Genomic DNA, 69,225 nt, shown 5'->3' with positions numbered 1-69,225 from the left:
TTGGAGCCAAAATCTGCATTACTGTGACTTCATACTCAGTGTCAGACAGTCTGAATATAACTTACAACCATCACAACAAGAAGTGCAAAGTGAGACACAGACCAGACTGAAAGGACACAAAGTAAATGAAACCCTTTCATGCTGCTGCTCTCTTTATGTTTCTATCCAGATTCTTAAAGGAGAAAGCGAACAACTCAACCCAAAAGACGAGCTCTTCTTGCAAACTTCATGCAAATAAACAACAACACACACGTCAGACTGACCAAACATCTCCCAAGTGTCTTCTTCCATGAGCTGCAACAATGCAAACCTGCAGGAAGGAGCAGGAGACCCTCAGATATACCGTCTATCATCCTCATCATCATCATCATCATCCTCATCATCATCATGAAACAGCGTCACTTCAGTTCAGTTTTTAAAAAAGCAGATTCGTAGCAGAGGAAGAATGAAGCGTCATGCTTTTGTACTTTGGCTTCAGAGAGAGTTGAACATTTGATTTTATTACAAGCAAGCAAAGGTTAAAAGTTTGGGGGTTTTTTAAGATGAAGATTGTATTTTTAAAAGAATAATCTGAAATGTGTTTTGTATTTATGGACATTTCTGTTTATCTAGCTAATTTCAATATCTGTTCTGAGCACTTGTGTAGTGTACAAGCTATTTTATTGTTTTGTATTGTTTATATGATGATCAATAAGTCACATGACTGATTTATGGACTGAATATAACAAAACTGGTCTCCTCCATGAAGGAAAAAGCCAAAAACCTTTCTCAAAGACACTGTGGTGAGTTGTGTGTCATGTTTAAATGTAATGGACGTTCACAACACTCACACTGCTCTGACCTTAAACCAAACTTTTAAAAAAAGGACTATTCTGCACTTTCCCCCCCCCTTCCATTGTTTACCTCCCTCCTTCACAGCAATAATGACATCAAGTTAATGATCAACATGTTGATGAACTCACATTTTTGCTCTTACAGTAATTCACAACTCTGCTGACTAAGAGAATAAGAGACACGTTCAGTGTTTCTATGAGCTGCCAAAAGACATTCAGCCTGTTATAAAATAACTGTAAAACAGGGAGGACTCACTTCAAGTTAAAACTTTTTTTTTTAAGACTTCAATGTCACATGCACCAGTTCCTAGCTTAGAAAACAAATGCATTAAAGTTTTTCACATTAGATTTGAGGACATGTTATCATACAGATGTTTGAGGAATCGCTTTTAAATGTATTAAAACATGTTTTCCAGTATTGATGTGCAAGATAATCTGAAGTTTAAAAGGGGAAAACAAGGTGTCAGTGTGGTTAGCTGAACTGAAAAATGCTGCAGGACCTCTGATGCATAAACACTTTGACCACCAACAAAGTATTAGGATAAATATATCTTCGCTTACTGTCCTCAAAGCCACAACAACTGAGATCTACTCATGCTCCTTACCTGTAACTCTCATTCTAACTTCCTCCCGCTGCTCGCAGGTAGCAAACACGACTGAGTCCACAAGCCCCCCCGACAACGAGCCTATACCGGTCCGTCCTCTGAGCGAGAGAGGGATTGGTTTCACAGCTAAGATTAGACGACTTCCTCAGATGACAGCCAAACGATCTGCGTACTATAAGAGGAAACAGGACTTTAGGCTGTTTGGGGTGGAAGCGACCCCTCCGCTGGGCCTCCAGGTGAAGATCACAGCGAGCGACAACAACGTGCGGTCAACTCTTCAGGCCTGACGCTGACCTTCATAAAAGCAGCGACTGAGCCAGACAATAGAGCGTAATGGAAAAGCCTTTTCATAAACGGTTACTTATTAACCAACAAAAAGCAGCGTCTCCGTCCAGACGCCAGCAGCTGAAGGTGAAGACAGAAGGTAAAGAAAACAAACAGAGTCACCTCGTTGTTATTCGGCTGAACCGAAGAAACCACAGTAAAAAGGACGACTGATGAGTTTTAACGTAACAGACGTGATTAACGGGTTTATCGGGAGGTATTTGGAGCAGAAAGAAGGTGAAAACTGTGAAAATGTGTTTGTACTTGTGTTGATGTCAGTCCATTTGGATACTGATTACAAAGTCTTAATCATGCTCTTAATCAATAACCATAAATATAATGAATTAAAGCTGAAATAAAAGTTGAAAATTGGCTGATTTAGTGTAATCAACCGATAAAATCCCAAATATTCCTTTGTTGTTACATGTGAGGATTTGCTACTTTTTGATGTTTTATATCATTTCTATTTTAGTATTTTTGACTGAAAAATCCAACAAAATATACATTTTTAAGCAGTATTTTAGTTAAAAAAAACATTATTCAAAAGGTTATCCAGTTTATCTCTATCTATATCTATATATGCTCATGTTTACTACTGTTAGTGTGGCTGAAGATACTTTTTAAGAATATTTATACTTTAATATTTGGGAAATTAAATGAAGAAATGATCTTTAGTGACTATTTGTAGACACACGTGTTATTCAAAAAGGCATCACAGTAGTTTATCATATTGTTACAAAATGTATCTGTATTTTTTTGTGAATGGGATCATAGAAGATGTATCTAGATAAGTGATAGAACTTTGACTTTCTGACCTTACAATGAGTCAATTAAAGTCAATAAAACACTAAATTGCCTTGTTAGAAAACACTCAGTCCTCTTACGTTAACACATTTAGGAAAGATAACAGTTGAAAATGAATATTGAGGTTAAAGTTAAACCAGGATTCGAGCACTATAATCAACAGCATGTACGTACTGAAGCTGAAAACAAACAGTGAAATACGTCTTCAACTAAATCACACTCGACCTAAGCTGGCCGACGGACTGCTAGAAGCAAAAGCCTTGAACCTTGTAGTTGTCAGAGTTAATTACGGCATCGCATTACTCAATAAATCTACAGCTTATTTTCTGTTATTCAAATTTAATGTCTGGTATCATAAAGGTGTTACTCTAATAAGAAAAGAGCTGGTTCTCTGACCTTTCAAGAGTAATCCAGAGTATAACAAACTCATTTTTTCCATTTAGATAAAACAAAGACAAAGATGAAGAGCTTCTGACTCACCATTAATCACTGAAACTGATCTGTAAGTTGTCTGATTTGATCCAAGCAGGACTCACAGGATCCTAACAAGAGCGACGACTTAAATAATTAAAAAAAGAACAAGAAAAAAAACAAAGCAGGGCAGCGTCATTAGCCCGCACAAACCAGAACAGCTTGTTTTGTTCCTCCTGAAGTTGTTACATAAATATGAAACAGGTATATATAGCCTTCAGCCTTGCAGCCTGCAGCGGTATGACAGGTGTTAGGTGCATGTCTACTGATTTACAGGCAGGTCAGGTTCCTCTTCACAGGGAGGTTACGCTCAAAAGACAGCCGGCTAAATTATTTATTACGATAACGTCACGCAGGACAAATAAATACAGATGTTAGCAACCAAATATAGTCATGATTAAACAAGGGAGTTAACAAGGGGATTTCGAATATCTGCATAATTTACACCCAATTCAATAATTATTAAAAAAACACTAAATCCATAGTTCTTCAAAAGTTAGCTAAAAGTCGTAGAGCACTTCGTAGCAACAATTGGATTCATGATTAATGCAAAAATCACAAGCGAAGGTGTAAACGTCATCAATGGAAAACTGAATCATTTAAAGCTGCTGTGTGAAGAAATAAAAAGTTGTATCCCAGTTAAATGTTACAAATCTGCCTTTAGTGCCAAACTGTTTCTTAGTGTGTTATAGCCACCTGTAGTTCAGTGACTCTGCATGAAACCTGCATGTGTCACTTGAAACAAAACAGGGACTCCCGCTCTTCAAATCATTGCTCTATAGCGCTACTAGTGGCGGAAAAACTCCACTTGGCGCCTTTAAGAGCATGATTTTACATACAGAAACTATGAAATTATTCACAAAAACATGTGAATAATATGCTTCATTTCATAATTTGTGTGTCTAATTCGTGCACAGATGTTAAAAAACTTTTAGTATAGAAGAATTTTAACAGACCAACAGACAATTTCCGTTTGTGGCCTTCATCAGGGCTGTTAATAAAGTTCTGACTTTTTTTGACTTTATTTCAGACCTTTTTCCTTCTTTATGCACCTTCGAAAGTAGGTGAAACTGTGCCAGAAACCTTCACCCTGTCTCTACAGTCTATTAAAAGTGTTCTTGTTTTACTACTATAAGTAATTGTATGGTATGAAGTGCCTCTATAATAAGTCAGATAACAGCATTGTGTAATGTGCTTTCATTTGCTCAAAACAGAAACTTAAAAATGAAGCTGTAGTAACTCTAAAATACTACATAGTGTTAAAAGTGTTAAAATACAATAAAACACTGGATTAGTATGCTTCTCCTGAGTCAGTTTGGTTGTTTTAGATAGATCACTGTCAAATGTAAGCTTTAAAACAACATTATGAGAACAGATTCTGTGCAAAGTTCACAGCTGCACCTGAAAACAGACGATATTTATTACCTAAACGTAGATTTAGACTCACAATAAAGAGATTAAAGAATGTAAGTGTCTGATCAAAGGTTTAACGTTGCTGCTTGTTTTGGAAATACAGCATGGGAAAAACCAAAAGAAAAGTAACATTATGGAAGTTGAATGTTTCTTAAAATTCATATCAGCAAAAAAAAGAGAAAAAAAGAAAATAGATATTGTGGTATTGTGTCAAACATCATCATTGTGTCATCATCCACACTTTCATGAAGGCTTACTGTCATGCCATGTGTCTAGACTCGCTTGTTTGCCAAATAAACTGACCCACTGAAGTAAAAGCACTAAAAGCCTTGGCAGGATGTGGTGCGACAGTTAACATTTTCCACTGTGAAACACTGTGTACTGTTTAGAGCTCAGGTTTTTTGTAACTTGTGTGTCACACCAGTAAACAGCACGAAAACTTAAGAGAGAGAGAGAGGCTGTAAAGAAAAGGTTGCAAACAACACGCTGTGCTGAATATTCAACAGGGTGGTTTTTTCCCCTAATAAAAAGCTGAGGCTGAAGCTTTAATGGAGGGAAAGAGCCTCGAGAGGAACCGGGGATATTTTTAATTCAGAGCATTAGAGAAAGAGAAAGAGCTCTGTAGCGTGAAAACATGAAGTTTGTGTGCAGGAGCATGAAGAGCTTTTTTTTATCTCTCCGTGCTATAATAGACATGATTGTGCACAGGTGTTGTTTCCTCTTAACTCTAACATACTGTTCATTGTCAAATTTAACCCATTTTTAACATTTGAGATTTGTAAAGACACCATATACACATTTCTTTTAGCCGGACTTTTCCTACTGTGACCCTTTTTTAAAACCATTTCTCTTCTCTAGGTTACACTGGTAACTTTTGTGCACATCCTGCAAACATTATGCTATGTGTAACCATGACAACATGGATAAATCAGCCGTTTTATTGACAAGATTATCTATACAAGTTCAATTTGTGATGGAGAAATTGTTTCATTTTAAATTTTTCAAATGTGTGCTGTTGGTTAATCTAATACTAACAATGATTAGAGCTGATTGATTATGCTGTAAATTGATAATTTGATTGAAGTTGAAATTATGATACACTATGTTTTTGCTATTTTTGACATTTCTTAACCCATATAATACATTTTTTACATTTTTGTGCAACTGATATACATGTTTATATATGCAAATGTACAAGTTTGACCTGTGTTTATTTAAAGAAAATCAAAAATCAGCATTAAAACATGTTGTATTGATCATATTCTATAAAATGATCTCCTGAACCATAATATAGAGATGATGAATTGGTGTAGAGACTAATTATGAACAGTATGTAAGGGTTAAGTAAAGAGGAAGCAACAAAAACTGCTACATCTTTAAATATTGCGTGTTTCGGAGCTGGCGTGTGTGTGTGTGTGTTTGTGTGGAACAATCAGCGGCTACTTGTCGTCTCAGCTCTGCATCTGGCCCTCATTAGGAAATGCCTTTGAAGCTTTGGAGGAGAAGCTGCTGCGCCGACTGTGGAGAAGACGCGGGCCGGGGGTGAGGAGGCCAGACGCCTCGACGCTGACGTTCCAACTACCGTTTGGCAGCGTTAGCCGCTGCGCTGACCCCCCCCCACCCCTCGGCCTCTGCTGTCCGAACCGCTCCTTTTCCCTTTGATGTGCTACGTGAGCCTGCTGAGTTTCGCCTCTGCAAAGCCGGACTCAAAGACTTCCAATTATCCCCGCGAGGAGGGAGTAACTTACAGGAATGAAAAAGTCAGCCGAAAGGATTTTCGTCTTGTACATTATGGCTCTACTGTCGGGAGGGTAGTGTTATTATTCAAGCCAGAAGGTCAGAAGGAGAGCAACAAAAGGCTTCCAGCTTCATCCAGAGGGTTAAAAGTCAAATATGTTGCACACTAGGGGAGGAAGAGGAAGCTTAATATTAAACTCTAGGAACTCCAGGAAACGTACGGATGATGAAGAGTCTGCAGCATCACCAGCGGCTGTGTGAGGCTTCACTGAGGCACATCAAGCTCTAAACTAAATATTAACCCTTACATACTGTTCAGGGTCAAATTTGAGCTTTAAAAACACCATATACACATTTTTTTTAAGCTGGACTTTTCCTAATGTGACTCAGAATATACAAAAAATGGGAATAAAATGCATATTTTTCTATGTTTGTCCATGCAAATGTACAAATATGACCTTAAAAAAATCTAAAATCACCAAACAAACATGTTGTATTCTTCATATTCTATAAAATGTTCTACTGGAACATAAAATAGTGATTAGGGAGGATTAATCAAACATTTATTAATGACTAATTAATAACACACATTCACACACCCATACACTACAAACATTACTGATGAACTGATACAAATACTTAAATTACTGGAGTGGACAAAATATTATGACCATCATTCAATATAATGCACCCTAACACACCACCATCACCCACTACGACCTCAATAATAAAAAATAAAAACTGAAAATGTATAAAACTTCATAAATGTATAATTTAAAGCAGAGCTGCTGTATTGGACTGACTTACATTGCACAGCTGTAGCTAATAAAGAGGCCTGTGAGTGTATATTAAATTGCTGTTTCCCCACAAATCCATCACGTCCTGAAGAAATTAAAGCTTGAAAACAGTAAACGATCCACTGTCATTGTCTGGAGGAGTTAATCTACTCTTATTTTTGTCTTTGAATAAACAATAATGCATTTATCCCAAAAAGAGCACCTGTATCTGCGCCAAAAGTTCATATTTAGCACTCAAAATGTTGAAAACACACACACAAATGCCTCTAGACTGGCTTGTCCGTCTGTATAAGCACTAAAATGTACTAAAAACTGCTGATCAATAAATCAACTGCTCTACAAATGTTGACCTGAATTGCTCCAACATCACATCTACAAAACAAACCCCTCCAAAAACAAACAGCACAGTGGCCCATGTGGGATCAGTCGGCCATGTTGCTGCTGTATAATCACACACACATCGAGTTATTTCTGGTGCTATCACTGTCGACTCCCCGCCATTCTTCCTCCGGTGCAGCTGCAGGCCTCGTGCACCAGGATAAACATAGCGTTAGAGGGACAGCAAGCGTTTGCTCAATTAAGACTGTAATTATAGAAACCAGAGAAAATTATACCACGCACTCACTCCCGTTATTATGTTCCCCTAGCTATCATCCATTCCTCGATCTGACCGTTTCTCTCTCGTCTGTGAGGATCGTCCTACTCATGTTATTCAAGTAGGGGTTGAATCGAGGGCAGCTCGACTTCTTGGTTGTTACTTAAAGACCTTTTGTTGGATATTTCGCTCTTATTTTATCTCTATTAAGATAACCTGTAGAGCGTGCATGTGTTAATAGATGTTTAAAAAAATGGATGCTCGTCTTTTCACCATAGGAACAAACTTCAGCATCAGAGTATCTTGAGTATAAAATGACTCCAAGAACGAAGGATTTTAAAATTACAGAGTCAGACTGAAGCATCTGTGGCACACATGCATCTCAATGTAAGCAAATCCATTTACAGTGTAGTAGTTTTGCACTCTTAGAAACAGGTGGGACTTCAAGTGTTTGGCAGAACATTTGTTTACGTTATGTGTAGTACTGCAGGTGGGATTTAAAAGCTGAATGTCTGAGTGTGAGTGAAGGTAAAAGCAGGTTAAATTTAAGGATTTAAGGATCATTTAAGGCATGGAGCAGATTTAAGACCGTATTTAGGATAAATAGGACAACACTAGCGGCTCTGAAGCACTGTTGTTACCAAAAAGACTCAAATATACAGTTCCAGTCAAAAGTTTGGACACATCATACTACTCACCTGAATGAGGAAGCGTGTCCAAAGTTTTGACTGGCGCAATAACATCATCTTGTCTATATATCGGCTTATTGTATGATACATGGACAGGACCTTGATCATTTGTGTGACCTCAGTATTGCCACACTTCACATTAGCAGCTAAGAGCCTATTCATGTCACATTGGCTAAGTGAGTAGTTGCCTTCATTCCTCACTGTAACGTCCTGAGTGGAAACTGCAGAAGTGAGCGGCGCCACTTATGGAATTAAAGGTAAATAACTATGTCCTGAGCCATAATGGCAGTCTGTGTTTTTACAGAAGTGTAGTGCCCACTCTCCAATCCCACCCCCCATTATATTATCATTACAGTGGTATAAAATGATCTTCAAATGACAATAATATCGTTTATCACGATTATTCCTGAGACAATATATTGTTCAATAAAATAGTTATAGTAATACACAGGTAAAAATCTCTCATATCAGAGCTTTACAGAGAAATTCAGAGCCTCTTTCTTCCTCTTTTAACTCAAGTGACTGACCAGAAACATCCAGCATACACAAACTCAACACAACTAAACACACAGTAATATTAAAAAGCCAGTATTGGAAAAAGGAAGCAGTCCTTTTGAACTTGCGGGAAAAGAGAGATGACTTCATTTTTTCACCAAGAAGCAGCTTTTTGAATGTAACAAGGGCTCCAACTAATTATTATTTTCATTATCCATTAATCTGTCAGTTATTTTCTTCCTTTATTTTAATCCTTTTGTCTGTAAAATGTTAAAAAATAGTTAAGAATGAGGTTTCAGCTGTTTTATAGACAACTGACTGATTAATAAAGAAAGTAACCTATAGATTAATCGATAAACATCTGAGTTTCCGTCCTAAATCAATTTAGTTTTCCAAGTAATTGTAATAAGAAAAACAACTTCTTAGGGCCAAAGGTGGTGTCTTCAAATGACTTGTTTTGTCTGACCAATCAGTTTCTATTCATTAATATGATTATCACAGAGACAAAAGCATCACATCTTCACAGTTGAGAAGCTGAAACCTGAGAATATTTGTCCTTTTTTTCTGATTAATAACTTCAATCTATTATCAGAATAGTTTCAGAGTAGCTTTCTGTCCATGGTTAATCGTTTCAGCTCTACAGAGACGACGACATGCTGCGCCTCTATTTTAGGAATGTGTTTTATCTGGTTCCAACATTTATCTTGACAGCTGCTCTCCAGAGGTTCAGTCAGTGTCCTCCATCGCCCCTTCCCGTCATAAGACGCTGATTAGAGGCCGTCACGTGCAAATCTACCAGTTTGACAGCTTCTTTCCTCTACAAGAAACAACCGAGACCAACACGAAGCCTTCAAAAAGGTCATGATAAAATGTTTATATATTAAAAAAAGGCAGAGCCGTGTCTTTGCGTGAGTTCTTTGAAGATCAGGTTATGACATGTGATTTATTGTGCTTGCTGAAAGCCTGTGGAGGCTGGTGGGATAAAATATCTGGCAGACGGTCTCGAGCACTGTTGCTCCACCTGAGATTTATTGCTCGGAGATGTGCTGTTTTGCCTGCAGAAAAGGAGCCAGTCATGAATGATGCTTCTCTCTGGGCACCTTTTCTTAAATGCCACATAAAATGAGAAGAAGAACAAACCAGCTGAGACTAAATTTCACCCTCACTGTTTATATAATCTATCATTTACTGTGGTGTTTAATATTAAAAAGATTAGCAGCAGGCCTTTCATTTAGGTAACAATTAATCCTCAGACGTCCAACTATTGTTTTCATGTTTCTCACTCGCTGTTCTTCAAATACCTAAATATAAATAGAGACTGATAAAGTACTAAGTATTGTGTATCATTAATCAGCTCTGAGCAGTGACTTAGGATTTCATCTGCTCTGTTCAGGACACACAACTCTCTCTCTTTCTCTCTACCTTTTCCACTACATGCAGCAGCTGCTTTGGCTGACAACACTGCCCCCTAGAGGAAAGAGACGCCTCAGCTCCAGTAAACATGTGGCTGTAACAAAAACTTTACACTGGAACATAGATGAGTAAGTCTCTAAATAAACATAAATAACTGCAAAATGTTCTGGTTTAAACCCAAAAACCTCCAGTGTCTTTAACATGTGTCTGAACATTATCTAGACCTTTTTGAACTTCAAACTTCCCTCAAGGAGCTCAAAATCTTTCAAAAGGGTCTTAACAAAAGTCCCTCTGTAATTTAAGCAGCTTCTCTTACCACCACAAGTGAACGTTCAGCTGGTTCCCAAACAGCAGCAGAGTCACAAACTTCCTCTTGGAGATTAAAAACCTCATTTCATCTCTTTACCTCCTCTCTTGGCGTTGCCTCTCTCCCATCATCCTCCGCTCCCCTGAATCACCGGATTGCATTGAAGCGTCCACTCTGTTGCCTCTTGTCTTTATCCTCCCCTCTCTCCCTCTCTCTCTCATTCAGAGTCTGTCATCCTCCCTCCACACCGCCCTCTTTGCCCCCCCACCTCCCCCACACACATGCCCTCCTCTGTCCGGCCTACACTTGACCAAGGACAGGCTGGAGCCACTTATTTGTTTAGCTCTCGAGTGGAGTCACTAAGGCGGAGGGGGAGCTGGTTGGCTGATGAACGCCACCCACCGCCTCACATGGGGGGGGGGGGGGACCGAGGGGGCACCACACTGCAAATCTAGTCGCACAATAACTCTGTACTTTGTCATGTAAAGCATAAAATGCAAGATGACGAGGAGCAAAGATGGTTGTGGTGTCAACATGACTGATAAAAAATAACCAACATGCAAAATTTTAACAACCAAAACTCAGCAGTTCATAATACTGAGAGAAGATGTTTCAACTCAGGCCAAAATGATAACAATTATCTATCTACCGCAGCCACAAATGTGACATAAACCGCAGAATTATGCCATTTACAGTGTTGCCAGATTGTTCATACCATGTACTGTGATAGCAGCGTCCTTCACTGCAGAAAAAAGGAAAACATGAATATTTTCTGGTTTCTTTGGTCTTTTTATGACAATAAACTAAATATTTTTGAGTTATGGACTTTTTCTGGACTTTTATGGTCTTTTTCAAATGACTTATTTTTAATAAAACTACAGAAAGCTTGAGCTAAGTTGTTACTTGTGTGTCATATAAAACTCATGACCCACTTCAAACTGGATTCAGAAGTGATGTAAAGATGCATTTAGTGGTGACTGAGGAAAAAGAGCACTTAAGTTACTCAACTATGAAACCCCATTTCACAAAAATTGTCATTATTTTGAGATATTAAGTCATGATTATGACAAAGTTCCTCATAATGACTTACATGTTTTCTTTTTCCTCATTACATTGGCAGAAATAATCTTCTATACTCAGCAGTAGTAAATGTGTAGTAATCTATTTGGTACTTTGAAAGACTGATGACAATAAATCAAGTCAAGGCTGTCTGTCGACTTGCTTTTAAATTTATCTTCAAGATAAAAAATAAAAACAAACTGTGTGTCAGAAACCTAAACCCTCCAGATGAAGTCGGTGGCTCCAGTGAGAGAGCGTCACTCCCAAAGCTTTCACCTCTGTTGTCAGCTCGCTCAAAGAGGTATTGTGGGAGAAATTCCCCATCTTAAGTGCTCCCATGTTTGCTTTTGTGCCAAGCGAGCCCACTCTGCTGACCTTTTGGAGACGGACCAATGAGATCCTGCGCCGCGTCCCTGTGCTGCCCTTCTCCTCTGAAAGCAGTCAGACAATGAAGAACAAGCTAATTAAACTGATGACGGACTGATGGAGGGAGAGGGGGGGCTTCTTCACTAAACTCCACCAACAGACGTAGAATTAAGGCTGGACTGAATGCTTTGAAGCTACGTTCGAGGCCATGGTATTCCAACGACAAAATGAGCATTCAAATATTTGTGTGTATGTATTTTTTCTTCCTATTTTTACCCCCTTCTCTCATCTACCTGTGAAACCTTGCATGCCTAATGCAACATCATAGGACATATTTCACAACAGTTTAGGAAACATGTCCAGAAAGTCATCAAGTGTCAGCAATAGCATCAACATTTGTGAAGATGACCCCTAAAAAAAGGTGAGCACCAGATACAGATACACCAGATAGAAGCTAGTTTTTGGGCCAAAATTACTGTGTCAACATGTCGTTTATTGGATACCCCCCCTTGTCTACATGCCTGTCTGGGATAATGATTGGACTGAAGTCATATGACCATCATGGTAGATACACCATTGGTTTATACATGACTGGATGCACATGATTGGTTGGCATCCTGCTGCTTGGGCCGATAACTATGCGTGGAATGTTTTTCGGAGCTGGAATAAAATCCCTCGTCTGTCTTGATTAGACTATTTTATTTGTTCAGTCTGGCCCCAATCACTCGAGCTGTTGGACCAATTAGGATGTAATGAGTCATGGGCCACGCTACGCTGGATTACTGCCAAGGAGAAGGCGAGCCGGTGGAGGTGGGAGGGTCTACACCAATGTATGGAGATGCAGTTTAGTCTGACCCGTAATGATGAAATGAGTGGACATGACGGGAGAGGAAGCCATTTAAATAGTGGGACACGTCCTTTCTGTGGCGAGTTTGTCACGCAAGCACACAACCCGACATCCTGCCACTAATTATGTGTCAGCATCCATCAGGTATGATCATACTGGTCTTACAGCAGACGCATGCAAAGGTGTATTACTGCACACTCCTGTCTTTTTGTGTGTGTGTGCGCGTTTCTGTCCTGATGAACTTCATGGACTGGCTATACTCAAAAACCAATGCAGAAACAGACAGTGGACACGCACTTTATCCTGCTTATACTACATTTGGGTGTCTGCCCTTAGGCACTGCCACTTCATTTGTTGCGTTTGGTCATACCATCACTCCAAAAGCCAAAGATACTATCACATAAGACAAAGAAAATAAGCAGCAAATCTTTATGTCAAAATGTATGAATGATTAATTATCCAAATAATAGACTTTTTTTCTATTTTCCTGACAACAAAATTGTTGGTTCTGTGGGAAATATGACAGAAATTACAGAGGCTGTACGACAGAAGACAAGATAGTTTTTAGAGTCACAGTAATTTTGGAAACAAACCAACACACACACTCTAATTTTATTTCTACCAATTTGTTTCTTAGTTAACCTGTTTCCACATCCTTTTCTCAAACTGACCTTTGACAAAGAGATACTGAAATAGAGAGACTCTCTTTAGGTTAGAGCAGCAGCCTTCCTGGAGGTGGCACTAATTCAGTGTGTTCAGAAGCACTTTTCTCCCTTTCATCCTAATCTTGCCTCTTTAAACCCTTTATTTTCACATCAAAATAAAGAAATGATACCAATCTCCTCTATTAAAAAAAGGAAAATGACCATGACTAACACGTTATAACTTAATTTCTACAAATTATACAGCAGCTCTTGGCTCATTCTGAATTGAGAACAGGGCTTATTTTAATGGAGGACTCTATGAAAATCAATCAGCGGTCCCTCAAGAGCCCGAGAGCGTCAGGCCCAGCTGTGCCATGGTTCCACTCCTGGAGACAAAAGACGGACAAGCATCACTGGAGGAGAGGGAACGACACCTGCCAGCCTCAGATGCTTTCAACCAAAACTTGGTCTTCTATTGGAAGGTTTAAAAAAAAAAAATCTCAGCTCAGTTTGTGAGAGCAGTCAACCTCAGATTGATTAAAATCTCACTATAAAGATGTTGTCACTTAAAAGAGGCGAAGCACAGACGGCAGCGACTGATTGTAAGACCAACAGGTGACAGAAGAAGCTGGATGTAAGAAGAGCGGATTTAAACCCAAGCACATTAAAACAATCCTGAATCACAAGTAGAGCGGACACTGATACTAAAAAGCCAACCAGTACTTCTCTTCTCAATACAGCTGATTTCCTTCCACTGAAATTACATATTATCATTCACCACCAATATTACTCTTTTACATAATGGTACTATGTTTTTACTATATGGTCTTTACTACTATTGTCTTTTTATTGTTTGTGTACTTACTCATTATTTATAGTTTTATAGAATGCCTTTAGTGTCATTGTAGAAAAATATACAACGAGATAAGGATTGCTACATCTGAAACAAGTGCTGAGCGGTCAATAAAAACAATAAAAACGAACCAATAAGATGACATAAACATTAGTATTGCACTTAAAACTGTAATTTCTGTTAGGACTAAAGATTAAGAAGGAGGCCTGCTAGGATGGAGAGTATTTTTCTCCCTCTTCAGTAACTCTTTACTTGATGAAATCCACCAAAGTGAGTATATGGAAAGTGTGGAAATATACTATATTTTACTTAGATAACAACAAAGGAGAAGGAGTTCCCGGGTCAAGCTATGGGGATCAGTGATTGACCATTAGGTACGCACATTCACATCTCATTTACACCTCACTCTGACTGATAATTGGTTGACTGAATGTGCTGCTGATCTGTCCCACTCACTGCACAGCAGGTCAGTCAGAGAGCCACAGTCACTCTCCAAGGAGAATAGTTAAGATCTGCCTTAAAAGTTGCTAAAAAAAAAAAAAAGTAATACAATTGCTAAAAGATGTCTAAAAGTTACCAAAATCTAGCTGGAAATTCACCAAGTAGGCAACACTGCAAAGCTTTTAGCACAGCTTTATTCATGAAGATGCTCTAAGCCACTTTCTGGTGTGCTTGGACCTTTGTCCTTTTACAAAATCACTTTACATTTTGCTTAATCTGGGGTGTTGGGTATCATATCTTCAGGAGGAGGAACAACAACAACAAAAAAAAGACTAATTTAAATGTAATGTAAAACATATTCATGTCCATCTGTTGAGCACCTCGTCCCCAGCTGGCCCTGACGCTGGTTGGCTTTTGTGATCCTCTCAGCTGGCCTCATTGTTTATCACGGCGGGGACAGGACCGCACTGCTTAATGTGGTGACATCAGTGGGTAGGCCTGATTAACTGGCCTCAATGTCATTTGTCATCAGGGATATCAAGCATGCTAATCTGGAAGGGGAGGTGAGGGGGGGGATAGACTCGCTGTTATCCCTGCTCACTGGCCGGGACGCCTTGTGTTTATAAAGCTACCCCAAACCGCAGCGATTAAGAGTCCATCGGGTCACAAACTGTGGCTTTCAGAGGACGTAAAGATCCCATCATCCATAAGATGGCAGCAACAGACATTTTTAGCAACTAACCCGGTAGAAAAAGAGATGAAATAAAGTGACTGAAGTTCTTTTAATCCTCTATTTACTCCTCATTAATTCACTGTTTTCCCTCTCTCTAAACCTTTTTAATGAGATGAGCCACTTTCCAAGAGGCAGAGCCCCCCAAAAGGAAGGGGGACTGAAGGATGGACTCAAGCATGTGAAAGAAAAGAAAGAAGACAAGAGAGAGGAGAGGAAGGGAGAGAGTGCGGACTAATCCCATTAAAGGGTGGCAGCTAAATGATTTGTTCCACTGAGAGAAGGAGAGATAAAAAAGTGTGTCAGGGAGGAAGTGGGGGTCTTCTTTTTGGGGAGGGGTATGAACACAAACCACCAAACTGCATCTCTTTTTCTGCCCCTGTCGTCCACACGCCACTTTATCCCCAAATTTACAAGTCTAATTTATTCCTGTGGGGGAAGTGACATGAAAACGGTAGGAGGGAATAAAAGAGAAAGTTAGCGACAGTATGACCTTATTATTATGCTTATTTTAACATTTCTATTATAAATCCTAAATCTTTTATTTAAATGTTATCATTCTTTGTCCTCATTTCTGAATCAGCCTACCTGAAGACCTGAGAGCAGCAGAGAGTGTAGATATTTTAAAAAGCAAACTTAAGACCTACATTTTTAATCTGGCCTTCCATTTAATTTTATTTCATTAATTGATATGTCTTTTATTTTATGTTTTAGCCTGTTTTACTAATTACACTACACCTTTATTGTATTTTTATTGTTTTTATCCTCTTTATAATCCATCTTTTATATCTGGTTTTACTTCATCAAGTCTCCTCTTAGTTGTTTTATTATTTTATTTTAATATAATCTTTGTTTTCCTTTTAATACCCCTCCTCGCACTTCTAGTTTCACCCACTTTATTCTAAACTTACTTTATTTTATTAATCGTTAATCACCTTTTATTCTATTTGGGTATTTTAAAAACATTTTTATCCAACCTCTGGTGTTTCCTCATATATGCATATGCATATTCATGAGAGTAATGATAGCGTTGCCTCAGTTCCTGTTTTCATTGAGTGGTTTTTTGTATTTTTTTATATGCAAAGCACTTTTTGTTACATTACCCTTTATGAAAAGTACTATACAAATGAAGTTGATTGATTCTTATTTTCTTTCATGTGCATTGAAATTAACTAATTAGCTTTTCAATCAGCTGTGAAGCACTTTGAACTACATTGACTTAATGAAAAAGGTGCTATTTAAATAAAGTTTTGATTGATTGATACAAACAAAGTCTCATTGTCAGCCTAATGTATGAAACAGATGCTCAAGATTAAAAACAAATATTATATTAACCAACAAAATTGGAAAGTAAACAGCTGAGAAAACAAAAAGCAGCCACCCACTCACATGTAACACGTGGGTGGAAAAAAACACCTCGTATCAAACACAAACCGCACACTCAATCTGTGGAAAGGTGTGTCCTTCAACGCTGACAGTCTGACTGACACTTGGATAGTTTCCATTCTCTGAGACTGTAAACAACAAAGAGGCTCCCGCTGGACGTTACAGTAAACTTCCAACAGCTTCAGGAAGTCGTTAAAGAAGCAAATGGGTGTTTGACTCATAGAGAAAGAGAGAGAGCGAGAGAGAGAGAGAGAGAGAGAGAGAGAGAGAGAGAGAGAGAGAGAGAGAGAGAGAGAGAGCTACTCGACGTGAAGAAAGATAACAGCAGGGCATAAAGAAAGAAAGTTAAAATAAAACTAAAATGCTTCTTTTAGCCTATACTGAAGTAGTTTCACCATGAGAAACAATTATAACAATGGAGATATATCTGTGAAGCTTTTTTTAAAAGTTTATAGTGAAGGTGGAGCACTTCACCTGAGTCAGTCCGTCTCTGTTAACATTATAAAACAATTAAAACTCACATGAAATAAAATATGGACCTACACAAAAAGTTGCCTTTGGTGCTATTTCACACAACAAACAGCATTTATTCCTTTAGTGCATCCGTCATTAAAATGTCATCTACCAATTAAACTGATCATAATGTGACGAGTCAGGATTTATGTGGCTTAAAACTTGACGTCTTCTTAAATTCTCACTTCTTTCAAATCAAAATATAAAACTTTCTTGTTTGCCGCTGCCTTTTATTGAATGTAAATTTGGAGCTCTTTATTAATATCTCGCACTACATTGTAAATGTTATTCTCCTGTTTCACCTGTCTTATTCCATTTTATTTAACTGTTAAAATTCTATTTAGTGTTTTTTTTATTATCAACTATTGTGTTTCTCTTACACGTTGTCTTAATGTCTTTTTGTGTTTTATGTAAAACTAATTTAACTTCTGATCTCACGTCAGCAAAACAGTTTCCTGGAAAGAGCCCAGCTATCTATCCATCAATAAAATAAAACCAGCGGTTAAATTATTTTAAAGATACTTATCTGCCTCTTAATTTCTTAGAAACAGATATTCATCTATAACAGAGTACCGGACTCCATGTTTTAATTCTCTGTTGAGATGCTACGAAACTGCAGTTCAAGAGTTCATGTTGGCTTCTTGTTGTTATTACAGCTATTCCTTCTTTAATGTGTCTCACAATGTTCAATTTGATAAGAAAATTGTAATTAACTGAAAACCCACAAAGTGTCTTAATCAGCACTGCTCTAAAAGATATATAAAAAAAGAAATGCCCAAACCTTCACTGGTTCAACCCTTTCAAATGTGAGCATGTGCTGCTTTTCTATGTTTTATATAATTAAAAAAAAAGGAAATGAACTATAATGAATGAAATAATAATAATAATGAAAATATATCTGCAGCCTGTGTTTTGTTTGTTTTCTATTGCCACACGATGGGAGCTGTGCAGTAATTTAACTCTTTATACCATAATATATTTACTTCCATATCAGCCTATCAACACAGATTTTTGTGCAAAACTTGCATTCACTTGCATGGAGTAAAAAGATTGTCACTTTTCTTCTTCATGGGTTTCATGGGTTAAATATGTGTAAAAACCCACAGACAGACATAAAGGTGGCCAATAGCATTGATTTATGACCAAAAAAACACTAAATATAGAGATATGAAGTTATATCACCGTGGGTTTTAGAGTAAGTAAGAGACATTTATTAATATAACGATGTAGCCTCTTGATGAGTTTCTACATCAACATGTAATCATGCAGATAAAAACTTTTGCTCCAGTATCTGTGTTTATAAAAAGTGAAATTTCCCAGCCCTCGCTGAGCAGAGGAAGCTGTAATAACTGTGGGACTAACTAATGACTTCCGTGTCATCTTTTTCATTATCTTGGCTTCGGCTCTCGGTCACGAGGTCATAGGCTAGCCAAACACTAGCATGCCTTCATAGATATAATGCAACACATTGTATTGTGTTGGCAGAGGAGGGGTGAGGGAGGTGAGGGGGAGGTTAGGAGGGGAGGGGGGGAGGGGGGGTGTCTTCCCAGTGGGAGTCATCCTGGTCTACAATAGCAGTAACATTCCAGTGGAAACACTGTGGCTGTCCTCTGTGTGCCGGGAGGATCCCCACTTCCACCAAAACAAAGGGATTAGCGCTCAGGGTATTCTGGGAATTTTCACCTTTGGGAATGTTTGAGAGGAGGGGGGAAAAAAGAAAAAAGAAAAACAACTATTCTTTCACTGCTGCTGTCAAAATGTATCCAGCGTAGCTTTTATCACTCATGAAAACTCATGTTTGAAAAATGTTTTTTTAAGGTTGTATTGACAGTTTTTTTTAAACAGGGGACAAATGTTTTCAATGTGCCACTTTCACACATTTACACAACTAATGTAGAGCTGCAACAATTCATCAATTAAGTGCAAACTATTTAATTAATCTCCAACTATTTGTATCATCGATTTAACTGTTTTGAGTCATTGATTAAGATAAATCTCCAAATTCTCTCATTCCAGCCTCTTGAAATGTGAGTATTTTCCAGTTTTCTTTGAGTCACTTTGGGTGTGGACTATATGACGAGACAGAACAAGACATGTGAGGACATTACCTTTGGGTTGTTGGAAAAGGTGATCGACATTTTTCATCATTTTCTGACATTTTATGGACCAAAATAAAAAAAATCATGAGTTGTAGCCCTCAACTAATGCTAATAACTGTTGTACTGTAAGAAAACACACAAAAATGTTTGTATTTGAATCTTATTGTCACCATTTTGTTGTACTTGTTTCATAGTGGCACCTATTTATATTTATTTTTTAATTAGAACTGCTGCTTCACAGAGCCAGTTTCTCTTCAATATGACCTTTGTGTATATTATATTTGCTCCAGTTGATAGAGGGGGAAACTAATTTCTGCTAATGGACCTTAATCCTTCTAATACAATAACCAATCACATATACCCAGGCGGTTTTAGAAAGCTGCTCATTAAAACATAACTCTCACATTATTGAGTAGTTGATGATTTTAAGCACCGAACATACTTCCACATGAACTGAGTGAATGAAGTGATGACAGATTTGGTTTGGCCATGTATCAAAATCACTGCTGCTGCTCAACATGCAACAATTTCTATGACACATCTGACTAAAAATGATTTTTAACAGGTGTATTGGTCATCTATATCATGATTGTGAATGAAGACACCATCTCTTCCATTTTCTACTGTCCTCCAATTTAAGTTGCTATAACCAACCCTGAATTACTGAGCGACATACTGCTCAAATTTCAATTAATATTGTAACTACTGTATAAAAAGTACTTTGAATATTTTAACTATATGGCCTCATGTCAGCCTGATAGTGTACCATCTCTAACAACAACAATCAGGCTGCCAGACTGGTTACCATGACCTTATTTGTTCCAACCATCAGACTCAACTAGTAACCCACATTTATCCTCACATTAAATATCTCTCTTCTTTTGTTTTTAGCAGCTCATAAGTTCTTTATCTTGTTATAAGAACTTAGCCCAGATCAGCCTGATGACTCCCCATTTACAATACAGCCTAGCATCAGCGAGCCTCTCTAAAACAGAGTCAGCTCATGCCCAGAAGGCGCTGTCCATGAACAAATATTGACTTGAATGGTGACCTGTGCTCTGCTATTATTTCAGCGACGCTGCAGGAAAAATCAGCATTTGCCTGTGGAGAGGTTTGGTGGCAGATGTCACTGAATATGCAAACGAGCCACATGAGAGAGAGAAAGAGAAAGAGAGAGGGAGGAAGGAAAGGGTGGTTGTATCAACTATAAACAACTGATAAACCAGTACAGTCAAACATTTATAACATCTGTGGTCAAATCCTGGCAAGGAAACGTTACACTGCCATGCCTGTTTTTGTTCAAACTGTCCAGAGATGACCTCACTGGAAAACTGATCTGCATCACTCTGCAGCTCCGAAATGGTAAATATTAAACTCATAATGCAGAGTTTGTATTCTCAGACCAGTCAGCTAGACACACCAACATATAAACAGCATTTCAGTGGAAACTAACCACTCTTGTTGGTGTTTGTAAACTACAATATACAGTAAAGTCCTCTTTCTATTGTTTCAAATATGAAAATAGCTTTGCCTTAACATATGAAGTATAGTATAAACTCCAGTTTGTAAAAAGCTAATTGAACAGACAGCAGCATTTCACTAACAAAAAAAAAAAAAAAATGGCTGTGGACTCATTTGAACATTAACTATTATATGAATAACTGTTGTGAACCGCTTCTTGCAGTAAAGCTGCAAGATTTTACTTCAAAATACACTTTTTAAAAGTCTTGTCAGCCTATTTTTCCCCACCAGCCCCTATCAGTTAACCAGCGAGCTCCTGTTAGCCACGTAACCAACGCAAGTTAAGTAAGAGATAGCCGAGTGGAGCTAAACAGCTGCATGTTGAGCCTACCTATTTCCCTTTAGACTGTATTTAAAAACATCTAGATGGCTAATAACCAGTTTGGTACAGTTGTTGCACAAGCTAACATAATATATTAATTTATTTTATATGATAAATGTTATTTGGAGATCCATACATATATCACCTGTTAAGTATCTCAAATCTTGGGCTGAAACTGATGATTATTTGGTCTATAAAATGACAGAAAATGGGGAAAATTGTCAATCACTGTTTCCCAAAGGCTAAGAAGCAACATAAAATGTCCATATCCCACAACCAAAACGGTTTACTATCATAGAGGACTAAAGAAAGCAGAACATATTCACATTTATGAAGCTGGAACCAGACAATTTGGGAATTTTTTATTTAAAAATGACTCAAAACAATTCATCAAATAGTCAGTGTTTCATTTAGTTGATTGACTAATCTATTAATTGACTAAGCACTCAAATGATAACGCTGTGTTAAGTCCTGAGGAGTTATAAAAGAGAAAGCATTTTTCTCATTTGACTAAACAAAGCAGGCCGGCTTTCTACAGCGTGTAAAACTGGTTTAGTGATGCAGCATCTCAGTGGCACGTGGCCTTCTTTTGAGGACAGTTTTTCATGCATGCAGGAGTGAGGAGGATGTCAGTGTGTGTGAGCCTCTTATAAAGTGCTGGTTAAATAACCCATCTTCAACAGATTTCAGTGTTGCATGTACATTATTAAAAAGCTGCAGTAGGCAGTTATTAAGAAAAGACACAAAAACACCAGAATTTGAAATTACAGCCCTCCTCTCCTTTCCTCTCTGTCCTCTGCCTTCCCACCAGAGGAGCACGGGCATATTTATGGGCTTCGTACGTGCACTCACAGACACAACTTCCTCTCGAGGCACAACAACCTTTATTTAGTAAATAGAAAAAACAGAACCAACTCTCACCTTTTCGAAGTTTACCACAAAAGTAATGAGTGTCCCATCTTCCTGCTTGAATTTGAGTGATATAAAATTTCACTTCTAGGAGCAAACTTCACACTTTCCCACTGAAAGTCTCTCACTGCAGCATCAAGATTATGAGCTGTTCAGTTTCCCTCACACTTCAGACACTACAGGCCCATAGTCCGATGATCGTATGTTGCTTTTTATTCTGTTTTCTGCTGATATTCCCTTTTTTTAGTGTGCAGAATTTGCTTTTTGATATTGTGATTGCCGTCAGGCTTTACAGAGCATTTCAAGAAATATAACCTAAAATACTTGAATAATAATCATGCTAAAATAAAATGACCTACCATAGCTTTAAAGCAGACAGCCATAAGACTTTCAGGAAATTAAAGATGAAAGTTAGAGATTATTAAGCAATATTGTGAATTATATTGTACACAGCAGTGCCAATAAATATATGACACACTGACACTTTTGTGTCAACAAGGCAGTATCCTGAATGATAACCATGTTGTAGACGTAGTTATATAACAACTCTAAAGGGCGACAGTTATCTTTATTCAGCTTTATCTGATATGGACCGCATTCTGCTTCCTTTAACTTGTCTCCGTTCTGCGGTTTCTGCTTTTCCTCCACTGCATCTGAAGTCGCTCATCATCTCTTGCTCAGTGCATCATCTTTATACACTTTAACACTCTGCACCTTATGAAGTGTTTGAAATTATAACTCCTATAGTAAAGTGTACAGCACTCTGAAAGGAAGGAAGAATGTGTCTGAAACATGTTGGGTACAGTGTTGCCACTCAGCCTAGCTGGCAATTTCTCCTAGTGGCCACTTGTGGTACTGCAGCAAAGACGACCATTACCAACAGTGACCACCCAAGCTAACATGCTACATGCTATTGATTGAAAAAATCTCAGGTTACCACATTTATTCTGTAGGCTACTAAAGATATTAAAATGATCATATGTGTAAAATATTCCTTGAGATGTTTTTTTCTTATCTTTGATGAGTGTGATTATTATTTTTTTTTTGTATCTGGTTACCAAATCATCTTCTCATGGTCACGTCCCTTAACAGTCCCAACAATCAGCACATGCATCGTTTCAATCTAACATCAGTTAAGCTCTTCAATTCATGCTCAAAATCACGTGTAAAAAACCCACAAACAATCTGCACCAGAGTTAGCGTGGAAGCAGATCAGGACCCACCTTCTCAAGCAATCTTCGGTATTTATTTGGCCCGAGTTTAAACGACTATCGTCATGCCAGCCTTAACAAATCAAACACAACAGATAAATGTACCAAGAGTCAAGTTAACCACAAAAAGGGTAGGTCTGAAAACACCCCCCAAGTCATTTTTATTCTCTGTAATAAGGGTGTTGTAAAGACTAGCACAGTAATTATAGGTTACACCAAAAAAAAAAAAAGAAACCTTTGCATCACTCATTAAAATTCCTGATAAATGTCAATATAATAAATGACCAGCTTTATCTCCACATCTCTCTAGCACCTGGCAGAAGAAGCCACCTTACGCTCTGCACTCTTCAGTGGTCGAGCCCGGATAGGTCAGGGAACCTGTGGACGGCGTTGCCTTGGTGATCTGCCCCTCACTTTGTGGAAACTGAAACCTGAGAGGTTGCAGAGCCATTGTCAAGCCGACTTCTCCACAGTGCAGTGATGAGAACTAAAGTCAAACACTGTCCACATCACGTACTATACCAACAGCAGATTTTATACTTAAAAACAAAGAAAAACACATAAAACGATCAACTAAAAAACCTTTATCGCAATAAAAACAGCAAACTATTACACAGTTGCTCAATCATCTACGTGTTAATTTGAGGGTTCACGCAAGATCACACAAGTATTTTCTCTCCTTAATTAACATGGGATGTTGAAATACAGCTTCCTGCAAATGTAGCCCATGTGGTGTGCTGACAGCAGGCCTTCATGTGCACAGAAGCTTTAACCAGGGCAGATAAGATCAATGGTGTCACCAGGGAGTCAATCTCCACTGTAAACAAAGCCCCACTGACCACGAGAGGAAATAATTTACTGCTACAGTTTTAACGGTTTGCCGAGAAATGCCCGACCTTCATCAGGAAGATGTTTGTACACTGACTCAAAGGCATGTGACCGCAAGTTTTATTAAAGACCTTCAACCAGACAAACGGCTTTGCTTCTCATTTGATATCCTTCTTGTCTTCACCCAACTGTTGTAAATTACTACTAATTTGTGAGATGACCAGTGGGAGTCAGATATTTACTTTAAAATAGATGAAAGACCCTCAAAACTAGATTGGCCTCCATATTTTTTTGCTTCAAATTTAAAAGAAATTTGATGCAAAGTGTTCACTTTAACTTCTCCAAAGCCTCATTTGGACGATCAACAGCACCAACACTCCTCATAATGACGCATTTTAGTCTTCCTCTGAAAAACTTGGAAATGCTGCAACTGTGTTGAAATACAGACTTATCTTCCTCATTTGATAGCTTGCAATAAATTAATAAATTACAGTAAATGTAACAGAGATGTGTTTTTGACTGTTTAGTCAGATTCACAGCAGCCTGAAATTGATTGGCTAGTGTCATGTTTTGGGATTATGAAGACAAGACTAACGACTAGTAATTTCTACTCATGCAGGCACTAAATGTACAGGCATGTTAGCAGTTAGCTTGCTACCAGCTTCAGTGGTCATGTGCTCTTTTAACATAGGAAGTGAGTTGACATAACCATTGGTCTTTGTCTAGTTTTTTAAGTCAGTTCGGTACGTTAAGGCCTTTTGGTTTACTAGTGTGATAAATGATTGTGTCTTAGGTCATGTTCACATCTCTAATTTGATTATTTAGAAGAGTAAACATAAAATCAAATGGACTCAATCACTCATTTAGTTTTGGTGACTGTCATCCTACGTCATCAACGTTACGTGGACCCACGTTGGGAATCAAATTCAGGTGATTGACAGTAAGTCATGTCGCACTTTACTGAACCTGATGTATTTATTTATCCTCTTTTAGGTTTTTAATTCATACTAAAATCACATATCTTCTGTCATAAAATCCTGTGGTTGGTCTGCTTTGCTTTAACACCACAAACAAACTGCACCAGAGTCCACTTGAAATTAGAAATCGTGTAAAAAGTTGGGTCTCAGTTGGGGTTTGATGGTCAGAGTTGATTTAAACCACATCGAAACAGGTCAGTTGTAAAAGCACCATCAAAACAAGTAACATCAGCCAGTGTCCTCTTTAAAAAAAAAAAAAAGGCTATAACATTAAATTTTACACAGCCGTTCATGGCAACAAACCAAGCTGAGCCCCAGCAGGCCTTGAGGAGGTCACAGTGACTGGATCTTCACTAGGAATGTGCCAAGCAGCAGCTGTAGACACAACAGACTCCCCCCCCCTCCGTCCCTGAAACCTTGACCAGACTCTCAACCCAGTGGACACCATCTTACAGATATCAGCAGATTCTCCTCCACATACTAAACCTCCAGATATCAAATAAATACGAACGGCAGCAGAGGTTGATGTCTATTTAACAAGCAAGAAAATAAGACTAAAGTCACAGTGAGCATTTCTAGACAGGAAAACTTAACATGCATGCATGACTTTACTCCAATAATCTAGTGGGAGAAAAACACGATTGCACACGTTTAAGTGCATGATGCGTAGAGTAATATGAACGATAACTGCATTTTTCCTGTTTTCTCTGGAAATTTGCCGTAATCTTTTGCATAGAGATAAAAGTTCAAAGCAGAATTCCTCTGTGGCACTGAGCATGCAAACTATTTTGGCATCTGCAAATTATATAGATTCAAACAAGCTGAAAGCATCTACAGAAAACAATGCAACAGTTGTAGTATAGTGACTGCAGCCTACCTTACCTTATCTTACTCACTCTGAAACATATCTTGCACTCACCTCACTCAGGTCTTTCTTAAAAAGTCTCAAAGTTATTGCGTGGATGCATTTCCCCTCAGCTGCGACCCACAGACGGCTCCCAGTTCAACCAGAGACAAAACATCCCGGAGAGAAATGAGGGATTAACACGGAGACGTCACCCGGCGCTGTCTCACACGGCAGAGCATGGGCCAATCACGACATGGCCACACAACCACCACCACCAAACACACACACACACACACACACACACACAATGTAACCTGACAATACCAGCCAGTGAGGGAGGCTGTAATATGAGCAGCCTGGTGACTGGAGGGCTGAGGCTCTGGGGCTCTCTCAGCCGTAAACGGTGGCATCCCTGACTGGAGACTAATTCAACAGCTCTCTCTCTCTCCATGGTTTAGAAATTAATGCGAGAAATGTGGTGAAATTGGGGGCGTTTCCACTCGCCCTCGGGTAAAAAGCTGCCAGAGCAAGACGCAAAAGTACTCCTTAGCTGTCATTAGAGTGATACTCCACCCATAATCTATTTTCTGAGTATGAAACATACCACCTGTGGGTCTGAAAGGAGGTCGTAAACACTTTTCAGTTTATAGTTTTTCTGCTTTATGGGTGAAAAGATGCTGTGGTCAGCATGTATAAAGGATTCAAATAATGACTATCTTTCAGGAAAGTAGGTTTTAAAGAGTAATACAACTAGGGGTGTGGTTAAAAATTGTGGTCACTATTGATTCATTTGCAGATTTTATAGATCTTAATAATCTATTCAAGAAATGCCAATGAAACATCCCATCAACAACCTTAAAAAGGTTGTAACTATTATGGAAGACCAAGAAAATCAGCAAATATCTACATTCAAGAAGCAAAAACAAATGAATCTTTGCAATGATTGATTAAAGAAAATGACAACAAATTGAAACAACTAAAACAACCTCTTAAAAATAAATGGTGGAACATTTTTAAGAAGGTTTGCTTTCTTAAGATTGATATCACTCATATAAATATTCTTATCTACATGTCTCTGCATACTTTTACGGAGCAAGAGTCAGGACCAGTTTGTGGAGTTCAGAATAAAGATAACTCACTAAGACTAATTAAAATATATCTTATATTCTATCTTGTTTGCTTTAGGCTCAGTACATGAACAGAAATGTAAAAATGATAGAGGTTAACAGGTTTAGTATCATTTAACATGTGTAATTTAATCTAGTGTTTTTATATCCTGTCTTGATGCATTTTATGTAAAGCACTCTGAATTGCCTCGCCTTCCTTACAAATTGCCGCCCCAACAGCTGCAAGTGAGCCAAATACTCAAGCATCATAGATTAAGTTTAAATTGGTGAGCCGGATGCACTTTAGTGACTTATCATTACACACTGTCATTACTGGAGATTGAGGGTAACCTTTTTCAGTTCTCTTGCAATGTTTTGGAGAGAAGTATCACTGACCTTGTTTAACTTTTGAGAGAGTATTTCCTAAATCTATAGGGGAAGATAACACCGTAATAATTAGGATACGGTGCTTGTGGTAAACAAGGCTTGCATGCCACCAGTTCATGGCTGGTTAGCTGTGCTGATGAGGGCTGAGTTCTGACTTTATTCAAGCAGACTGCCCAGACTGTCTTCATGAGGAATGCTTAAACTTGACAGGCAAAGTCTGTGCACGCCTGCATAGCTGAGGGATTATCACTGTATCAATTGAGCCCTGAATTCCCTTTGCACCTGCTTTGTCCTGCTTAACGTACAAGAAACGAGAGGGATTTTTCACTCCTCCCTTCTCCAGATGACTCGCCTTTCATTCACAAGTAGTACTGAAGGAGGGAACTGCAAACTGACACTTCGCTCTGACATAAACACATGTTTGGTTTATATAAGTGTTGAATGTTTTCAGATCTCTATATTTGTTGCAGCACTACAGATCCACCAATTCAAGAAATGTTGCAATCTTGTGGTTAGAAGAAATCAACTAGTATCACAATAGCTTTGTTTTCTATTGAGTGTATCGAGTGTCCTAACTGGCCGTAAATATCACAATATAAAAAATGTGTGTTTTCGGTTTAAATAGTACAAAAAAGCTTTAGAGGCTACATCTCCAATCCGACCCTCAGTGCACAGCTGATATATACGTGGTGACACAGAGGAGGGGGATAAAAAAGAAAAAGGAAAAAAGAGAGAAAAGAGTAGATTGAGCTAGCTAACATTAGATTTGATGGATTTTATGGTTTAAAAAATAATTCAGTATGTGTTATTATTACAAAGTATTATAATCACAACTGATTATCAATGTTAAGAATTATACAATTATAGCCTACAATGTCATTTTAGTTCATTTTTTAACTTTTTAAATTAAATATAACACTTCACCCCAATAAACTGTGGGTATTAGCTATATGATGTGTAAATAAATATGTTTTAAGGTGTTTTAATAGGTTTATGTTTTTAAGTTTTGTCAGAAAGTGTGCTTAGAGATGTCTTAAGCTGTCTTAAGTGCAGCAAGACATTTCCTGTGAAGGATCACTAAAGTATCTATCTTATTTATAAGGATTTTATTTCACAGCATAGTTTACAGTGTAAATTGTCACCTTACTAATAAATAAAAATAAATAAAAAGTTTATTGATGAACTATAGTCTTAAAATATTCTGTCTCACTGTATCTGCTTACTAAATACTAAAAAAGATAGCTGCCAAAAATATGCTTGCCTTAGAAGTTTATAAATATCAGCTGGTATGTTATCAGATCAATCTTTTTGATGGGGCTCTGGGGAAAATGCAGCTGTTCTCCATCACTTCTGTGTGGAGAAATCAGAACATTTTTTTTTGGTTGTGGTTTGAGCTTTTCTCTGTGACAGCTTGGCCTTTTTTAAATATTGAAGAAAAGTTCAAATCCATCTGTATTCTCCCTTAAGTGCAGCTAAGTTGGGTGTTTTTGGGGGTTCCCTGCCTCACCACATTGTTTTTTCTGCCACTCCTCTCCCTTGTGGTGAACATATCAAAAAACAGCGAGCCGTGTGTGTTTTTATTTAGGGCATCTTCTCAAATCTGTAATTAAATCACATATCTTTATCAAAACCATAAAAAACTAAGAGTACGATGTGATTTACACCACCGCACCAGCTGCCAAATCTGACATGGTTCATCGTGGTCAAAGTGTTTTTCAGGCAATATTTAGGTCGCTCTGTGAGGAGGGTTAAAATATGCAAACACATCAGTAAATATCATTCAAGAATAACTCAAAGAAATAAGAAGAAATTGTCCCGAAAGCCTGCGAAATCCTCATCAATTCATGACTGTCAATTAAAATAAAATAACTTTCAAACATTAATTATCCCTGTTGATTATTTCTGATGCAAAGCGCACACGATAACCGAGAGGAGGCATGAATGAAAGAAAAAGGGGGATTAACATACCAGGAAACAAAACATCATTGTGAAACACACTTCAAGGTTTAGTCGGGGTTAATCCCAGCTACACTGAGAAATACCTTCACTCATTCATGTTCGCCGAAGCCATTTTCTTCCCAACAGAAATCTCACACAGGTCGAAACACGCAGGACTGAATCATCTAACGATTCTCTGTACGGTTGAGACGAGGTTCCTCAAACAGATGAAAAGTGTATCGAGGTCACAAGACGTCACAACATTTCCGATAAGGAGAATTTAGTGGACATATCTTGATAATAGATGGTGACATGCAGTACTTTGTAAACTTTGAGAACCACAGATGTATTCCAGGTGTCCCATCACGCTACGATAGTGATAAGTGACGCACCGGCTGAAATCTGAATTCGCAACTTTATTTAGTTTACAGTGTCAGCAGACTGCGATGACGAAGAGCTCGGCAGGGCTTCAGGCAAAGGAAGCAATCAAGTCTATCATCAGGGAGACAACAGCTTCCTGTCAGTAAGCTTTTAGTTGGAGAAACCGGCCAAGTTTAATAAGCAGTGACGATGGAGGTGTTGTCAACGTTAGATATTTAAGTTTTTGGTAACAAGCATGACACTTTCTTCAATACCTAACTTTAAGAAATCTAACCTTTTTGAACAAAAATGCTGTATTCACCTTCAAATGTTGTTTCAAATGTCTAAACAACCTTTCCAATTGAGGACCTAATATAACCTTGCGATGCAGCTGGATTCACGAGATCACGACATCATGACATCATCTTCAAGTCCTCTGCTTGTGTCCGAACCACTGGTGTTTCAGACCAGCCAGCATCAGGAATCCAGCTGCTTGCGAGGTAAGATGATGATAGATGATTGATTGACAGATGGTTCATTCAATCACCTGCCAGGTAGTTTTTAAAAGTGGTCGCTCTTTACCCAAACAGTTTCTATGGACGACTTCTCAGTTTGTTCTGTGTAACAATTCATCATTCAGCCAACAGATTGCATAGATTCAGGATAGAGCTCCATCTGCCCATGTTCATACATACATTTCATAGCATTTGCTCAGAATATATTGTATATTAAGGTTTACACTGTTCTATAAAATATTTGTCCTTAATGAATTTCAAGAAAAACTTAAACCCAGCCAACACAAATGTTTCCCAATCCATCTCAGGCCACTCAGACTCTGTTAAGCCTCGAAATCCAAAAAGCACAGATTTACAAAGATCCTGCCAGAGCTTTGATCACTCCGATAATGACTTCCTAGCTAATTTGCAAACAATGTGGTGCTGGCCTGGCAGCTGCTCCAGCCTGAAGGAAATCTTTTAGGAGGATTCCCCCCAAAGCTTGACTTTTCTTCTGTTCTTTTTATTACATTCAACAAGTCCTTCATTTAAAATCTGCTGTGCTGGACTTGTTATTTTAGATTTTTAAAGGTTCATGTCTAGAGGCGACTACAGTGTCTGTAATCTAATCTGATATCTCAATGAACAGATTTTACTTTCATCAAATAAGTACTTCAGTACAATAGGGTTTGATGTTTCCAGGGGAGCTTTGATTGTTTAGTTTCAGTGGATTTACTATTAAAAGTGGATTTAATCTTATAATAACAGGACAGTCCCTCAGGCTCATGTAGGTCTCTTTATCCACCACTTAAAGGCCCGAGCAGCTGGAATAACTCCCATCACCTCCACAGTCGTCGACCACTGAGAGCAGCAGTGAAGCTTTTCTCAAAGAAAAAAAAAAAGTCACAAAAATATCCTCAAAATGTAGAAAATGCATCTTTGCGAGCTGAAGCAGCCTCAGAGGGATTATTTTTAGCAGCACAACATGCAAGAGAAGCACAAATGGGACCAGCGCACGCACAGATGTTCAACCAAAGAGAAAAAAAAAACGAAAATTACAACTCAGCACCATCTCTACATGAAATTACAGAGAAAACACCACGGCAAAGACTCCACGAGTACTGTCCGGCCGCAAGAAAATCAAGGCCAGATTTGATGTGCGACCCGTTCAGACAGCGGCGCGGTGGAGTGGAAGTCATTTTCTCTAAACAAACACTGAAGGGGACGGGAGTCATAATCACAGGGAGGCGGTGGCTGGAATTGGGGGGGGGGGGGGGGGGGGTTGAAACATCTCAGCAGCGGAGGCCCAGCTTTGATCACGTAAACAGAAGGGTCATCTCACTAAGGTGTTAATTGAGAGACCTCTGCCATATGTCCACAAAGCCGAGGACTTGCCTGATGTGGGACCCGGAGTGCCGCTAAGCCTGATGTACCAACCGACACCAGGCTGTACTTCCACCAGATCTGCTTAGAAATGTGTTAGTGGGAAGCCAGTGGGAGGCTGTGGAACGCGCCGCATGTTTCTGGAGGATATGCACAATGTACAGATTTAACACTAAGCTTGTTAAGAGTGCGAACAAATGTGAGCTCATGAAATGTCTGAGAAATAAACAACAGGCACATGAGCAGCCCACATGCTGTAATCATTGTCCTATAATTGTGGAAATGTGGAAATTGTGGAATAGTACACAGTCCTTCAGCTTTTACAAATAGTACACACAAAACCATTTTTCTTTGTCAAGCAGAAGAGAAAAAACAAATCATCTCGTCAACAGGAAGAAATTTTGGTTAATTATTTTTCTAGCGTGCTTTGTGATTGGGATGTTGATTCTTAAAACTGTGCAGACAGAGATGGAAAAACATGGTGAGGACTAAATGTCCTGTATACTGTGTGACATGCTGCTGGCAGGACAAAACAAGACTGAGCTGCTGGTTTCAGTGTCCAAAACAGTCTGTAAAGGACTGGTAAGGTTAAAACAAAGGTTTAAGTCTGTTAGTTACTTAGGCTAGTCGTAAAAAGGCAAAAATATAGGAGGGTTGCAATTTACAATTATTTTCATTATCAATTAATCTGTCAATTGTTGAGAAAAGCTGCTCCCCGAAGCCAAATATGATGCCCTCAAATGTCTTGATTTATCTATTTTCAGTTTCCACAACCCAAAGATATTCAGTTTATTATTGGTGAAGACTAAACCAGAAAATATTTATCATATTAGAGTAATTTGACACACTGGAACCAGATAATTTTGACTTTTTTTTCTTCTTTAAAGGAAAAAAAACACACAATTATGAATATAATTGGCGATTTATCTTCTTCTGACTAATCAATTACCAATATCCATCAATTTCTAAGTTTATACATTTAGCTAAAAGTACTCAACAGCGATGCAATTGGTCCAACCTTCATGAAGATTTCGTAAAAAACTGATCTCAACATTTTGAGCCCAGATCGGCTCTTCATCAAGTAAACAGCCATCCATCCATCCATCCAACCGAAAATTGAGATTGGGATCCAATGTTATACAATAATTTATTTTTAAACAGAGAGACTTAATATACTTTAAATATACTTATGTGCAATAAATGTGACTATAAAAAAAAATACCACCAGATTCACCGATACTGGACTTTCATGTCTAAAGGAATGCTTTGTTAAGCCTCCTGAATGAAAGCGCTGTTTGTAATCTGTATTTTATTATGCCCAAGTGTAGAAAAATGGATTCAAGGATATGCCAAAAGTGCCACACTGGAAGGCAAAGAATTTCATTAAACTCCTGTCAGAGAGCTCAGATTCTTCCCCCTTGACATATCAATTCAGTGCTTTATCTGTAGAGAGGAAAATGGAAAAAAGCTCCAGTGTCCTGCAAACGATGCAGAGCCCTCTGTTTGACCCCAGAGAAAGGCTTCAAGCTCTTCATTAGGACAATAGGGACCACCATCTAGGTCTATAATATCCCCACTATTCTGATCCTAAAATGCCTCAGCTCCCCACCATGACTTTTGAAGAGCTTTCATCTGCCTACCTCAACCTCTAACAGAAAGAAAATAAGCAGTGGCATGCAAAATTATTTGGATAAGCGGAAGAAAAAAGCAACTCTGCTGTATGGTTTGGCTACTGGATACAGATATGACCAACAAAGCATTCATTTAGACTTTCTCTAGCATTTTGTGGTTGTTGACTGTCTCTTTCTGTAGCCTATAAAGACTGTGCTGCAGTTCAGGCTAAAGGGAACAGACAATTAAAAAGTGAGTACACTGAAATTAAGAAAATGTGCTTTTGTAGGTTTAAGGTGAGGGTGTTTGGGACATTACCAATGCCTGGCTCAACATGGTTTAAAGCTGCTAAACCCAAGGCAAAGATGAGTCAGTATGGGTCATATGTTGGTGAGGGATTACCAGGTCACATGAGGGAGATTGTGGAAAACAGTTTCCTACAGTTTATGAGTCTTCAAAATAAGGAGGCACCTCAACAGGGCTTACGAGTTGAATCTTAATGTAGAGGTAGACACGCTGCCTCCTGTTCAGATGCGTGATGGTGCACATTTCCCTCCACATGCAGCTCAAGGTTCAACACATACTAAAACATGTGAGAAACTCCGAACACTTGCATGACACCTGTTCGGCGCAAACAAGGTTGCTTAGTCAGAAAAAAAAACATCAGATTACTACGACGGGTAGGTACAACAAACACCATATGACTTTAAACATAATCCTGCTTAACCAGCAGCGCTTCATGGGATTGTCTGGTCTTGTCGTTTACAACACCACCTGACCAAGAAAAACGCATCGAAGACACGCAGTATTAATCCAAGTGTTGGAGCATACTCATGAAGCGCAATATGCAGGAAAAGCTTGAATATGTATAAGATTTGGGAATAAATATAACCACTACATTTGTTAAACTCCACGCGACTGCAAGGCGTTTAACTTACCCGACGCAAAGTGTCTCCCAGGCTGTTTTTGGACTCAACTCCTCCTCTCTGCGTACTGCTTGTCCTTGGAGTTGAATACTTGTTGAGTAGATGTTCCGTTTTCAAAATAGAAAAGCAAAAACAACCTCTAGTAACAAGGACACACTACTTCAGCCCCCGCAGCACACGGCTCGTCCTGTCTGCACTACCAGCAGCCTCTTTGTACTTGTCCGCCTCAGCAGCAAGTTGTTAAACCGCGGTCATGCGCAGTCGGTGCCCAAACTCAGTCCGCTCAGTGGCGGTATGAAGGTCAGTCAGTGCCACACAGGTGTAATTTACCTGCTGCGGCTAGGTTGGCCTACTTTGTTTCCCTGCCTGAGTTATTGGAGGACTAAAGAAGCAGGATATTTGCTCTCCTAACCTTTCTGTTGAGAAGTTACATTATATAATAAGACGTCAGATATACTGGTAGCCTTTAAAATAAGTTAATGCTACGGGTTAGTTTACTAATTAACGAGAGTTTAATAGTTTAAGGAGAATTGCTAACTGCTGATGATTTTATTTGACACTTAAACGGGCTACAGAGTAAAGGCCCTTTAAATCACAGATTTAAACTTAATTGAAACGTACCTTACATTTTTAGCTAATTAATTATAAATGAATCCTCCGCTAAAAAATATAGTTTTTGGACGGTCTAATTTGTTTTAAAAGGTCTATTAAAGGTTAGCGGATTAATATCAATATTTCTAATAGTTTTGAGTCACAGGACTACGTTTTGTGGCGATCGGAAATAATTGGTAAGACTGGGGGGGAAAGCCTAATTACATTGAAAGTCGTTCATTGCTTCTTTAGATAAAAATGAAAAATCAATCAAATCACAATTTACATCACCAAAACACCCACCTGTGCCACAGATTAGTGCTTGTACAGGCTGATTGTCCAAGGGCGCCATCTTGTGGCGTTTCTTTTAACAGCAAGTTAAACTATGCGACCCTGGACAATGTAAATGGTTTATAGCCTCTTTGTGGTTTAACTTCTTTGCTAATTATTACTATTAAAAGTAAACAATGATCAAAGCAAATAAGTAGGGGTTGTAGGGGCTTTATTGCATCCACAATTTACAAATAGATTAGGCTACCTATTTGTACATTAGATATGTGTAGGTTTTACCATAAAACTGAAGCAAATAAAATAAATGATAAAATGAAGAAACAGGGATGCAGGCAGCAATGTGTGCAGGGGAGATGGGGGAAACAAACTAATTTGAGGAAACTTAGCTGACTTTGTTTACATAATGATTGAGATGAAACGTGATTGAAAGTGTGATAGATAGATAGATAGATAGATAGATAGATAGATGGATAGATGGATAGATGGATAGATAGATAGATAGATAGATAGATAGATAGATAGATAGATAGATAGATAGATGCAGTTGTTGAATACTGAGCATTAATTAGCCGCTATGAAGGCCTCCACTCTTCTGGTTTCAGGCTTTCCAAGGCATTTCGAAACGTGGCTGCAGGAATTTGCTCCCATTCACTGACAAGAGCATCAGTAAGGTGAGGTCGACCACTGATGTTGGAGGATAAGGACCTGTCAGGCATCTCAGTTTATCACAAAGGGGCTGAATGAGGTAGAGGCCAGGACTCCGAGCAGACCAAAACCAATTTCTTTATGGATCTGGCTTTGTGCAGGAGGTACTGTCACTGTGAAAGACCCCCCACCGGATTCCTCAAACTGTTGCCACAAAGCGGGAAGCACACTGTTGTCTAAAACATGAGTTAAGATTGCCTTTAATTGGGAATGTGATGATTAACCCAAATCTTGAATAACATCCCCAAAGATGACAGATGGATCATAGACAATGGGTGAATTATGACCAATGAAGGCAGTATGACAGCGATTTCTTAAAGCTGAAAAGTTCACCTGTCCAAGAGCAGAAATAATGTGATTTCACACTATCAGGAGATATGTTATGAAACTATTCATACACTCTCTCCATATCGTTGTCAAACCTACAGAAAAGTCCACGACCCGTCTTGTGCAACAAGTTAGAATGCAGGCATGTAGCGAGTCTATTATTCTGGTCACATCCCTTCTATTGGTAACATTATCATTTCAACACAAACCAGTTGAGTTTGTACAAAGCGGATAGTGTTTCCAGCGGGGCCACACCTCTCCAGCGGCTCTGGATTGGCCCTTGTGTCATCACTCCCTCTACTGAGTTCCGCGTTGCAGCGCATTTAAGTACTGCAGCATTTCCTCCAGCTTCTACTCTCAGGCTGCTGGAGACAATCTGCCACCATGTCCGACCGAGGAACCTTCGACACCAACGTGGTCACCATTACCCGCTTCCTGATGGAGCAGGGCAGGAAGGCGAAGGGGACAGGAGAGCTGACAACGCTGCTGAACTCGCTGTGCACTGCGGTGAAGGCCATCTCCAGCGCTGTGCGCAAAGCTGGGATCGCCCACCTGTGAGTAAACAATCCTCAGTGTGAGGAAATATAGATTTAGTCTGGGATGTTATAGCGGTAGCACATGTTGCACAGTTGTTTTACTGTTTGGAAGTACTAAAGATGTAGCCTACGTTTCCGTCGGTCCCCTGCTTACATCCACGTTGGCTGATGCCAAACTAGAGAATCAGGTTCTGTGTGCACCAATCAGGAAGCACATACCTGACGCCACCACGCCCACTTTCACAAGATTTTGCCAACATGCATTTTTATCTCCACCAACACGTTTAAGTTATATGTTTAGTGAGTTATTTATTCATTAGATAAAACGTGCAAGAGAAGCCTACAACTTTTTGCATCCTTATCTTTTTGTGGTCAGCTTCCACTCACTGTTTTAAACGGCTGTGTTTTTATGTTTTTTATTTGTCATTAGTGTATATCATGTACACCAGTATGTACTGTGTTCAGCTTTCTTTACTGAGGCCATCTGATACACTTCCCCTTTTGAAGATGAGACTAACTGAACCCAAGGGGCTTTCCTCTTTGACGAAAAGGGAAATTAAATGACACACATTCCCTCAAAATGTACATGTTACCTATTTGTATGCAGCAATCTTTTTTTAATTGCTTAACTTCTGTGACCACTGAGACTGATTCTCATTCAGCCTTAAGTGGTTGATGCAATACTTTCCTCAATCACAAAGTAAACTTGCAGTTTAGAAATGCCATGTCATGCCTCCTTTGCATTTTTTTTTAAAATTTTTGCCACATCTTAACATGAGACTGTAGCTATTGTGATTTTAATTCTGATCAAAGTTATATCAGTGAGAAGCTCCAGCTGTTTAAATAACCTTTTGTAAGTTAAAATACAGAAGATGGCAAAATTGAAATGATTAGAAAGCAAAAACTCAATAAATTAGCCAAAAATGTTTCAGAGAAGTATAGTTGTTAAGTAAGTGAACATTTTTACATTTGCAATCAGAGTATTGTAATCTGTCAATTAAATTAATTTCATGTCACCATAGAGGCAGAGAGTTTCTCAGAGATTTCACCACATTTTTTTCATCTTTTCTACCTTTTCAGTTACGGCATTGCTGGCAGCACTAATGTGACAGGTGACCAGGTGAAGAAGCTCGACATTCTGTCCAACGACCTGATCATCAACATGCTCAAGTCTTCCTTCACCTCCTGCGTGCTGGTGTCGGAAGAGAATGAAAAAGCCATCATCGTAGAGCCAGACACAAGGGTAAGTGACCAGTAGAGAGAAAATAAACTATTAGACAAAACCTGACAAATATTTTCATGTCCCTGGGCAAACTAAAACGGGATCATCCGGTCTCCTCTGGTTTACTTTAAATATCTGTGTTTTTGATCTTTTTGTCAGTTTGGTCCCACTTAACTGGTTTAAAACAAACTTGAAGTTCCTCTCTTGAGTTAACTTTTGGATTGACCTCTTACCCAGTCCAGCAATGATTATACTAGTATCAAATTGTCTAGAGTTAAGAACAGGGATTACCACATCCATCATTTTTAGCGCTTTTCTTTCTCTTCAAGGGGAAATACATTGTGTGCTTTGACCCCTTGGATGGATCCTCCAACATCGACTGTCTCGTCTCCATCGGTACCATCTTTGCCATCTACAAAAAGGTACTTGAAGAGATTTTGTCAATTTTTAACCAAAAAGAGTGTTTGTGTTTCTCATACTGACAAACTCAAAGCCAGAATAAGATGACATTACAATTTGCCACCAAAGATTGAAAGTCTTTTATGACATTTTCACAATAAACAATTTTGTTTATTTGAAGGCCAGTACAAGTCACTTAAGACATTAAAATATGTTGTGTGCTGCTATCTTGCCAAATCTTTTACAGTGATATGGGGATTTTCTTGTATGTCTCTAATCTTACTCAGCATATGTCCATAGACTGAAACGCATGAGAAATCTTGAAGGAATGATTTCATGATCTGATTCTTCTTTTCGCTCAGAGCACAGATGATGAGCCATGTGAGAAGGATGCCCTGCAGCCTGGCAGGGACCTTGTAGCAGCAGGCTACGCCCTCTACGGGAGTGCCACTATGATGGTGATCTCCACCGGCCACGGAGTCAACGGTTTCATGCTGGACCCAGTGAGTAGTCAATTGAAGGAGAAGACACAAAAAACTCTTGCATAGTTTGTATTTAACACAATGTTCGGAAGTTACTGACAATAATTATTTTCTTGCTTTCTACTCATCAGGCAATTGGTGAATTTATCCTGGTTGATCGGGACGTGAAGATCAATAAGCGAGGCAAGATCTACAGCTTGAATGAAGGCTACGCAATGCACTTTGAGCCTGCTGTCACAGAGTACCTGCAGAAGAAGAAGTTTCCTAAGGTAATGCTGATGTCAGCTCCCTGAATTAACATACATTATATGTAAATCTGCCAGAATTTACCACAAATTTCATATTTTAACCTGCAGCCTTGAATTAGATTCTCCTCTTCTTTTAAGGCCTCTCTGGGCTTCACACTGATGACATGTTTGTATTTTCTGATGTCGATCTACCTAACTGAAAACATTTTAAATGACGGCAGGATGGCAGTGAGCCCTATGGTGCCCGTTATATCGGTTCCATGGTGGCAGATGTCCACCGAACGTTGATGTATGGAGGAATCTTTTTATACCCAGGAAATGTGAAAAGCCCAAAGGGAAAGGTAAGTTAAGAGAGAATAACTCTATTTTTTTCTTTTTAAAGGTACTTTAAAAAAAAAATAAACCTTGGGAAAAAGATCGGAAACTCCACTAGAAATATATGCATATATGTTTGACACCTAGAGTGATTTGAGCTCTTTTGAACAAACTGGAAAACAGTATCAGCCACAATTTTATATAAATATTTATTGAAAGTCATCCTCATCCTTTTCATGTTCCTTTCCGCTCTCTTTTTTTTTTTTTTTTTGGAGACATTTTCAGGGTTGATCTAAAATGGCTACATTACATTTAGTCTGAGTGGTAAAATGAGCCCATAGTGAGGACAGTGTCTCAATGCTGTTTCTTCACTCTTTACATCCTTCCACTATTTGTAAGAGTGAGCCAAACATGTTGTCACATTTTTGACAAGGTAGATGGCAGTTTACTTGTAATGAGTTTAAGAGGAGACGAAGAGGGTATCAATGATTGTCACAATATAATGCAGATAAAGAATAAAACTCCCAACAGGAACAGTTACCGTGTCAATTCCCAATCAACTGAAGTGAGTCTTTGCTTAATAAACTTACTTACTTAAACTCTTTAAAAAGGTGGTGTGACTTTTAAAAAAGTTATTAAGGCCACAACAATAGCAAATAAGGAAAAATCCAAGTCTTCATGATAATGAAGCCATTTATTATGAAGACTTTCTGTTCTACTCAGGACTGGGAGTGCCTTAAGTTGTTATTTTACTCTTATTTGCAGTACAGTGCTTGTGTTTGAGACAACTTTTGTTACAGGTATCTTTGCCATCTTATCAAAATAAAAAAAACCTGGTATGAACCAATAGCCAAAGGATAAAGGATATGACGGGCTTGATGTATTTCCCCACTGTAGGACTAAAAAAGGAATATCTTATCTTTTCTTATCTTATTTTTTTAACCTATAGACCTCCATTGTTGTCCAAAAACGATTTAAAAACAGGCCAATGAGCCACACCAGAGCACTGGGCGATTACTTGGCCATAAAGATAATGGGCATGTTAGTTTTTTTTTTGTTAAGAAACTTCTAAGACGAATAACGGTGGCACGGTTCCCCTTACAGTACTTCGCCACCCTATGTTGCTACATATCAACCTATTGACTTAGTGCTCAAGTTCTTTGAGAAATCACCATTGTCTTCAGGCTGAAGGAACATGTCACCCAGCGCAGCAGTGAGCCTCACTGATTTTTGTTTTTGTTTTTTTACAACAATGAAGGTCTACAGCACAGAGGAATACGATATATCAGGCTTTGGATATGCATTTCATATTTTAAAAAATCACATCTATCTATCTTAAAAATTACAATAATATTTTTTTTTTTTAAATAGAAGCCCACTAACATTTCTAGATTTCCCTCTTAGATTCAGTCAAGCACTGTAGGGTTTTTTGAACATTGCATTTGGAGAGTTTAACATTAGGACCAAAGACTGACCTCCTTCTTCTTCTTCAAAGCTGCGGCTGCTGTACGAAGGCAACCCTATGGCCTTCATCATCGAGCAAGCAGGCGGTATGGCCTCCACTGGCTGGGAGAACATCCTGGACATCCAGCCTGACAACATCCACCAGCGGGCCCCTGTGGCCTTGGGCTCTACTGAGGATGTGCTGGAGTACGTCGCCATCTGCAAAAAGCATGCCAAGAAGTGAGGACCGCACCAACTCTCTCAGACCACCGTCTGGCCAAAACCTTGTATCTTCAAACTTTCAGGGACTAGAAGACTTAGTTTGAGCTTGACATAAATGTATTTTTGATCATGTACTGTGGAGTTTGAAAGAGGTTTTTCAAGCCAAAAAGTATCAGGGTTTTTTCTTAGTTAATAAGAATAACCAAATTTGGAGTTACAAGGTTTACATGCCATACCAATGATATTTATTTCTGCACGGCAGAAAGAAAGTGGCACACATTCCACGAAAAATAAAACTACCAAAGACCAAAAAATGTGCCAAAAAACCCAAAGACAAATACACTTGATTAAGCAAGTGAAGTCTATTCCGTATTTTACCTCCAGTTGTGCCTTTTTGATTAGAATGAACAGACATTCTAGACATGTTAAGGACCAAATACAACCTCTATGCAATGAAGTTAGATGCCTTTTATTATGTGAACAACTACTGTGTGGACTGATGCATCTCAATAAATCTAAATGAGCCTGTAAAAAGCAAAATTGGTGTGTTCATCATTTTGTAATGTGTTTTTTTATCAACTCATATTGTCATAAATATACAGTTTGTGTATTCATTGAGGATTAGCTGACTTTCTTATTATAGTATCAAAATGTTAGAGATGAAGTTTTTTTTTCATATTGATATAAAAGCAAATCGGCCTACTTGATAAATTTAAATAAAAAACCTAAATTATTAATCTTTTACACTCTTGAAAATGAGTACTTGGAAATGTTTCAATGAAAGTAAGATGACATGTTATAGTGTCAAAAGTCAAGAGATACTTTATCCTGAGGAGTCGACCTTTAAGCTAAAGGTTACCGACGCTGACAGTCCATTGACATTTGAAGCTAACTTGAGGTACTGTTGTGCTCAAACAGCAACTGAGTCGTTCTCCCTTTTAAATTAAATTCACATATCTTTTAAATCTTTGTCCTTAACTGCACATGAGAAATAATCTGACTCAATGTATCAAAACGTCCTCAAACAGCATGTGAATTACACAATTTTGAATAAACCATGTACATGCTTACTCTGTGAGTTTATTTAAAATTCAAAATTTAGCTATACTGTTAAAAAAAAATCCAGCAAGGTGTTTTATCGTGAGATTATTTATTATTAATAAATTATTTGTTGCTACATGAAGTTAAATCTAAAGCACACCCTGTAGACCTGGACTGAGCTTTCCAATATGAAGAAAAAGGCCTCGTTAATTAAGCTAATTTTAATTTTTAAAATCAAGCTTCATTCCTCACCACATTAACCTGGATAACGAACGTGTTTAGAAAGACTCTATTGTCCTCAGTTTCATGTGCAAACAAATGTGGTTTAAGTGCTGACAATTGTTAGCAAAGAACTATCTTGTTACCAAATTACGTCTTCTGTTTTCTAACATGTTGCAAATGTTTACACTGAATGGATAAAAAGAGTTGATAGGTGCTTGTCTTGTGCAGAACTAAACTGGGCCGGTCTCTATAGCTGACACCTGACACCCGCCCCCCCTCCATCCATCTCCAAATACGCACACACACACACACACACACTCTTCCATTTGGCTGAACTCAAATAGATCATCTGGCTTGCTGTCATGGCTCTGGGAATGAAAAGGATTTGGCTGGTATTGAGGGAGCCCACTTACTGTCCGTCCTTCTCCCAGTACACACGCAATCTGCAGCCTTCTAGGAGGGACCAGAACTCAGCATGTCGGACCAGTCTGCATTTGACACGGACGTATGGACCCTGACCCGGTTTGTCATGGAGACAGGCCGTAAGGCCAAGGGATCGACTGGTGAGCTGACCCAGCTCATCAACTCCACCCTGACGTCCATCAAAGCCATTTCTAATGCTGTGCGCAAGGCCGGACTGGCCCACTTGTAAGTACGGAGGGGCTCAAACCGGCTCAGTGATATTATTTTTAGTTGCTGTATGCATGGTTAGGTAACTGCTTCATTAAAAGTAATGGATATGATCAAAACAAAGCTGTTGTGGCAATACTTTTGTTAAATAATGTGATATTATTGAACACTGAGACTTGTGTTGCTTGCAGCCCTCCACAGAGAGGTCAAAGGTCAAGGTCAGCTGCAGAACAGCAGTCATGGCGATTCTTGCTCAGGGTGGATGTTTGACATTTTGCTTCTCTCCTACACTAGAGTGAGGAGCCCAGAGTGATCCTAAAGTTGAAGCTGTGTTTGTGTTCATAAGTTAAAGATTTAGAAGTGTAGTTCTGATATCAACACTTATCAATAGAATTAGGCAATAGACTTGATATGATTGAACCTTTTGGAGTACAGGTTATGTTGCTGTATTGTGAGCAAGACAATGAGCTTGGTGAGATTCAGGTGCATTTCAACACCCCTGTTGAGAAGTGATGTAACAATGTGCAGCTTTTTAGCAAAATGTACCCTATCAAAATTTGATTGCACAATACTTTTGATTGTTGAAAAGTGACACAATAATTTGTTCTTTTTTGAGAGGATTGGCATTGGAGAGCAGCCAATGTTATGGACAATTATGAGAATTCACTGAGGCTTAACGGCTTTTGTTTCTGAGTTGGGCCTCTTAGGAAGAACCATCTCTTAGTCTGCAAACTAAACTGTAACAAACACTGACACTGTAACAAATACATCCGTCACTAATTCTTTTTGGAGCTTTTGGAGTTGAATATTCTACTCTTAAAGGCATCATCATGGTGAATCAAAAACCTGAGTTGTTTAAGCCCTTAAAGAACATTAAACATCTTGAGCTCTAGTGAATATGAATCTTGCCAGTTCAACACCAGTGCACATCACCCAGAGAGTGTCCGTACACATCAGAAACACCTGAAAAAAGATGCACACAATATTAAATGTAAAAGTAACCACACTTTAACATGTAACAAGGTTGAGGTTGGTAATTTATTAAATCAGAGATCATATAACCCGGGGGTTGGAGTAGCTACATGTCAAGGAGGAAAACAGTTAGTGATTTGTGTCCCCAGTCAGTGAAATTAGGGAATGTCATCCTAAACAAAAATAAGATGCTTTCAACCTGGATTGCAAGCTATCAACGTAGCTTGGCTCCTGAATGTGCAGTGTTAGATTATTTCGGAGAAGTGGAGCTCAGAGGGAAAAAGCACAACCACCAAAAGTGGTCTCATGAAATCAAGGATCAATTAAGTAAGCTGCACCAAGGGATTATAAATGACAGAGTGATAAGGCTGGAGATATATGAAGTAGCCTGTATATATAAGTACCAATGTTATATGATCCAATTTTAGACCTTCTGAGGACTCTGGCAGCTGCGTTCTGAACCAGTTGAAGACCTTTTCCTTGCTGTCTTAGGTAGGCCATTGCAGTGCAGTGATCTATTCTAGGTGTAATGAAGGCAAGTATAAGTATTTCAGCATTTGAGGTGTGGCTCAAATGTAAGAGATAGATCCAAAACTATTCCCAGATTCTTAACTTTAGGGGTCTGAGAAATTGTGCAGCCGTCAAGATGAATAGAAAAGTCTGAAAAAAAGCGATAGAAAAGTAGCTGAACCAACAAGCAGCATTTTGGACTGTGTGCATTTAAATTCAGGAAATTACTGCACATCCAGAAGTGATACATTATGTTGTGTTTTTTGAAAATGTGACCCAAAGGCAACAAGTAATGAAACATAAGTGGACTGAGTACTGATCCCTGTGGGACACAATATTTGACCAGCAGGAAGGCATAGTATTATTGTATGTAATGCTTTGTGTTTTATTACTCAAGTATGAATGAAACCAAGAACACACCAGCCCCTTGAGATCAATCAAGTTCTCAAGATTTTGTAGGAGGTTGTAATGGTCCACAGTGCCAAAGGCAGAACTTAAATCAAATAACAGCAAGATTCTTTACTGAAACCAGCCAACTCTTAAAGAATGGATCATTCATTAAGTTGGTACAGATGGAAATTATGTAACCAAACACCAGCCAATATCGTTTGAAACAACCAAATGAAGTGACATGTGACATGTGATAACTGGTTCAAGTCCACTACAGCGGCCATCTTTATTTAACTGGAAACTTGAAAATTATGATCAATTTTCCTTTTATTGCCTCCCCCAATGAAAGGTTAGACTTGAAACGGGATATTTGTGGGAAAGCAATTTCTCTGCCATTTGAGTGTAGTGTGTGATACTAAAGTCTGGCTAATGTTTGGTCCATGCAGGCAGGGCATGGCGGGCTCTGTGAACGTGACAGGGGACGATCAGAAGAAGCTGGATGTGCTGTCCAATGACCTGGTCATCAACATGCTGCAGTCCTCTTACGGTACATGCTGCATGGTGTCTGAGGAGAACACGGAGCTCATCGTCACTCCCAAAGATAAGAGGGTGAGTGCTCAGATGTTTTTTTCATGTTAAAGCTGTACTGGGTAAGAATTTTATCCAGGTATACACAAACATGTTTCACTGATAGGTCATTATGTGATCTCTGGATAAGGAAGTCATTAAACTTTCAAATTGTCCAAAACACAAAGGTATTCAACTTACAGAGATCCAAAACAAAGGAAAGAAGCAATATTTGAGAAGCTGGGACCAGCAAATGTTTATCACGTTTCCAAAATAAATGACTCTTTGTTGTGAATTCATTTTCTGTCACTTTCACTGTTCGACAGTCAAAACATACAGTAGGCTTCTGATGTATTCCTTTAACATCTGTAACACAAAAACAGCACCATCTAGTGGAGAGCTGGAGTTTGTGTCTGCACAGTCATCACTGGCAGATCAGCAGTGTTTTCTCTGCTGCCTGTTAGTCTATTACATTTTATAATACCTGTTTGACAAACACCTGCACCTGGATAAAAACCTGCATTCCTACTGTGTAGTTTACTCTGTCCTGCACAAAGTCATATGAACCATTCCTGTTGGCAGAATATGTTTATGTTGTTATTTCGTCTGTATTTACTGATATTCCAATTGTGAATGTATTATTTAATAACTCAGAGTATGGTCAACCTCACATGGAAATTACGACAAATTTTGTCAAATATAAATATGGCTTTTGCTGACAGAAAGAGAGACTCTTCCTTACATTATTTTATCCATGAAAACACCCTCTCTCTCCCGTAATTTCCTGTTTCTCTACTGTAAAATAAAGGCGTTTATGGCAGAGAAAAAAATCTTTAAAACATTTTTTTAAAGTATCCATGAAAATATATAGCCTAATATCCATCCAACAGTTAATGGGAGAAATAACAAAAAAGTTATTTCTCCCATTAACAGAAAAAAACGTTCTGTAATAAATTAAGAAAGTTGTTAATGGATCTTCTTTTGATCAGACGAACAATTAAAACATTTTTAACTAGATGGTGAATCAGAAAACAAATAAAATACAACACTAGGAATTGGGAATGATCGATTTCAATCTGATCTGTCTCAATTTTTGTGTCAAACTGCAAATATGTTGTGATTTTATCCGATCAGTCTGATCAGCTGCAGCGGACAATCATTAAATAAACGGTCGTGTCGGCCGGTAAAAGACTTCCGGGCTCCTATCGCGTTTACTCGCGCATAGCCCCTCAATCCTAGGAGCCGAAATAAGAGATTTAGGATGGCTGTGAAAGTGGTGGTTCGGAATAACATCCGGTTCAGGTGAGAGGAGACATCAATCAAGACTTGAGATAGATCCCATACCCAGAAACGTCACTATTGCCAACCAATTAGAGCTGGTTTAGTGTTATTTGAACTTATGTTGAGGTCACGCAAGATAGTGAGCCACGACAAAATATCTATGAAAGAGGACTGAAAGCAGATTTACATTGTTGAACAGATTGCAGACGCCATTACTTTACAGAGTGAAATTTCTACTGAAGAACAAACATTTGGAGGATTTAACAAAGAAAACAAAAGAGACTGTGACTTGGTGATTCTACAACTTGAAGAAAGTTTGGATATCAGATCAAATGGCTGAGAAAATTGCTCTTCTTGAAAGTTACCTGAGCTGCCATGTGTGTTCAGAGACTTTCAGAGATCCCGTGTCTCTGAGCTGCGGCCACAGCTTCTGTTCAAGCTGTCTGCAGAAATTTTGGGAACAAGCTCAAAACAAAAACTGTCCCATTTGTAAAAGAAAATCTTCAAAGGATTCTCCATCCATCAACCTTTCTCTCAAAGACCTTGCTGACTCCTTTGCTAAGAACCAGATTAATGATTCACATGAGATGGAGGAAGAAAGGGAGAAAGACGAGGTGGTGTGTGATAAACATCCAGAAGTCCCTTATTGGTTCTGTGAGGATGAACAGAGAGCTGTGTGTCCTGTCTGTGAGTTTTCTCTCCAACAGAGTCACAATGTGGTTCCTGTAGAACAAGCAGTCACTGACCTGAAGGGCCAGCTGAAATCTGACTTAAAGCCTCTACAGGACAAGAGGGACAAATATGAAGAAATTAAAAAGAAATACAATGAATTGATCGAACACTCCAAGAAGCAGCTGTTGTCCACAGAGAAGCAGATCAGAGCAGAGTTCAACAAGCTCCACCAGTTCCTGAAAGAAGAAGAGGAGTCCAGACTGGCAGCTCTGAAGGAGGAAGAGGAGCATAAGGGGAAGACTATGAGCAGAGAGATGAAGAGGATTCAGGAGCAGATCTCCTCTCTGTCAGACAGTATCTCTGCTGTTGAAGAAGACCTGCAGAAACACAACGTGTCATTCCTCAGCAGTTATAAACCCACTCAGACCAGAGCCAGAGCCCAGAGCTCACTGTCAGATCCACAGCTGGTCTCAGGAGTGCTGATAGATGTGGCCAAACACCTGGGCAACCTGTCCTTCAGAGTCTGGGAGAAGATGAAGGAGAAGGTCCACTTCAGTCCTGTCATTCTGGACCCAAACACTGCACATCCCCGGCTCTATCTGTCTGATGATCTGACCAGTGTGAGAAAAGGAGACACAAAGCAGCAGCTCCCTGATAATCCAGAGAGAAACACTAATTATTCCAATGTTCTGGGTTCTGAGGGCTTCAGCTCAGGGAAACACAGCTGGGAGGTGGAGGTGGGAGACAATCCTGGCTGGTTAGTGGGTTTGGCTAAAGAGTCAATTGACAGGAAGGGAAAGGTGGGTGCTTCACCAGCATATGGATTCTGGTGTTTATGGCATAATAATGGAAAATATACTAATGGTTTTAATAAGACTGTCACTGAGAAGAAGAGTCTCCAGAGGATCAGAGTCCAGCTGGACTATGACAGGGGGGAGGTTTCTTTCTACGACCCTGAAGACCAGACTCACATCTACACTCACAGAGACACTTTCACTGAGAAAGTCTTCCCATTTTTTGAAATTGGACCAGCTGGTGATGCTAAAACCACTGATATAAAAATCTGTTCAACTGAGATTACTCTGTGATGTTCAAGAATGTTTGTGAGATGAGATTTATGAGTATTTGAGGAGATAATTGGATCTACAGACTTATTTTTGTATTATTACTTATTTAATTATTTAAAGGTGAAAATTTGAGAATTTGACATTAACCTCTACAAATGCATAAGAGTACATTCAAACTTTTTACAAATGTTTTCTTTTTGAAATAATAAAACATATTTGAAAGTGTAATAATGTAATAATTGCATCTGTTATAAATTTACCATGTTTATCATTAATCACTTGTCTCTGAAATCTTTTCATTATCTTCAGTTGTATCCATGAGAACAAACTGAACCTTCTTGCTGAGTTGTGATACGTTAACTTGAAAAATGTTTTGCTGAATTTCTTTAGATACTGTTTTTTATTTAACTCCTCAAGGTTCAGTCTAAATTTCAGTGACCCAAAATTGCAAGACAATTGAAGGAAGTCCATCAAATACTGACCTGAAATTATGTAGATCACAGTTTCGGCTGCAATTCATGACTATTTTTGTTATCTTTTAATCTGTGTATATTTTTATTCATTGATTTAACATAGTCAATAAAATAAAAAATAAAACTTACTTCAAAAACGATCAATCTTCTTCTCTAATAATATTTTAAAAAGAGTGACTGCAAACACTGACCCTCACGTTGAACTGTGGACTTTAAAGGATGTAAATGAGCTGTTAGTTAAGAGTAACAGTAATAACACAAAATATTCAGCTGGTTGCTTTTAGTGGAGCAAATTATAACAGAAAAAATATAAGATACTACACTCTTATAAATTAAGTCATGAATACAATAAAAACTAAAATAAGTTCTTACAAACTTGAATGATGCCTTGATGTATGACTGCACAGTCCTCACATATCTGCTAAATTAATATTATTACACATTGAATAATAATCTGAATGAACTAAAAAGGCTACCCAGTAAGTTAATATTTTATCTACAACCTCAACTAACAAGATGACGCTGTTTACAATTACCTTTTTTCTATGTTTGTAATTTTTCTTTCTTAGTTTATTTTTAGATATTGTATGAATTTACTGGACAGTGGTAGTTGAGAGATGACAGAGAGAGAGAGAGAGAGAGAGAGAGAGAGAGAGAGAGAGAGAGAGATAGATAGATTAAAATGTCATTTGTTAAATGTCAGAAGATAATGGACTTTAAAAGTTTGAGACTGTCATATATAAAAATAAACAGCCTTAAAATAGTTAGTTGTGTCTAAACTTCTTAAAACCCAAATATATTCAATTTAAAGGGATCCAAAACTAAGAAAAGAAGTAGCAGACCATATTTAAGAAGCTGAGACCAGCAAATGTTTATCACTTTTCCACAATAAATGACTTTAACTGTTTAATGGCTAACAAAGTTGATGTGAATTAATGTTCTGTCACATAAACTTTTCAAACTTGGTCACTTTTAGTGTTTGATAGTCAAAACATACAGTAGGGTTTTTTTGGTGGAGTATTCCTTTAAAATCTGTAACACAAAAACAGCACCTTCTGGTGGTGACACCAGCAAATTGCAGTTTCATTGAACTCATTTCGCCACCTGCAAAACGAGGAAATGAAACTGAAAACAGATGGACATTTTTGAACAGATCGCAGACGCCATTACATTACAGAGGGAAATTTCTACTGTAGAACAAACATTTGGAGGATTTAACAAAGAAAACTGAAGAGACTGTAACTTGGTGAGTCTGCAACTTGAAGAAAATTTGGATATCAGATCAAATGGCTGAGAAAATTGCCCTTGTTGAAAGTTTCCTGACCTGCCATGTGTGTTCAGAGACTTTCAGAGATCCTGTGTCTCTGAGCTGCGGCCACAGCTTCTGTTCAAGCTGTCTGCAGAAATTTTGGGAACAAGCTCAAAACAAAAACTGTCCCATTTGTAAAAGAAAATCTTCAAAGGATTATCCATCCATCAACCTTTCTCTCAAAGACCTTGCTGACTCCTTCGCTAAGAATGAGATTAATGATTCGCCTGAGACGGAGAAAGAAAAGGAAAAAGAGGAGGTGGTGTGTGATAAACATCCAGAAGTCCCTTATTGGTTCTGTGAGGATGAACAGATAGCTGTGTGTCCTGTCTGTGAGTTTTCTCTCCACCAGAGTCACAAGGTGGTTCCTGTAGAACAAGCAGTCAGTGACCTGAAGGACCAGCTGAAATCTGACTTAGAGTCTCTACAGGACAAGAGGAACAAATACAAACAAGTGGAGAAAACATACAATGAAATGATTCAACACTCCAAGAAGCAGCTGTTGTCCACAGAGAAGCAGATCAGAGCAGAGTTCAACAAGCTCCACCAGTTCCTGAAAGAAGAAGAGGAGTCCAGACTGGGAGCTCTGAAGGAGGAAGAGGAGCAGAAGGGGAAGACTATGAGCAGAGAGATGAAGAAGATTCAGGAGCAGATTTCCTCTCTGTCAGACAGTATCTCTGCTGTTGAAGAAGACCTGCAGAAACACAACGTGTCATTCCTCAGCAGTTATAAACCCACTCAGACCAGAGCCAGAGCCCAGAGCTCACTGTCAGATCCACAGCTAGTCTCAGGAGCGCTGATAAATGAGGCCAAACACCTGGGCAACCTGTCCTTCAGAGTCTGGGAGAAGATGAAGGAGAAGGTCCACTTCAGTCCTGTTATTGTGGACCCAAACACTGCAGCTTGCAGTCTCTTTCTGTCTGATGATCTGACCAGTGTGAGACAGGGAGACACAAAGCAGCAGCTTCCTGATAATCCAGAGAGACACACTAAGTATCCCACTGTTCTGGGCTCTGAGGGCTTCAGCTCAGGGAAACACAGCTGGGAGGTGGAGGTGGGAGACCATCCTGATTGGTTAGTGGGTTTGGCTAAAGAGTCAGCTGACAGGAAGGGAGATGTAGTTGCGACACCAGAATATGGATTCTGGTGTTTAGTGCATAATAATGGAAAATATACTAATGGCGTTAATAAGGCTGTCACAGAGAATAAGAGTCTCCAGAGGATCAGAGTCCAGCTGGACTATGACAGGGGGGAGGTGTCCTTTTACGACCCAGAAGACCAGACTCAAATCTCCACTCACAGAGACACTTTCACTGAGAAAGTCTTCCCATTTTTTGAAATTGGACCAGCTGGTGATGCTAAAACCACTGATATAAAAATCTGTTAAACTGAGATTACTCTTTGATGTTCAAGAATTTTTGTGAGATGTGATTTATGAGTATTTGAGGAGATAATTGGATCTACAGACTTATTTTTGTCACTGTCATTTAATTATTTAAAGGTGAAAATGTGAGAATTTGACATTAACCTCTACAAATGCATAAGAGTACATTCAAACTTTTTACAAATGTTTTCTTTTTGAAATAATAAAACATATTTGAAAGTGCAAAGTGATGTAATAATTGCATCTGTTATACATTTACCATGTTTATCATTAATCACTTGTCTCTGAAATCTTTTCATTATCTTCAGTTGTATCCATGAGAACAAACTGAACCCTCTTCCTAAATTGTGATACTTAAACTCAAGACAAGTTTTTCTGAAATTTTTTTAGACACTGTTTTTTATTTCACTCCTCAAGGTTCAGTCTAAATTTCAGTGACCCAAAATTGCAAGAAAATTGAAGGAAGTCCATCAAATACTGACCTGAAATCATGTAGATCACAGTTTCGGCTGCAATTCATGACTATTTTTGTTATCTTTTAATCTGTGTATATTTTTATTCATTGATTTAACATAGTCAATAAAATAAAAAATAAAAATCACTTCAAAAACGATCAATCTTCTTCTCTAATAATATTTAAAAAGAGTGACTGCAAACACTGACCCTCACGTTGAACTGTGGACTTTAAAGGATGTAAATGAGCTGTTAGTTAAGAGTAACAGTAATAATACAAAATATTCAGCTGGTTGCTTTTAGTGGAGCAAATTATAACAGAAAAAATATAAGATACTACACTCTTATAAATTAAGTCATGAATACAATAAAAACTAAAATAAGTTCTTACAAACTTGAATGATGCCTTGATGTATGACTGCACAGTCCTCACATATCTGCTAAATTAATATTATTACACATTGAATAATAATCAGAATGAACTAAAAAGGCTACCCAGTAAGTTAATATTTTATCTACAACCTCAACTAACAAGATGACGCTGTTTACAATTACCTTTTTTCTATGTTTGTAATTTTTCTTTCTTAGTATATTTTTAGATATTGTATGAATTTACTGGACAGTGGTAGTTGAGAGATGGCAGAGAGAGAGAGAGAGATAGATTAAATTGTCATGTGTTAAATGTCAGAAGATAATGGACTTTAAAAGTTTGAGACTGTCGTATATAAAAATAAACAGCCTTAAAATAGTTAGTTGTGTCTAAACTTCTTAAAACCCAAATATATTCAATTTAAAGTGATAAAAAACTAAGAAAAGAAGTAGCAGACCATATTTAAGAAGCTGGGACCAGCAAGTGTTTATCACTTTTCCACAATCAATGACTTTAATTGTTTAATGGCTAACAAAGTTGATGTGAATTAATGTTCTGTCACATAAACTTTTCAAACTTGGTCACTTTTAGTGTTTGATAGTCAAAACATACAGCAGATTTTTTTGGTGGAGTATTCCTTTAAAATCTGTAACACAAAAACAGCACCTTCTGGTGGTGACACCAGCAAATTGCAGTTTCATTTAAATAATTTCGCCATCGAAAATACGAGGAAATGAAACTGAAAACAGATTTACATTGTTGAACAGATCGCAGACGCCATTACATTACAGAGTGAAATCTGCGCCGAAGAACAAACATTTGGAGGATTTTAACAGATAATAACTGAAGGGACTGTAACTTGGTGAGTCTACAACTTGAAGAAAATTTGGATATCAGATCAAATGGCTGAGAAAGCTGCTCTTCTTGAGAGTTTCCTGAGCTGCCATGTGTGTTCAGAGACTTTCAGAGATCCTATGTCTCTGAGCTGCGGCCACAGCTTCTGTTCAAGCTGTCTGCAGAAATTTTGGGAACAAGCTAAAAACAAAAACTGTCCCATTTGTAAAAGAAAATCTTCAAAGGATTATCCATCCATCAACCTTTCTCTCAAAGACCTTGCTGACTCCTTTGCTAAGAACCAGAATAATGATTCACATGAGATGGAGGAAGAAAAGGAAAAAGAGGAGGTGGTGTGTGATAAACATCCAGAAGTCCCTTATTGGTTCTGTAAAGATGAACAGAGAGCTGTGTGTCCTGTCTGTGAGTTTTCTCTCCATCACGGTCACAAGTTGGTTCCTGTAGAACAAGCAGTCAGAGACCTGAAGGACCAGCTGAAATCTGACTTAAAGCCTCTACAGGACAAGAGGAACAAATACAAACAAGTGGAGAAAACATACAATGAAATGATTGAACACTCCAAGAAGCAGCTGTTGTCCACAGAGAAGCAGATCAGAGCAGAGTTCAACAAGCTCCACCAGTTCCTGAAAGAAGAAGAGGAGTCCAGACTGGCAGCTCTGAGGGAGGAAGAGGAGCAGAAGGGTAAGACTATGAGCAGAGAGATGAAGAAGATTCAGGAGCAGATCTCCTCTCTGTCAGACAGTATCTCTGCTGTTGAAGAAGACCTGCAGAAACACAACGTGTCATTCCTCAGCAGTTATAAACCCACTCAGACCAGAGCCAGAGCCCAGTGCTCACTGTCAGATCCACAGCTGGTCTCAGGAGTGCTGATAGATGAGGCCAAACACCTGGGCAACCTGTCCTTCAGAGTCTGGGAGAATATGAAGGAGAAGGTCCACTTCAGTCCTGTCATTCTGGACCCAAACACTGCAGCTTGCAGTCTCTATCTGTCTGATGATCTGACCAGTGTGAGACATGGAGACACATATCAGCAGCTCCCTAATAATCCAGAGAGAAATACAGAGTATGCAGATGTTCTGGGTTCTGAGGGCTTCAGCTCAGGGAAACACAGCTGGGAGTTGGAGGTGGGAGACCATCCTGACTGGAATGCAGGTTTGGCTAAAGAGTCAGCTGACAGGAAGGGAGATGTAGATGCTACACCAGAATATGGATTCTGGTGTTTATCCCATGACAGAGGGGAATACACTGATGTTGTTGGTGAGACTGTCAGAGTGAAGAAGAGTCTCCAGAGGATCAGAGTCCAGCTGGACTATGACAGGGGGAGGGTGTCCTTCTACGACCCAGAAGACAAGACTTGCATCTACACTCACAGAGACACTTTCACTGAGAAACTCTTTCCTTATTTTAACCTTGGACCAGCTGGTGATTCTAAAATCACTGATATCAAAATCTGTCAAACAGAGATTTAACTGTTATGTTGAGGAAGGTTTGTGATATTTTTATGGGAAAAATTAGATTTACAGATTTATTTTTGTCACTATCAGTTTTTATAGGTGAAAGTTGTGAATTCAACATTTACTGTTGATGTTTTAATTGTGAAGTTTTTTAAGTAAATTAGTAAACTTTCTAAAATGATATCTTACAAAAGGTTTTCTTTTTAAAATAGAAAAAAACCCGTTTTACTGTACATAATGGATCAAAATGGGAATGCTGATGTAATAATTCACCTGTTCTTTATTTACCATGCGTGTCGTGAATCACAGAAAACTACTGACTGTTAAATCTTTTCTTTTATCCATTAGAACTCAACCATCTTCCTTTACTGAAATTAATGTTAGACACTATTTTTCACTTCTCTTTCAAGGTTCATTTTAAATTACAGCAGCCAAAAATTACAAAAAGTATTTACCTGAAGATTGTGTAGATCGAGCTTCATTTATATGTATAAAAAAACACTCACATTGAACTGTTGATTTTACAGGTTGTTCATGGGTGTCATCTTTATCTTTCTGTTTCATGATTTATTTCTTAGTTCTTGATCATTTACAAATGTGGAGTTGTTGTTTCCTCCTGTGTGTTTATGTTAATCTTCACTTCACATGTCAGATGTTAAACACATCAGCACATGTGAGTCTGTGCTGGATGAACATCATCATGTCTTTGATTTATGATTTATTGTTCTATCTGGTGGACAAATGTTATGATCAAAACAAGAGTTAAATGATTTCCTGGGTTACTTCTGTTAATAAAAATAAAAAACAAAGCTGTGCTGCAGTTTTATGTGTCTGTAAACATAGAAAAACATTCACATTTCTATTTAAATGGTCATTTTATTGATTAAATTGTCATTACCACCTTCACATTTTCTTGAAGCTAGAAAAACACATGTAGCACATAAGATAACAGAGCAATAATCTGATGAATCACAGAACTAGAGGATTAATATTATTATACAGAAGAAAACCAAACTGACGACTAGAGAAACTAGAAAGAGCCAACTGCAGAGAAAATGATTATATTAGTGGTGTTGGTACATTTCATTTAATTAAGAATGTGCTCTGTGGCCGCAAACGGATAAACGCATGCTGTTAAAAGATAAATAAAGGAGAATAATTTTGTTTTCAAATTACTGAAAAAAATTGTGCAGCAACATCGTGATCAGGATCTCAAACTGTAATCAAAATGATCAGTTTAGTCATAATTGTGCAGCTCTGATCAATAATTATAATGGAAGCTTGTTCTTATTCTACATTGATAACTATAAATGACTGCTGTTGTCTCTGGCTGGATTGTCTGTTAGATTTATTGTGCAGCTGAATTAAAAGCATAAACCTTCCATTCATCTGTGTCCTGTTAATATCAGTAGATCAGTTTTTTCCCCCAATTTAGGTCTGTATAACCTCTTGTTATTTTTCTTCATTTCCTCCCAGGGAAAGTACGTGGTATGTTTTGACCCTCTGGACGGCTCCAGTAACATCGACTGTTTGGCTTCAATCGGCACCATATTTGCCATCTACAAACGGGTCAGTGCAAAGACACACAAAGCATGCAGCCACTGAAAATGGTAGTTAGGTATCAAAATGTTTTCATATTTGCTGCCGTTGAGTAAAAAGATGAAAGTTATTTTTTAACAAGTTCTTTATTCCAAATTTTGTCAAGTTTTTAAAGTTGTGCAATAGCGGCTAAAACCTTAAGAAAATCCTCACATGGTTAACAAACAGGAAACAAAACCCCTGCAGCAAAACTGTCCTTACTTCACTTTAAACTCAACTGTTTGAATTTAGCGCTGTGTTTACAACTGTTTAAATGCTGTCTGTTGATGATGGATCACTGTTAATATTCACTCCTCTGAATGTGTTTATTTCAGTATGTATGTTTGATTTTTGTGTAATTTTACTTTTACAATTTAGCAGTATATGTACAAAAGAAGGGATAGGGGAAGAAAGCAACAAACAAATATAGTGATGCTGATTTTATTCTGTGTTTTGAATGACAACAATTAAGACAGAATTACATTTATAACACTTTTTAAAAATGTGAAACTGTAAGGGTCAGGATAGTGTTATGGTTATTTGGTTAGTGTAGATTCACAGTTTGAATGTGCAGTAACACATTACGGGCACAAGATAGAGCTGCTGTGCAACTAATACATGATTGTAGTAAATCATAGAGTCATGTAATTGCAGAAGCATAATCTGTGTTATTTGCTTGGTAAACTTTAAATATTGAAGAAATTTAAGTTTCACATATTGGTCATATTAAACATAAAACAATACATAGCTGCAAATATAAAATATCCTCACAAACATTTTGGCTTGATAGAATAATTACATTTTTGTACTGTAGTTTTTTCTGTTTTGCTTTGCTTTATTTTGTATATTTTCATTGTGAACTTAATTTTACAGATATACAGACAGACTTAAACACTTGAACAGTATCGTCAAGTATAGCGAGTATACAATACTGTTCCTCATTTGTTAATCAAGTGGGTATGTATTAATGATATTAGATTGCTGCTATACAAAAGACCCTTCTCAATCAATACACTTTAAAAAAAAAAAAACTTAAATTCTGAGCTTCATTTATGTTACAAGGTCCAATTCAGCACCTTCATTATTGTCATTGATTGAACCATAATTACTATTTCCTCTTTGCATACAATCATCCACCTGAAGGCATACTCTCCTCTTTAAGTGGCATCTTCAGGACTGTAGAGAACAGTGTGAAGGATGTCAGTGTTCATGTTTCTCTCCTCTTTCCTGATGTTTAGATAACAGAAGGGGAACCCACAGAGAAAGACGCCCTGCAGCCGGGCAAAAACATTGTGTGTGCAGGCTACGCCCTGTATGGCAGCGCCACCTTGGTCGCCCTCAGCACCGGCGCTGGCGTCAACTTCTTCATGCTGGACCCTGTGAGTACATCAGTGTCACGACTATTAAACGCCTCTAGTTTTCATTCAAGATCTGGCTGTCAAAAGTAGTCTGAGATGGTAAAATGACAGGAACGGATTAGATACAATCTCTCTTTCAGTTTCTTTACTGTTATATAGTTTTATTGCCCCGTAGCTGCTTTTATTTGAGACAACAGATATTGTTCCTGTCAATCATTTCCTCCATGCTGCACATCTTCACAAGACAAGCAGGGATGAAGCAGACTGTAAAGGCACATAAATCCTTTTTTATTTGGCATGACAGAGTGTGCCATCCTTGTATAACTCTATAGGGAATTAAATATAAATCATTATATTGTATAAAATGACCAAAGCTAAACCCCCAGCTAAGTTTTGTTTTTTTAACTCACAGAAGGACTTGCCGTACATGTCATATTGTTTTTCTCAGAGGCAACAACCAGTTTTGGGACTTTGACTGCGTAAAATCAGCTTTAGTCGTTACAGGATAAAAAGGTTCAGTTTATGTTTGCTAGTAATCTTGTTGTTGTTATGCATCAATGCTGAGGACACCTGACTGTGGTGCTCTTAATTCCCAGGCAAACCATTCAAAGACCACTAAAGCACTCTTGAGACCTGAAGAGAAAAATGTTGTTCCTGCTCTCCTCAATGTCAATTATCTCATTACACGTAGGGTTGGCAGTATTTCATTACATCATAGATGTGATACGATAAAGTACATTTTTTTCTAGACTTCTTTATAGCAGACTCCTAATGGGCTATTTTATTCATGATGTGTAGGTTGTTTTTTAATATGTTTTTCTTTCAAAACTGAGGATTTAAAATGAGCATTTTGATGAATAAATTTGTTAAATCAACAAAGAAGTATCTCATACTTTTCATTCTTTAGTGTCTTTTTATAGCCTTTACTCATTGAATCCATTTGCTGCTGCCCTGATTTATGGTTGCCAATTCTTTTAAATCCCCTTTTTCACTCAAAAAAAGAGTTGTTTCAGACTTGTGTTATGTTCTTTCTGAGATTGTGACACTTATCCTTTGTGTTTGATTTCTTTAGGCCCTTGGCGAGTTCATCCTGACTGATAGAAATGTGAAGATCAAGCCAAAAGGAAAGATCTACAGTCTGAACGAGGGCTACGCCAAATACTTCCACCCCTCCATCAACGAGTACTTGAAGCACAAGAAGTACCCTGAGGTGAGAGCATATCTCAAAGCTAAATACAGACCAAACAAACACCTGACAAACACACATACGAGTCTAGCTGTTTAACTTGAGCCAAAGCTGTGACACTGATCACGTTCTTCTACTTTGCAATCGTAGTTTTGAATCTGATATTTTGAACCAAAGCTGAACACAGCAGAAATCGGTTTTGCTGACACACAGCTGTACTTCATACTCTGTCCTGACGCTGGATTTTAAACAACACTGGCCGCTCACATTCATTACGTTGAGTTCTAATGAAGCGTTTGCCCTGGTAGAAAGAGTTCACAGGGTTGGTAGCACAGAAATACTCTTTTTTTTCTCCTAAGAATACAGCAGACTGAGACTCTCTAAATATTCCTGACAAGCAGAAATAGATCTGATTGTTAATACACTCTGTGATACAATACGATAATATACCATACAATACGATACAATACGACACGATACAATATGATACGATACGATACGATACGATACGATACGATACGATACGATACGATACGATACAATACGATACCATAGGATAGGATAGGATATGGACATTCAAATAAAATGTCAGACACAGATATTCTAGTTCACTCACTAACAGTGAGCAATTTCGTATCTTTATTGTTAAAGCAAAAAAGAGTGTAAGAGGGTAAAAACGTTGCTTTAAGATGGCAAAGATCCTTTATGTACCACAGGCAGAGAGGGCAAAGAGTAACTATCCTGACCCAAACGTGTGATTGACGATCAGTTGAGCGTGACAGTTCGGTCAGGCAGGAAGAGAGGCTGCTGCACGGTCAGCTGAGCTGCAGGATGGCGACGTTGCTGCTGCAGGAAACATCCCGTTCATCAGGAAACTGCAGCTTCTCATGTGGAAACTCTGGTGTCCACACATGCACACTCAGCACTTTTTCATCACGGTCATAAACGATGACACCGGAGTTTGTTTGGTCATCAGTATATGGATTTATGATAAATGTTCCTTGTATGAAATACCATAATGTCCTTCTCTGAGGCCTCTTCTTGACCACAGTTAGACAAAATCAGCCTGTAAAATCTGTAATAACATTTTTTAAATTGAATTTGTACCACATATAGTATACAACATGGTACTAGCGAGCCCTCAACTGTACTGGGATCAAAGGAACACCCCACTTAAACTTAAATCTTGGGTATTAAACACTACATGTAGTCTTCTAATGTGGCTCTTAAAAGTGTGTTGCAGCATCATTTCTTTCCTCCTCTGTCCATACAGGTCAGTATGTTCCAAACATTTCCATCGAAATATGATTAAATTTGCACCGTTGGCTGTTTAAATCTTATTGTCCAGTCTTCCTTTATGACATTAAATATATTCCTTAACTGTTAACACAACATAATAACACGCTTAACTGTAGATTTACTTTCATTGCAGCTTTCATACGCAAACTGCAGTTGACAGTGTTTTACAAAACAAGCGAAAAAAGGTTGTTGTTCAGTAAAATTTTGTGTAAATGGATGTCAGGCAAAGTCAATTTTAATCTTTACTGTTTCATACCAATATAATGGTTGTTTCAGAGCCTTTTACAGCTTGTCATAAGTACATTGTGGAGGAATGGTAGTATTTTAGCTGTGAAACTACACATTTGCCATCATATCCTCTATTTGTAACATCTACACTCATCATCATCATCATCATCATGCCACTTTTCACATAACCATCATGACCCAGAACAGTGCATAAGCACGCAGAAGTAACCACAATATTACTCACTGTCAAATGTTCGTAAACCCATGGGGAAGTTCAAATTAAGTGTAAAGTTGGTTTCATTTCTTAAAGGAAATGTTTCAGCTTTAGTATCAAGCACTTCAAGCAATTTTTTTTTCTAAAGAAGGTGTCCTCTAATACACAGCAGTTTTCATTCAGTCACCTGTTGAGATAAAATGCTGCAGCTGGCAACTCGCCACCACAGGTCTGTACAATCAGGAAGAATAGACATTATAATATTAGCTACTTATTTTGCACCGTTTTTGACATATACCACAAATCATTTAATTACTTCCCAAACTTTAACCATCTGTCAGAGTCTCAAAATGAATGTAGAATCAGATAATTTACCTTTCTGGGTTTGATTGTCTTCATAAAAATTCAAATGATTAACTTTATGTTTTTTTGCCGATAGCTGAGGTGATTTTAACACTAGATGGCTGTCTAATACTAATGCACTTAATAAACACAGCCAGTATTTGTGATGAGGTGCCGGTCGGTCACAGAAACATCTTAGATCAGGTGAAAACCACTTAAATACTTTAGGTTATAAACTCCCTGAAAATAAAGCTAATAATGCATGACAAGTGAATCCAGATTCAGACTATAAGTGTTTAAGACCTGATTATTTTCACACAGATCATATACTCAAAAACTCTCAGTTTCTTGCAACTAGCTCCTTGCTTTTCATTTTTTCTTCCTTTATTTTAGGACGTGTCATGCTGTCTCATCTTCTGGCAGCTGGATGTGTTGTTTTTTTGTTGCCTAGTTTTGTAAGGTCTGCTTTCAGGAACTGCTATGCAAACACGCACACACCCCTCCGTTAAGATGAGTGGGATGTGACTCAGCAAGCACATGACTCTGCATCACGTTGTGCCGGTCTGAACACGGAGCTCACCTCAGGGCGACTCCACCACTCTGCATTGTTACTTTGGTCTGCTGAACATTAGAGTGTGGACTAAAGGCGGTCTTTAAATAACAACCACAAATCAAACCATTATGAGAACTGGAACATTTCCTATCCAAAGAGTGATCTTGAAGTTCTTGGCAGCCTGTTTTAGTGTGTTTGTGATTTTTTAACCAGGCTGACATATATTTCTAGCTGCTGCAGACGGACTTTGACCTGTCAGATGTTTGCTGTTCAGCTTTTCCTCAGCAGCAGGTCATGACAACAAAACACATAGTTATCTCCGAGCAAAGTTGACCTGCTTAAGCTGCAACTTTAACATGAGCTTCCTCTCTGGCGTTTTCTATGTATAGTAATTTAAACTTAATAATTAATGTGCTAATGCAACCTTTATCACTCACTGTGGTTTCCATATCTGCTAAAAAATGTTTGAAACTTTGAAACAACCGAGTCCATAAATGCAAACAAGTGGCTTGTGCATTGAGGCATTTGTTTGGTGAGCAGTGATCTCTGTATATATTTGACCTGATTTCTTGATGAGCTCAATTAAAAACCAAACAATGACCAGTAAGACATGAGACACATGGCAGAAACCTACCTAAACCTTAAAATGACCTTAGTCAAACAATAAAAACAATTGAAAGAGTGAAGCAGATTAAAAGGAATAAATCTCAATGCAAGCAGAACATGGTGTTATATTCATTTAGACCACAGACTTAACATTGTTTCCTTTTTCACCGATGGTAAACTATTTGTGGTTTTTTTGAAGTGATTCTTTTTTTAAACTCACCATGCAGTAATAATTAAGTTAAGTGTGAACATGCAGACAATTTCTGAATCATTTCAACTTTTTTAAGGATTTCATGATGAAAGGATTTAATTGCTTCCATGAACATTTCAAAGCGTCTTTAAAGGTCGCTGATAGCTCTGTTTTCTACTAAACGGTCAAAAACAAAAGACCACATTATGTAACATCCATGTTTATAAGTTTAGATTTCCCACACAACAAGAATCCAAACCATTGCTCGCTGCATTATCTCAAATGTGCAAAACACAAGTAGGATCACACACACACACACATGCGCACACACACACACACACACACACATATTAAAAGTTTTGCTTTTTTTCCCCTTTTGCCATCATCATTATTATTACTAGTATTGTTGTTATTGTTGCATAACGATTTATTGAAACTTCTTTCTCACCCAATTTGTTTCTCTTTATATATTTATTCATTCATCCAGTCATTTTGTTTGTTTTTACTTTTACTGATGCCACAAACATCAATGATTAAAACACTTCTATGCCCAGACTCACTCACACACAGCTGATTCCCTTCATCAATCATTCACCACACATCTACAGTAAATCTCTCTATTTCAGTATTCTGCATGTTGTCGACCTTTTATTCTTCATTGTTTATTTGAGACAAATTCACAAAATGCACAATAAATATATAACATGAGAAATAGCTATGAGCTCATTTGCATCTGTATCCACCCTTACTTTCCTATCTGTATGTCATTCTTGTGTCTTTGTTGTTGCAAATAACAAAAAAAACCAAAAAAATCTATATCATAATAATATCTTAAATGTGGTCTCCCTCCCTTCAGGATGGCGGTGCCCCCTACGGAGCCCGGTATGTAGGCTCTATGGTCTCAGACGTTCATCGCACCATCTGCTACGGAGGCATCTTCCTGTACCCCGCCAATGAGAAGAGCCCCAAGGGAAAGGTAACTACTGACTCCTCCTTCCAGCAAGTCACCACTGCCAGCCTACAAAAAACCCAACACCACCTTTACAGTCCACTTTAAATAGTTAAAGGTGTAGTTTGACATTTTGAGAGATGCACTTTTTTTGTGTGCCTAAAGATAGATGAGAAAATTGAAACCTTTCTCAAGTCTGTTTGGTGAATATGAAGCTACAGCCTGCAGATGATAGCTTAGCTTAGCATAAAGACTGGAAACAGGGGGAAACTGCTAGCCTGGCTCTGGCTAGACGTAACAAACCCTGCTTTCCAGCTCCTCTTAACTTCACCTATTAACACATTATATATCTTCTTTGTTTAATCCATATAAAACCCAAATAACGTTATAAAAACAGCATGTTGTGGTTTTATGGGGGGTTATTTTCCAGCTTCTGACCCTAGCGTCATAGTTACCGTACTAATATGAGAGTGGCATCAATCTTTTCATCTAAGAAAGCAAATATTCACCAAAATGTTGAACTTTTCCTTTAAATAATGGTACTCTGAATTCTTAAAAAAATAGATATCACAGGACGTAGTTTAGTGTATTTAAAATCAGAAACAAACATAGGCAGATTTGAGCTATCATCACAACAAAAACATTCATTTTAATGTAGAAAATTTGCAGAAAAACATGTGAACCAGACTTGTAAACCTTAAATAATGCATCAGAAAGTCAGATAATGAACCAGTAAGCCAAACTGATACATTAATGAGCCAGATGTTGCACCATGAGCTGCACAATGGGCTTCAGCAGCTCACCCTCCCGGTCCAATCAGAGACACAGGCCTCTGTTATTTACCCTTTATTTCCCTGTTGCACAACGAGCCAGCAGCAGACGAATAATGTGACTCTGTCGGACTTGAAATAGTAAGAACTTCAAGCCCATGATCGCCGGCCTGCTGCTGATTATGAGCCTCAGCAGCACATGCCACTGATTTTTTGGCCTTTAACTGACACACATACCCTCTTGAATGACGAACTACACAGTGACATCGGGTCATAGTGTAACCTGAGATCAGATGTGTTTGTCTCGTCCTGTCATAGATAAACCACAGAGACAGACGAGGCTGCTCATAAAGATAAACTACAACCTTTTACCCGTTTCCCTTCGAGTCATCATGACTCAGTGATCCATGCATCTCAGAAATAATAATTCACAGTAACAATATTTGACTAATTAATGCATTCAAAGCCTTTAAACACTCATATTAAAGCGCATGTAGATAAGATTAGATTAGATAAGATAGTCTAGATAGATAAAAGAGAAAATAAGAATACAATATAACACTACATAATAATGTGGTTGAGATGGAGCCACATACTATATGTTTAACAGTACTTAAATGAGTGTTTAAAGCTGAAGTTTGGGCCTGATTCATACCAACATAGTTGTTACAAATATGCAGAAACTATACTAATTAATTATATTTTAATTAGAACTTTTTTTAGAAGAAGTCTAGAAGCAATAGTTATAATTTAGTAGAAAAACATTGACTATATGTACATAAAAAAGCCATAAAAACCTTCACATTTCAGCTTGTTTTTAATGTACACATCAATCTGTGCTTGTTGACTGTTTAAGGGCTATAGTATGGACCTGATTCACACTAACATAGTCACTACAAATATGCAGAAACAACGATTATATGTTAACGAGAAACCCCTTTTTTTTCTGGAAGCAATAATAATAATAACTCAGTCGAAAAACATTGACTATATGTAGCTAAAAAACGATAAAAACGTTCACATTTCCGCCTGTTTTTAACCTACACATCAATCTGTGCTTTTTGGGAAGTGAAACAGTGTAAACTCCGCTACCTTCTGAGAATATTTTTAGCAAACCACACATGTGCGAAACTTCCACGAACAGGTCTCAGAACAATCACGTGGAAGTCTGTAAATGTTCTCTGTGCACTTCCTTGTACTGACGTGGTGAGGTCTTGATGCTGAATCGAAATCAAACTGATGTTTTGAAGTAGAAAAACCTGCTCTAAGTGTCTTTAACACAAGAGGTTTTCACCCACTATCAGTCATATGCTACTAATTAGATGTTATCTGAAGAGTAATAGCTGCTAAATGTGCTTTTTATTTCAGCATATAATAAATCAGCTGCAATTAATCCACATCTCTGCTGTAAAAAATGCTGATAAGACCAAAAGGAGAGCACACTTTAGCCCATATTTTAAAGTCTTTACACTGATCACGTGTTAGTTTTCTTATTTTATTAGTTTATAAAACACTACGTGGCCTCGCACCAGACCACCTCTCTGTTTGAGTATGAACCAGAAGGCCCGTTCCCACAAAGCAGAACAAAAACTTTGGGTGCTCTCGATGGTGGAACATCCTCCAGAGGATCTGAGAGGAGCTGAAAATACCCATCTGTTCAGTCTATACTATTATATACCTCTTTATTTATTATCATTATTATAATTTATTTGATTCTATCTACTGTTTTATTATAACCTAATTTGTGTAGTATTTTATAACTGTGTTTTACTTTTATTGGTTACATTAGATTTTATTATTCTTTTTTTTATTATCATCTTTTGCTTTTTAATAAGTTTTGTGTTCATATCTACAATGTCATATTTACTGTCATGTACATTTAGCAGTCACTTTTTAAACAGTTTGAGTTACATTTTGACAAATAAGGTTTGGCAAGAATATCTTTAAAAATTGTTTTAAAATCAGCATCAGGTTGTTAAAATGTACATTTTGTATTTCTGTTGGTTTTATGAAATGAAATTTGCACCATTTTTTTTAACCAAATGCTCATTTAAAGAAGTTGAAATGGTTCCTGATTGACATGATTCCCCAGATTAAATGTAATATTTAGAACAATTGTATTCCATTACCCTTACTTAATATAAAAAGTTATAATGTAAGATCATGCCAAACTAGCTGATATGGTGTTTTATTGAGAATGCTGTGTTTTTAAACAAGTTGAATTATTTGGTACAAAGGTTTTATGGTTACACCACTTAAAATTTTTTGCCATAATCCCCTGGATTAAAAACATAAATGTTATGCTGAGTCCACCAAAAAATAGAATGTGTGCAAGTTATTCATATGTTTATTTTCATATTTTAACCCTTTTAAATCTGACTAAACCACATGGACACATAAAAACATCATTAAACTGATCTATTTTCTCCTCTAAAATCTCTCCCCTAAAGCTGAGGCTGCTGTATGAGTGCAACCCCATCGCCTTCCTCATCGAGCAGTCGGGAGGCATCGCCACCACTGGCACACAGAGGGTTCTGGACGTCCAGCCCGAGGGCCTCCACTGCCGGGTGCCCTTCGTGGTCGGCTCACCCGATGACGTCAACGACTACCTGTCCTTTGTCAAGAAGCACTCGTAAATCCTCACTTACGTCTGACTTCTCCAGTAGTTAACGATTGTACAAACAGAAATAAATAAGATGTGCATATCACAATAAAACATTTTGTGATTTTGACATAACGAGATCTTGTCGTAATTGATGAATTTTGGGGATTTTAAACAAACAAAACATGAGAAATACTGCTTATTAAAGATATGAACTCTCCAGGCTTCCATACATTTAATCTTCTCTAAGATTTGAATGATGGCCGTCTTGTTTACTGCAACATTTAAAAGCCATTACATTTACACAATGAGGATAAATTAACTGACTTAAAGAGCTGCATCATGTCTCTGAATTTGCTGAATCACTGCATTTTTGTCTCATTTTTGCAACATGAACCTGACTTCACATGACGAGACGAAAGAGGAAGAAGAAGTTTCTCATTTACTCATTGTGTATTTTTGAATCCTTACTGACACAGGAAGGGCTGTGCTGAGATAACGATGTTAAACACATGCTGGAGTGGAATCAGAAGACGGATTATGTCACTTTGCTTGCACACTATTTTCTTATCTGATCCAAATTCAAAGTTTCCATGAAGCAGATTTCAGCCAAAAAAGAAAACTGAATTAAAATGAAAAAAATATTCTTCAATCATATTTAGTATTTAGTGAAACTCTCTCTGACTTTGGACAAAATAATTCATCAAACATCGTTAATCATACATCGCTGTTGGCTCGTACTGTGTCTGGATTATTGATGTGAAAATAGTTAGTTCTGCTTATATGCTGAGATGAGAGGATGCAGCTCCTTTCCAACCTATGTGGCAGTTTCAGAAACAGTTTCTATGGGGAAGATCAGATGCTTTTAGGTTCAAAAATATATATATATATTTTTTGGCGTCTGATAGTACAGAGATGACAGGAAATTAGAGGAGAGACTGATGGGAAATGAGGATCCATGACAAAGGACAAAGGAAATGTTGATGGGTGCTTTTCAGAAATATCTCTGGGTTGCAGCAATAGTTTCGAAGGTTAAAGGATAGATTCACAATTTTTCAAGTCTATCCTAAAGCAATAAATACATGAAATAAATAGTGAAATGAACTCTGACACATTAGTTTTTCTTGTTGTAATCATTCCTCCCGTTCATACTGACCATTGGAAGATCCCTTCATAATAAACTTACAGTGAAGGGGGAAAAATCCACAGTCCTCCTTCTGTGCAAAAATGTTCTTAAAAGTTCATCTGAAGCTAATATGAAACTACTGAAATGAGTCAAATCATGTAGATATCTTTCAACGTTACAGTCTTTTTAGTGCCAAAGTTCCTCTTTTTGTTGCTATACTTTTATCACAGCTTAACAGGGAAACACAAAGAGAGAATGATGCTAAAAAGGCTATAAATGTGGCAGATATCCACTTGATATGACTAAGCCATATAAAGCTATTTTAAAGTTGATCTGAAGTCGTCCAAATGAGTCAAATCATATCTTTCAACGTTTCAGTCTTTTTAGTGCCAAAGTCCCGCTTCACTGCAGCTTAAAGACTGTAAATATGTTTATGTGATTTAGGTGAACTGACCCTTAAATATCACCCACTCTCTCTGTCTCTCTCTCTCTCTCTTTCTCTCTCTCTCTCTCTCTCTCTCCCTCGGTCACTCACTCTCTGTCCTGTTTTTAGGTTGCACAACACATTCCTCCTCCTGCTCAGACTGTTGGCGTGTCAGTCTGCACTGAGCTGAGAGGTGAAGTAAATATATTACAGGAACACCCACACACACACACACACACACACACACACACACACATACACACACACGTATCAGGTCACGGTCACTTTCTGGCACGTTACATAGATTTAAATTAATTTCCAGACGGCTTTTTTCCTAATTGGGGACACCGCTTTTTGTCCTCAGTTGCACAAATGTCTCCAATTAACTGAAACGTGTCCTCATAAGTAGCCTGAGACAGACCTCACAAACACACTTAAGGCACTTTTGGTGTATTTACATAGACTTACATTCATTTCCTGTAGACTAACCCCAAGCCCAACCATAACCACTACTTAACTAAACCTAACCCTAACTTCATCTTAACCCCAATGTTTTACCAATTGGGGACAAGACTTTTGTCCCCAATTTAACCTGACCAGCGTTACTGTTAATACATGACACTTTAATGCTGTGATGTGGGTCAGTCTGCGAGCCACATCTGACCTACAATAACCTAACAGGGAAATATCACTGAGATTTAACCTATTTTTTTCCCAAGAATTCAGACAGATTTTTAAATACATTAAATACTTACTTGTGTTTTCTCATGTTTGATTGGTAATGATTTAAAAAGGGTAAAGAATTAAGATTACCTACAAAATACACTACTACAGTATGTAACAAGTGAAATCTGATTGCTGCACCTCAAAATACATACAACTTTTTGTTTAATCATTTTAGCACCATTTTCAAGACTTCCTGCTTTTAAATTTAATTGAATCTCCTGAAGCATGTTCACCTAATTACAGTGGCTCCTCTGGACAGAAATGATCATTTGCTTTAATAGCACAAAGATTTGGATAATTGTTTAATTATTTATTAAGGTGCAAAATATTTGTTGTTTACAGTCTCTCAGTCATGAAGATTCTTGTTTTATATCTTTGAATTTTGGACTTTTTCACCATTTT

At 38.1% G+C, this 69,225-nt stretch overlaps 5 protein-coding genes across 5 annotated transcripts; all 5 read left to right on the top strand.

The window, feature by feature from the left end:
* The first annotated feature begins 36,484 nt into the window (after positions 1-36,484).
* fbp1a (fructose-1,6-bisphosphatase 1a) lies at positions 36,485-41,553 on the top strand. The gene is made up of 7 exons (XM_062417257.1): positions 36,485-36,709; positions 37,772-37,934; positions 38,243-38,335; positions 38,675-38,815; positions 38,926-39,063; positions 39,264-39,383; positions 40,853-41,553. Exons 1-7 carry the CDS (start codon positions 36,540-36,542, stop codon positions 41,042-41,044), a joined length of 1,017 nt encoding a protein of 338 aa, XP_062273241.1. The 5' UTR covers positions 36,485-36,539; the 3' UTR covers positions 41,045-41,553.
* A 1,138-nt stretch (positions 41,554-42,691) lies between these two features.
* On the top strand, positions 42,692-66,682 carry fbp2 (fructose-1,6-bisphosphatase 2). The gene is made up of 7 exons (XM_062417349.1): positions 42,692-42,933; positions 45,234-45,396; positions 56,149-56,241; positions 57,489-57,629; positions 58,681-58,818; positions 63,083-63,202; positions 66,396-66,682. The coding sequence occupies exons 1-7, from the start codon at positions 42,761-42,763 to the stop codon at positions 66,579-66,581; spliced, it is 1,014 nt and encodes a 337-aa protein (XP_062273333.1). The 5' UTR covers positions 42,692-42,760; the 3' UTR covers positions 66,582-66,682.
* On the top strand, positions 46,968-48,395 carry LOC133979721 (nuclear factor 7, brain-like). The gene has a single exon (XM_062418299.1). It carries the CDS (start codon positions 46,968-46,970, stop codon positions 48,393-48,395), a length of 1,428 nt encoding a protein of 475 aa, XP_062274283.1.
* Positions 49,993-51,543, top strand: LOC133979661 (nuclear factor 7, ovary-like). Its single transcript, XM_062418225.1, has one exon. It carries the CDS (start codon positions 50,134-50,136, stop codon positions 51,541-51,543), a length of 1,410 nt encoding a protein of 469 aa, XP_062274209.1. The 5' UTR covers positions 49,993-50,133.
* On the top strand, positions 53,136-55,426 carry LOC133979637 (zinc-binding protein A33-like). Its single transcript, XM_062418195.1, has one exon. The coding sequence runs from the start codon at positions 53,266-53,268 to the stop codon at positions 54,685-54,687; it is 1,422 nt and encodes a 473-aa protein (XP_062274179.1). The 5' UTR covers positions 53,136-53,265; the 3' UTR covers positions 54,688-55,426.
* Positions 66,683-69,225: the final 2,543 nt, after the last annotated feature.

Source organism: Scomber scombrus, chromosome 4 (assembly GCF_963691925.1).
Source record: "Scomber scombrus chromosome 4, fScoSco1.1, whole genome shotgun sequence".
NCBI lineage: Eukaryota > Metazoa > Chordata > Actinopteri > Scombriformes > Scombridae > Scomber > Scomber scombrus.
Note: the sequence above shows the minus strand (reverse complement) of the source record. Positions and strands in the feature narration are given on the sequence as shown.

What these genes read in the sequence shown, in the direction of transcription:
- LOC133979661 (XM_062418225.1), top strand. Translation starts at nt 50,134, where the DNA reads ATGGCTGAGAAAATTGCCCTTGTTGAAAGTTTCCTGACCTGCCATGTG.
- LOC133979637 (XM_062418195.1), top strand. Translation starts at nt 53,266, where the DNA reads ATGGCTGAGAAAGCTGCTCTTCTTGAGAGTTTCCTGAGCTGCCATGTG.
- fbp2 (XM_062417349.1), top strand. Translation starts at nt 42,761, where the DNA reads ATGTCGGACCAGTCTGCATTTGACACGGACGTATGGACCCTGACCCGG. An exon ending in TATTTGCCATCTACAAACGG is followed by an intron (nt 56,242 to 57,488) that starts GTCAGTGCAAAG and finishes CCTGATGTTTAG; the next exon opens with ATAACAGAAGGGGAACCCAC. An exon ending in ACTTCTTCATGCTGGACCCT is followed by an intron (nt 57,630 to 58,680) that starts GTGAGTACATCA and finishes TGATTTCTTTAG; the next exon opens with GCCCTTGGCGAGTTCATCCT.
- fbp1a (XM_062417257.1), top strand. Translation starts at nt 36,540, where the DNA reads ATGTCCGACCGAGGAACCTTCGACACCAACGTGGTCACCATTACCCGC. An exon ending in AAAGCTGGGATCGCCCACCT is followed by an intron (nt 36,710 to 37,771) that starts GTGAGTAAACAA and finishes CTACCTTTTCAG; the next exon opens with TTACGGCATTGCTGGCAGCA. An exon ending in TCGTAGAGCCAGACACAAGG is followed by an intron (nt 37,935 to 38,242) that starts GTAAGTGACCAG and finishes TTTCTCTTCAAG; the next exon opens with GGGAAATACATTGTGTGCTT.
- LOC133979721 (XM_062418299.1), top strand. Translation starts at nt 46,968, where the DNA reads ATGGCTGAGAAAATTGCTCTTCTTGAAAGTTACCTGAGCTGCCATGTG.